The sequence below is a fragment of the Apodemus sylvaticus genome, chromosome 8 (assembly GCF_947179515.1).
Source record: "Apodemus sylvaticus chromosome 8, mApoSyl1.1, whole genome shotgun sequence".
Classification (NCBI taxonomy): Eukaryota; Metazoa; Chordata; class Mammalia; order Rodentia; family Muridae; genus Apodemus; species Apodemus sylvaticus.
This window is the reverse complement of record NC_067479.1, coordinates 65106416-65178504: the sequence shown is the minus strand read 5'-3', so window position 1 is coordinate 65178504 and position 72089 is coordinate 65106416. Positions and strand designations below refer to the sequence as shown.

General features: G+C 42.5%; 1 protein-coding gene across 1 annotated transcript; it reads right to left on the bottom strand.

The window, feature by feature from the left end:
- Positions 1-36374: 36374 nt before the first annotated feature.
- Dleu7 (deleted in lymphocytic leukemia 7) lies at positions 36375-51142 on the bottom strand. Its single transcript, XM_052191246.1, has 2 exons — positions 50622-51142; positions 36375-36625 (listed from the first exon to the last, which is right to left on the bottom strand). Exons 1-2 carry the CDS (start codon positions 51042-51044, stop codon positions 36419-36421), a joined length of 630 nt encoding a protein of 209 aa, XP_052047206.1. The 5' UTR covers positions 51045-51142; the 3' UTR covers positions 36375-36418.
- Between the last annotated feature and the right edge of the window lie 20947 nt (positions 51143-72089).

The following is a 72089-nucleotide window of genomic DNA, read 5'->3' as shown; positions in this document are numbered from 1 at the left end:
CACTGCCTGGAGGCTTCTGTCCAGGCTCCAGCCTGAGCCAGGGCGGGTAGTACAGTCACTGGGAGACCATCAGGGTGACCACAGCCCAAGCCGGTCCTTTTGTGGAACCTGCTCCAGGATCGGGAGCCCAGGTGAGATGCTGATATCTCAGCACAAGCTTTCAAACAACTCAAAGGTGATTTTGAACTGGATAGGCAGGAGTGGGTCTGGTGGAGGGGCATATACTTGGAGGCAGGGGGTGGGAGGAGGGGTTGGGGGTTTTGGGGGAGGGGGGAAACCCAGAAAGGTTTTAGCATTTGAAATGTAAATGAAGAATATATTCAATTCAAAACAAGAAAGAAAGATAGGGAAAGAGTAAATGTCAATTTCTTTGTTATATTTAAAGATGGATTTTCTGTGTTTTGTTAAGACTTGAGTTCAATAACTATGGCACTCTCTCAGGACTGAAAAGATAGAAAAAGACAAGAGGGTCATTACTATTATTATTATTATTATCATTATCATTATCATTATTATTATTTTAACTCAATAAAAGAGAAACACTAGGTTCACTTCCTTTGGGACTTGGCATGTCCATTTGACGTTACATACTTTTTCAAGATTGTTATTCAGCCTCTCCAGTACTGAACCTGCTTCTGTGCCCCACGTTAGCTGGAGCCTGGAAGGCAAAGCCTGTGGCCCCACCACAATGGACCTTGCTCCTCATGCTCATTAATTGTCTACTGACCCATCCCCGGCGTTAGAATTTGTGCTCAGGGAGACCATGCTAAGGGAGTTCATGGTCTAGTCACTGTATAACAGGGCAGAATTCCAAGAGTCTTTATAACAAGCGACCACACCGAATGGCCTAGTCACGGGTCATTTGGAAGGTGACAGACTGGGTGTCTGCCCAGCTGTAGAATCTCTTACTGATATTAATAGAAGCAAAATGAAAGGGATGACAGAAACCAATCTAGTCTGTGCCCACAGTTCCTTTGAAATAACGGTAGCATATTCAACAATATATGGATAACTTGAGTTACACAGCATCATAAACATCATAAGATGAAAATTTCTCCATGTAAAGCTAAACGTGGAGTGCTGAGGGCAGCTTTCTTAAGATCATGTTATCCTTTGGCGGTGGGGCCTGCAGCGGGGACTGGTGGCAGCCAGGAGCAGACTGTACCACCTTTCAGCCTTGCAAGGACTTCTGGGTATGTCAGTTCATTTGGTCTTGCCCTACCCAGCCAGCTGCAGCAGCCTTAGCCAGGCAGCCTTGTTTCTCTGGAGTCTCTGCTCCAAGGTCCTGCCTGTGCTGCCCTGCCCTCCTCATCCTCTAAAGAGAGGCATTAATTCATCCCTGAGTCCTCCCTTCTCTCTCAGGCTGGAGGGCTGAGCTTAACAAAGATGCATTCTGCTCTCCATTCCCGCAACTTCTCTGGCTTCCCCTTTTGAAACTCAAAGGCGGAAGCTGCTTGGGTTATGATCAGCAGTTTTTTGTTCTTTGCCCACTTAGCTCCTCTCCAGTGGATGGCACAGATTAGTGGCTATTTTACAAGGGAGAAGTTTTATTAACTGTGGAGATTTCTATCTCTGCAGTCATGCTAGCCTTTCATTCCCATTCTTGATTATAACTGCACAGATCGAACTAAGTACAGAGACTTGAGAAGGTTAGGATCTTGTCTAAAACAGACTGATCCAGATGTGATCTTACACAACTGCAGTCCTTGGGACAGGCAGAGCTGAAGGATCACACCAAGTTCAAGGCCAGCCTGGCCTACCTAATACATTCCAGTCCAACTAGGACTATATGGCAAGAGCCTACCTAAGAAAAATAATCGATTGATGATTGACTGATTTATGGTTGATTGATTGATTGATTGATTGGAAATGAACTCTAAAATGACTGCTACACACAGTCTTCCTTTGGTACTACTGTAAAGGGAATGAGCATATTTTCTATAGATGCTTTTGACTCCAGGACAGTGGTTGAATAATATCATCCTCAGAAGCTGTGCCAAGCAACCGTCTCCTCTTTGCTGGACTTAGAGCCTTTTACTACGGGATAGCTGTCTGTGCTGTGTTAACTTCATCCTCTCAAGGACAACGATGATGTTACAGACGACCCACTCCTGTGTTGCTGATACACTGAGTTTCCATTGTTGGATTGTTTCTACATGTGTGTATGGATTATCAAACTGTGAAGAGCTCTGAGAGTAGATATGAGAATAGTTTGGGGTTTTGTTATTTGTTTTGGGGGATCGTTTTAGTTTTTGGTTTTGGTTTTAGTTTTGGTTTTGGTTTTAGTTTTTCCTGAAAAAGAAAGATTAACAGGAGGACAATGAAGGCTCCAGACACAAGGCGTCATTTGGGCCAGGTTTGAAGAATAAATCAAGTTTCACCAAATGGGGAGGATGCCTACCCCGGGGCTGACACACTGCAAGGAGTGCATGGGAGGAAGTGTGGTTTATAGAAAGTAGAAAGCGTGACAGCACAGGACAGAAGCTGTGGCATGAAAAAGGACAGAGAGATGGCATCTGGTAGCCACAGCAAGTGCCACTCATACCCAAGAGCACTAGGAAGAGTGCTTAGCCTGTATTACTGAGTATAAGAAGAAATTTCAAAACCTTCAAAACTATTCAAGGGAAAACTTGAAAGTGAATACAGAAAACTTGCTGTTTGTAAGTCTCCTTCCTTTCAAAAGACATTAGACACTAGGAAGACTATGGACACCCTCTCATTACACCTAATTTTAAGGTACTAATTGCAACCCACTCCTCTTAAACTGTCCTTGGATGAAGAAAGAGCGCTAAGCATTAAGAACATAGCCACTAACAGAACCTTTCGAGCAGGGCAAACACACCGTGTCTCTCCTGTAAACAAAGCACTTCAGCAATGGACAATAAAGCAGCCAGGCTGATTAGAGCACCCAGAGCCTTAAGTGTTTGATTTGGACAAACACTCCACTTTGGTTTTTTGTACTCTCAAATCCTTCAGTTATGTAGAGTAGGTGTGTGGCCCTTGAGGAGGTGAGGAGAGAGCTATCAATGGTATTGATAACTCTGTGGTTCTCCTAATAACCTGATAGATACTTGTGCAGCATGCAGCCTGGGGCCCTGCAATTCCCCACTGGGGTGAGGTTAGCAGGGAAAAAGCTTAGGAAATGATCACTAGCAAGCTGAGACATGGGGGCAACTCAATTTAACATGACTGTCTGGGGAGGCATTACAACTGTCTAGAAATAAGGACTCTGGCTTAGTGAGGGCTCTCTAGAGAAACAGAATTGATCAAATAAGATAGAAACCTCATGCCCTGCATTCAACCCCTTTCAACCCCTTCAGCTCACATGATGTAAAGAAGTCACTTATTGCTGTCTTCTGACTTCCACACTCAGGCACACACACACACACACACACACACACACACACACACACACGCACACCACTAAATAAATAGGTAGGAAGGTAGGTAAGTAGGTAGATAAAAGATAGAGAGCCAGGCGGTGGTGGCACATGCCTTTAGTCCCAGCACTTGGGAGGCAGAGGCAGGCAAATTTCTGAGTTCGAGGCCAGCCTGGTCTACAGAGTGAGTTCCAGGACAGCCAGGGCTATACAGAGAAACCCTGTCTCGAAAAAAAGAAAGAAAGAAAGAAAGAAAGAAAGAAAGAAAGAAAGAAAGAAAGAAAGAAAGAAAGAAAGAAAGAAGAAAAGATACATACATGGATAGACAGACAGACAGACAGACAGAAAACAGATATTAAAGCCCCACCGCTAACGAGATCAGCATGGTCAGTAGAGACTAGGCAGCCCTCACTTTATACAACATCTCCTCCCCATTCATCCACCTGCTCCCACTCCAAATCTTACATCATTCCAGACTGTCACCCTTCAGCATTGTGCCTAGAAGCCTGCATTTTCCATCTTTGTGTGGCCCTTTTCTGTCTTGTTTTATGGGGAAGGAGATAGAAGGCTGTCTGCTGCCCTGCTGACTTAAGTAATTAGTTCAAATGAGATCAGCGACTCAACACTGCCCTCTTCTGGCTAGTACAGAAACAACTCATCCCTTTTTCTCCAGACTTCAGCCATATAAGATGGGCTTATAGATGAGAACAGGGTTGGGGTGGGGCTGGGGTTAATCAATGCGCTGCGGTTTGAAATTTAAAATAACTATTAATCCACCTACCAGTGGATGCATGTGTAGTTTCTGGAAAACTCTGATCTAGCATTACATCCTGATACCTCCTTGTAATGGTTCAGATGCCAGCATCATGTGACTTCATTGTCATTATATTCACTTTTGTTTCACAGTGACCTTATATTGCATGTGCTCTGCAATTTATTTGACCTGTGCTCTAATGATGATATTAAGTAGTGTTTATTTAATAAATAACAACTCAGTAATTTGTTGATGACATAAACAATTTGCAAGCAAAGCCATAGGAGAATTCCTAGACTTGGAAGTACAAGGTAAGAGATGTGTTCACTGGTCACCTGGATAAACACTGCCACCCACTGACCTACATCTGTTCACTGGTCACCTGGATAGACACTGCCACCCACTGACCTACATCTCAGCCACCAGCAGATGAGACGCCCTTCCCTTAACCCTTGGGCTCAGCTTATTATAAAATGGATTGGTCTTTGTCAGTCTGCAATGAGATTATTTTCTACTAGATTAATGTGAAACTCTTACTTTAAGTGAATTAATACTAGGCTTTTTTCCCTTTTAATTAGATTGTTAGATTTTTCTTACAGATTTCTATATTGGGGGTATTTGAATATTTTATATTAATATGTGTCTGGCACAAGTTATGATTTACAATACATATAAAAGACATGTTAGATTTGTTACACAAACAATGTATATATTTCAGTTGTGGTATTGTATATCACTTATTGTTCTGAAAATAGATTTTTCCAGCTAAACACAAAATATTATTAAAATTAACCTTCCCTCATTACCCCTTCACCTGACCTCAGTGCTAGAGAATTTGTAGAGTGATAACTGTTTTGCAGTTATCTTTATTGAGTAGCACAGCTTCAACCGGGAGTTTCAATTCTTTGTCAACTTTGTTAAATTGTTTTATATCTATAATTTCGAATAATATTCCTAAGATGTTTATTCTGCCCTTTGGGTTGCTTCTCAAGGAATACTAACTGCTGACGTCTACTTCGTTGTGTGTGTATCATTCAGCTACATGTACCGTCACGTGACCCCTTATTCTTTCCACTCCCTTCTCAGTACTGCTTTCCCTTCAGTCAGCCTCGCTTCTGGCAAAGCGCCGCCCACTGTGTGATTTGTAGCGAAATCCCGCCCACTGTGTTGTTTCCTTCTGGTAAAGGCCCGCCCACCACGTTATTTGTGGCCAAGTCCCGCCCACTGTGTTATTTGCTTCAGGTAAAGCCCGCCTGCCTTGTGGCCTTCATCAGTCACTCGGATGTTTTCCCTTATCTCCCTGAGCTTTGCTGTCACAGGGCTGTTTCCTATCAAGTGGCCTCTAGGCTGTCTCACCCATTTTACTTAAACCAGGGAATGCATTGGTTCATCATTGTAACCTACCTCATGAGACATCTTTGCAGTAACCATTTCTTGATCACCTGTCTTCCCCTTACAACACTCTCCTTTAGTATCTCTGTGTAGAGCCTATGCTAGGTCTTTCTAGCTAACTCACTGTAAGGTACAGCTTTGCAGAACCAGCCCCGCTCCCCGAAATTATAATAGAATTATATTACTCCCACTTACCTGTCCTCTCTCCAGACACCCTCCTGTGTACCCCCAACCCCTACATGCTCTTTTAAGTTCATGACCTCTCTGTCTTTAACTTTACATGAACCAGTTGTTTTTAAAAGACGTTTATGACAGAGAACCTTCAGTCATGCGCCCCCTGGCAGAAGTTTTCCCCATGAAGGGATAGGATAGTCATTCTGCCTTCTGTTTTTCTATAGCCTCAGGAACTCTGGAACAGTCACAGAGCAAAGGAACTGCTCTGTGGAGTCACAGAGCTGCTCTCTGACACACTGCAGCCAATTTCATCTTACCTCCTTTTTCTAGAAAGTTTCCTAGTGATATTTAGGGATGTTGCCCTTCAGTTCACGTGCCACTCCTTCTGCAGAACAAGGGCCAGCAAGATAGTCTACCAACCCCCTGCCCGTTTATAGATGGCTTTATGGGACTGTCCTGCCATCTTTTTCATGATATATGGCTGTTTTAACACTACAGTGGCAGTTAAGTAGTCATGGTATAGATTGTATGCCTCATAAAAGTAAAATACTCACCACATAACTATTTAAGAAAAAAAATCACTAGCCCCACTGTAAAACCCTGGGTTTACATTTCAGTCCATGGCTTGGGATGATGTAGAAGATGGAGTCATAGGTTGTGACGTTTCAGAGGGAAATTTGAGGGTCCCTCCAAAAACCTATCAGGGAGCTGGTGAGACTGCTCAATGGTTAAGAGCGCTTGCTGCTCTGCCAGAGACTCTGGGTTTAGTTCCCAGGATGCACATGGATGGCAGCTCCCAGGCATCTGGAACTGTAGCCTCCAGGGATCCAGCACCCTCTTCTGACCTCATTTGCACACACATGGTGCACAGACATACTCGCCGGCAAAATATTCATACACACAAAACGCAATAAAAGAAAATTTAAAGGCTTTTTCCAGGCCATTCTTGTGATATTGTGGGATTAAGAATCTGTGGAAGCCAAAACCTTCACTTTACTGGAACAATAGACGCTAGTCAGCTGGGACTGAAGAATCAGCTGGGATTCATAAAAGACCAAGGCCACTGAGGTGAATTCTTCTTGGGAGTATTTCCTCAGGGTCAGCACATAGAAGCGATGTTCTGGGAGTGGAGAGGGTCTGCATCTCAAGCTGACAGCTAAGGTTGGTAATGTGCAGGGTTCTCCCACATGGTACTGAGTTTGAAAGCATGGGGAGCAGCTGAGAGTTATCACTGAGAAGCCAGGAAAGGTCTTTGGTGAAAGTGCAGCCTCAGCTGTTGTGGAGACTTGGAGGGCTGGAGGTACCGGGATGACTACCATGGCTGTGGGAGGACCAGCAGGGACAGCAGCAGATGTGGGATGGACCGAACATGACCCTCGGAGGTAAGCTGTGCTTGTTGTGGATAACCGAGGCCGAAGGAAGGGACACTGCCCAAGCCCTTTGAACCTCAGAAGGCCATGAGTCCCAGATTGTGAGTCAGACATTGGAGCCTTTTATGATGCTGGATTTTGGTTTGCTTTGATTGTAACTGTGCCCCTGTTCTTCCCTCTTGGGATAATAAAGCGCTCAACTTATTTTGGATTTTACAGGAGCCCACAGTTAAGAGACCGGATTTTTAAAAGCAAACTTGGACTTTCATATCATTGGAATTTTTTTTTGAAGACTGGAGAACATTTAACGATGAGTAGTGCTTTCTATTTGGCTATTAGCATGAGATCTTGGGGGACAAGAAATAAAAGGATATGGCCTAAAGTGATGCGGTTGTATGTCAATGCTGACAAGGAGTGGAATGACTTAGTTAGGTTATCAATTTGACAACCTGAGAAAAGGGGATTTCAAAATAGTAAGTGCATCCAATAGACATCTGTGGGATTATCTGTAGGACATTTTCTTTATTGTTATGGGAGTACCCGAACCATTGTGGGTGTGACCCACAGGCACGTGAGGTTGGGCTGCATATAAAAGGTAGCTGAACGTGGAGCCTGGAAGCAAGCCAGTGAGCTGTGTTCCTGAGATGTCTGCTTCCGTTCCTGCCTCCGGCCCCTGCTTTAAATTCCTGCCCCAACTCACTTCAATAATCCACTACCACCAGAAACTAAACAAACCATCCCCCCCCCAAACTGTTTTTGGTCATTATTTTATGTTACACAGCAATGGAAGGCAAACTAGAAAGACCCTAAGGGGTGAGACTCAACTATCTTGGCTCCTTTCCATAAGTCTATCTCTCTGCCATACCCAAAGCTACAAGAATCTTCTACCTCACTATAGGTTCATGGTAATGCGGCAATCTCATTATGAGTGAAAAATCTCAGAAACAGTGAAGCAAAATAAGATTTCCTCCTTTAAGATATTTTTCTTAGGTATTTGTCACAGAAGGGGAAAAAAGCAATTGTCACAAAGAACTTGGAATTTCACAAGTAATTAAAAATATCTGCCAGATGTTTTTTATAATAGATGGAAACAATCTACTTTCAAACAGCCTCAGTTTGACCCTTAAATTCTTCTGATATCCAAGTGTCTTAGTTTGCAACGGAAAACAACTTGGGGTGGTATTATTATTGGGGTGGTTTAAATATCTCAACTCAGACCACTGAATGAAGCCACAGCAGGAACCCAGAGGCTGGGGAAGCATGCTGCTTACTGGCTTGCTCATTGTGGCTTGGTGGGTTTGCTTTGTTTTACAGCCTAGGAACAGGAGCTGGCTCCTGGTAGTACCGCCCACAGCGGGCTATGCCCTCCCATAATTATTACTAATTAAGGAAATGCTTGTAATCTGATGGCGGCATTTGCTCAACTGAGGTTCCCCTTCCTAGAAAACTCAAGCATATTCAAGCCAACAACAACAATGATAAGGATACTAAACTATTAACTACTCATGTATTGATCTTATTTTCAAATTAAGCCATTTTTTATCTTTTATGTAGTTGTATATTTCTCAATACAATAGTACTCAAATATCTTTGCAAAGTATAATTATACTTTTAACTAAGAAATATAATTTTTAATGGAGGGAAATCACCATCATAATTACATTATCTGGTGCCGTATCTGGGTTTTTCCTTTTGTTGTTCTACTTTTGTGAAAAGGTAGATTGGGAAATCCTGAAGTCAGAGACATAGGGAGGCACGGGGAGAAAGAGTAGTAATGGAATGTCAGAAACTTTGAATGGCTCCCGTGAGGTGAAGAAAGGAAGCAAATGTGCCTTGGCTGGGGTCCTCCCACCTCATAACTCAAAGACAGCCTTATCCTAAGACATCACATGTCTTAGCTTGTATCTTTTCTGTTCTCTGGGGTAGTGATTCCTAAGCCAACTCAGTCTGAGGTTACAGAAGTCTTTTCAAGGGATGATGGTAGACAGAAACGTATTTTTCAGAAGAAGAAAGGTGGGAGGTATCAGAAGTAACAAAATCTAGAAGGCCAGGAGAATGGCCAGGTGGCATAACAGGATGCTCACTGCTGGCCACCCAAAGAAGACTTCCCTTAAATGGAGAGAATGGAGATCTATCTGTTCAGCCAGAAGTCAGACTGTGGGTGCATCTGCTCTTGCTGAAGCCTAAGGACTTGTAAGTTTTTCTGGCACTGTAGCAAAATACCCGAGATGAACAATGCAAAAGGAGAATGGAGACCCCACCTCCTAAAGACCACACCCCTTCCAACCACACCACTAGTGGGCAAGCAGATCCCAGTTACTCAGTGAGAACTGCTCATATCTGTAACCATACTTTTGGGTACTTTATTGAGTCGTTTTCCCTACTACCCATTTCCTCCCTCATCCCTTCCAATCCCCCAACACTAGGGGAGAGAGAGAGAAGGTAAGAGAAGATAGGTGGTGTTGGTATCCTTAGATCACTTCCTGTTGATTGGTGCTGTCGAGATCCTTGGGGCAAGTCCAGTCTTCATCATCGGAATATCTTCAGCCAGCAAGCGGCAATCCACCAAACAGCAAAAGCAGCGACAGGAACCAGCAGGCGCAGGAGGAGCAGCAGCCACCACAGCCCCTAGGGGCTCTGGCATTTTTATACCCTCTCAAGAGTCCCCAGAATTCTAAACATAGACTGTCTTCAGCTGGCAGAATCACGCCCATGTTAGAGCATGTAAGAAATCAGAGTTAGTTTCTGTGGATGATCTGAAGCAGTGTCATATCCATACCAAGGATTAAAACAAAAATATATAACATTTCTATGTTTAAAGAAACCAAAATTCTCACTACAGATGCTCTTGCCCAATTTTTGTAACAAAATCAGTGCTTTAATTCTTTTTCTTGCATTTTAACAGAAAAAAAATCAATAGAGCCAGACATAGGATGCCAACCTATAATCCTAGTACGTAGGAGACTGAGGCAGGAGGATTGTAAATCTGAGGCCAGTTGAAGCTATGTAGTGAGACGCTGTCAAGCAACAAACAACTATGACAAAAATAGAAACTGTGAAAATGAATATGGATAAGTCACAAAGAAAATCCTATATACTATCCTGGGTAACATTTTCAATTAAAGGGCAGTTTAGAGGTACCTGCCTTTTATCCCACCAGTGAAAAGACTGAGGCAGTAGAATTGCTATGACTTCAAGATAGCCTGAACCACATAGCAATAGTGTGCCTACACACACACACACACACACACACACACACAATTGATTAAAAGGCACCACAGTAAAATTATTATGTTAAGGACATTTCTTAAAGTGGGACCAATTCCCAGATTCTCCGTCAACTCTGCAAGTCTGGAACTCGTCTGCTTACTTGACTAATCTGAGTACGGCAATGATGATAGCAGTTTGATGGACAGTCAGATGATAACACTCAGCCAGTCTTCCTCGCCAGCTCCTTGTCCCTGGGAAGTATTAATCAGTGAAGTTTTTGCCTTGGAACAGATACTTTGAAAGGAAACCCTAAGAAATTCATTTCCCAGCGCAAGGAAGAGAGAATTTCACTCATTCTATTCCAGAAAGCATGGGCACCTGGGAACTGAACATTTCTTTCCATTGGAGCCTGATGACAATCTTGTTAGGAGCGCTGCATGCACTGGGGGTGAGAAACTGAGCTGTGCTCTAAACTACTGCATAATTCTCACTCTAAGATTATTTCACACTGGACACAATGGCCCCATCAGTCAACCTATCAACTGGCTGATTAAATGAAGTAAGAAAATAATCCTAGCTCGTCTCAGACAGTGAGAGTCCAGCTGCCTGAGGGGCTGAGGTTTCCTGTGAGTTTGATCTAGACATCAGCTGGCCTGCCCGCACTCCATCTTCAGTCTGCCCGGGAGAGGCCACTCAGGCCAAAGGAGAAGCAATTCTCCACAGAGCCTGTAACCCAAGATGGAGAAACTAAGCCAAAATCATTTTCTCCCTTCAGGGTGGATCCTGAAGCAGTCTGAGCTGAAAAGATCCCCACCCCCAGATGCCAGCAGAGAGCTCTCCTCAAGAGTCTTGGAAGCCCAGGTGTACAGGGCAGAAAGTCTATGTTCAGTGAAGAAAACTCAGGCAAATAAAGTTTGCTTAAAAGGAAAACGAAAGTACAGTAACTTTTCAGGAAAAAACCTGCCAACAGTCTGAAGAACTTATTGTGACAGGATGTTCTTCTACTGGACGATCCTCTAACCCAGCAGCTGCAGAACAGATCTATGGCAGCAGATCTGGCTCAGAGGACAGAGGCAGCAGTTGATCCCCCCCACTTGCTGGTTTTGCTATTTTGAGTTCCAGGAGAGCCTCTCTGCAGCTGGGTGCCAGGGGAGAGAGGTGGCTAGTGATCCATCCTTCACCACCTCATCCTCACACTTCCCGGGAAGTTTCCCTTGGAAACAAAGGCCTCACTCCCTGGAGAACTTGCTGTAGCCTGGTGCCAGGCTCTGCCCCAGACACTTTCCAGTTGGGTCCACAGACTCAGTCTCCTCTTCCAGCAGTGAGCTCTGCAGTCACATTTCACAAGAAGCTGACACTGGATCTGACATTGATCCAGAGTTCTGAACTCTTAAAAAACAGCCAGTTCAATGAAGCACATTTCTTACAACTACTCCCTTTGCATTCTAAAAGAAGGGAACATTATGACAACAGAAGAGTCAGGAAAAGTAAGCACGTGTCTATTAGAAAGAAGGAGTGAGAGCTTTCTCAGTGTTGTTAGATCTCCAGGACAACTCGTTCTGTTTCCCCAGCCCTCTCCCTGTGGCCTGGAAGGCAGAAGTCTACATCAGGATGAAGCCCCATCCACCCACTGCATTAAGGAAAATTCACAGAGCTCTTCCTGCACCAGGAGCTGTTGGGGGCACTCCATTGCTTGCTGTGCATACACTCTGTTACCACCCATAGCTCAGTGGTGTGTGGTCTGAAGGAGCCTTAGATTGCATTCAACTGTTATGAACTTTTTGGTTTATTTAAAAGTTTTACAAATTTTACATTACGTACCCCCAAGAAGCCCATAGCTTTACAGCCCCATGGAATGTGAAAGAGTTTAATGATGTTTGCCTTTCAATGACCTCTAACGTCCATAGACACTGTGACTGAGGAAAGAATTTAAACATTCTAAAATAATAGGGGTCAGTGAAAGCCTCGAGATGAACAGGCTGTATGCAGGAAGGTGTGTGTGTGTGTGTGTGTGTGTGTGTGTGTGTAGTATGGTATGTATGTGTGTGGTGTGGTGTGTGTGTGTAGTATATAGTGTGTGTATAGTATGGTGTGGTGTGTGTGTAGTATATAGTCTGTGTGCAATGTGTGGTTATGTTTGTGTATTTGTTGTATATGTAGTATGTGGTATATTTGTATATTGTGCACATGAAGTATGTGTACATGTTTGTGTATGTGTGTGAGCATTAAAGCATGTAAGTACCTACATGCTTTATCTATGCACGTGGGACCTATGTTTTTACATGTATAACTGGTTTGTATGTGTAGTGTGATATGTGTGTATGTATGTATGTATGTGTGTATAATGTGGTATGTGTGTGAATTTGTATAGTGTGGTGTGTATGTTTGTATATGTTGTGTATGTAAGTATGTGGCATGTTTACATATTGCGCATATGAAGTGTGTGCATTTGTGTGCACATTAGTGCATGTGTGTATGTGGTACATGTGTTTTTACATGTATAAGTGTGTGTGTGTGTGTGTGTGTAGTGTGAGCTGGAAGGACCACCAGGGTAAGCCCCACTTTTGTTAGGTCTCTCAAACTTCATTTAGTTTCTCCAACCTAAGTAGAGGATCTCTGTACTTCAGGGCCTTTATAAAAGACATCTAGCAGGAAAGGTGAACCCAGACCCAGAAAGCTTAGACAAAAAGTGGATGTTAAGAACTCAGTCTGCAAAGTACCAGGGGAAAGAGGAAGAGAGGTATGGGGAAGAGGCCATGCCATCTACTGGAAACAAACCCTCCGACCCTCCAGCCCACAGACCACACACTCCCCTGTCTAGAGCTGCATATGTGTTCTCCTGTAGGCAGAATTCCTATCTGCTGAACAGAAATGCTTACTATTGGCTGTATCTCCAAAGAACTGGTGGCATTTCTGAGGGAACTCTCCTCCCCTGTGTTCCTGGCATGGACATCTGTGTTTGGCTAGGGTAGCCTTGTCAGGGCCACGTGTCTGGGGATGCTGAGCTGAGCAAGCAGAGATGCCTCCTGTATTTGTTTTAAGGTCACAGAAGGAGATAGCTGAAAAGGCACTGAAGAAACTGGGGCCGGCTCCAGCTTTGTGTTTAAAATCTAAGAGAAAGATGACTACAGCTTTCACTTCTGACCTTCAGCAGCAGAGCCTTCTTTAAATGAAAATGCTAAGTGAAAATCATTTAAATGATAAACCTGGTGGCCCAATGGCAGGGGAGAATGACCACTGGAGCTTAATTTAAAAATGGATGTATTTCTTATAAATTATGCTTAATTTCTTCATAAACTTAGACTGAAACAGAATCTCTAGGAGTTTTCTCCTCATTACTTGCTTTAACATGAACATCAAAAGTTTTTTTAAACTTTTAAGTAAATAATTTTAATTTAACCTAATCTAATAATCTGTTTAATAATTAAGCTTTTTTTTTTGGGCGGCGGCGGCAGCAGTAGCTGGTCCAGCTGAAGGGCCATCAGCGGTGGAACCAAGGCGACACAGGGTCCAGTTAGGCCCTGCACCCACGACCACTGACCTTCACTGACCAGCCGGGCGGCAAGCAGCTGTGGTTCTGTGGAGCCTTTCGCTGCACGGAAGCCACTTCAGAACTCGGCTTCCCGCCAGTCAGGAGAGACTCACCTCCATCTTGATTCCGAGCTCCAGAGATCGGACAGACTGAGGTACACAAACATAATCCTAGGCCCAACACCGCAGGGGTCTGAGCCTGACGGGCGTTGGCCTGCACCCAGGCCCTGGGCTGTTCGAGTGGCCATCGGGGCGCCAACCCAGCCAGTTTTTTTTGCCCTGGCCGGCGAACACGCCGCCATTTTGCCTACAGGACCCAGAGTGCTCTGGAGGGCAGAGACGGCTAACAAGTGTAGCCTGAGGCTAACAAAACAGGGGTCTAGGCCCCAAAAGGCACAGGACTGACCCCAAGAACTGGGCGGCTTGGTGGGCCATCTGTGTGTCAACCCGCCCAGGAGGTTATTAGCACAACAGACTCCCGGTGCTTTCGGGGAGCGCGGACACGCACGCACACCATCCGGGTCACCAGGCGGACCCAATTAACAGTCATAGGCCTAGGGGAACTTTGCTCGGACCTTGGCCTCCCAGGCTTTTGCCTGGACTCAGGGCCTGGGCGACAAAGCTAACCTAGTGTGCGCCAGCACGGTTGGGGAAATCGGCTGCCCAGCGGAGTGAGCGGAACACTAGGGAGGTCACAGCAGCATACACCTTCGGAGCTCCCTGGGGGTGCACACGGGTTCCATCTGGTCCACAGACACAATCTGGGGCAAGGCCACAGGCAGAAGCCCTCAGGTCAACTCTCTCTGCTTCAGATCAGCCTGGGCGGCCGCACCACATCTCCAGGTCCCTCAAGAGGCTAGTGGGGGCTTCCAGGCAGCCAGCTGGGAGAAGTCGGTGTGCTCCAATAAATCCTGCGGGCCCCAGCGGGAGCCTTCAGGTGCCTGCTTCGGGATCTGAACAGCCTGGACAGCAACACCCTGTCTACAGGCAGTGCAGGGTGTAAGCTGTGCACCAGAGGCCAACGGGGAAGGGGCAGCTTGCACTGGTGAGTCCAGCACTGACAAGACCAAGTAACACCAGTGAGAGCTAGATGGCAAAAGGCAAACGCAGGAACGTCACTAACAGAAATCAAGGCAATATGGCAACATCTGAACCCAATTCTCCTCTACCAGCATGTCCTGGATACCCCATCACACCAGTAAAACAAGATTTGGATTTAAAAGCACTGGTCATGATGCTGGTACAGGAACACATGAAGGACATACTTAAAGAAATTCAGGAGAAAATGGATCAAAAGTTAGAAGCCCTTGCAAGGGAAACACAAAAATCATTGAAAGAAATCCAGGAGAATACAAAAGCCAACAAGGAGGAAATGCAAAAAACACTTAAAGAAATACAGGAGAACTTTGGTCAACAGGCTGAGGTCATGAAAGACGAAACACAAAAATCTCTTAAAGAAATACAGGAGAACTTTGGTCAATAGGCTGAGGTCATGAAAGAAAAAACACAAAAATCTCTTAAAGAATTACAGGAAAGCACAAACAAGCAAGTGAAGGAGCTAAGCAAAACCATCCAGGATCTAAAATCAGAAGTAGAAACAACTAAGAAAACTCAAAAGGAGACAACTTTGGAGATAGAAAGCCTTGAGAAGAAATCAGGGGACAGAGATGCAAATATCAACAACAGAATACAAGAAATAGAAGAAAGAATCTCAGATGCTGAAGATTCCATAGAAACCATGGACTCAACAGTTAAAGAAAATGCAAAATGCAAAAAGCTTGTAACCCAAAATATCCAGGAAATCCAGGACACAATGAGAAGACCAAACCTAAGGATTATAGGCATAGATGAGAGTGAAGATTTACAACTTAAAGGCCCAGCAAATATCTTCAATAAAAATTATGGAAGAAAACTTCCCTAACCTAAAGAGAGAGATGCCCATGAATATACAAGAAGCCTACAGAACTCCAAACAGACTGGACCAGAACAGAAATACTTCCCGTCACATAATAATCAAAACACCAAATGTTCTAAACAAAGAAAGAATATTAAAGGCAGTAAGAGAAAAAGGCCAAGTAACATATAAAGGAAGACCTATCAGAATCACAGCAGACTTTTCACCTGAGACTATGAAGGCTAGAAGGTCCTGGGCAGATCTCATGCAGACTCTAAGAGAACACAAATGCCAACCAAAACTACTATATCCAGCAAAACTCTCAATCACCATAGATGGAGAAACTAAGATATTTCATGACAAAACCAAGTTTACCCAATATCTATCCACAAACTCAGCCCTAAAAAGGATAATAGGAGGACAACACCAATACAAGGAGGGAAACTTCACCCTGAAAAAAGCAAGATAGTAACCTTTCATCAAACCCAAAAGAAGTTAAGCAATCAAATTTAAAAAATAACGTCAAAAATGATAGGAAGTAACAATCACTATTCCTTAATATCTCTTAACATCAATGGACTCAATGCCCCAATAAAAAGACACAGACTAACTGACTGGATACGTAAACAGGACCCTACATTTTGCTGCTTACAGGAAACACACCTCAGGGTCAAAGACAAACACTACCTTAGAGTAAAAGGCTGGAAGACAATTTTACAAGCAAATGGTCTCAGGAAACAAGCTGGAGTAGCCATTTTAATATCAGATAAAATTGACTTTCAACCCAAAGTCATCAAAAGAGACTCTGAGGGACACTTCTTGCTGGTCAAAGGAAAAATACAACAAGAAGAACTCTCAATCCTGAACATCTATGCTCCAAATGCAAGGGCACCCTCTTTCATAAAAGAAACTTTATTAAAACTCAAAGCACACATTGCACCTAATACAATAATTGTGGGTGACTTCAACACTGCACTTTCCTCAATGGACCGATCAGGAAAACAGAAACTAAACAAGGACACAATGAAACTAATTGAAGCTTTGGACCAATTAGATTTAACTGATATATATAGAACATTCTATCCTAAAACAAAAGAATATACCTTTTTCTCAGCACCTCATGGTACCTTCTCCAAAATCGACCATATAATTGGTCACAAGACAGACCTCAACAAATATAAGAAGATAGAACTAATCCCATGCCTCCTATCTGATCACTATGGAATAAAAGTGGTCTTCAATAGCAACAGAAACAATAGAAAACCCACATACACGTGGAAATTGAACGATTCTCTACTCAATGATACCTTGGTCAAGGAAAAAATAAAGAAAGAAATTAAAGACATTTTAGAACACAATGAAAATGAAAACACAACATACCCAAATCTATGGGACACAATGAAAGCAGTGCTAAGAGGAAAACTCATAGCCCTGAGTGCCTCCAAAAAGAAAATGGAGAGAGCATACATTACCAACTTAATGACACACCTGAAAGCCCTAGAACAAAAAGAAGCTATTTCACCCAGGAGGAGTAGAAGGCAGGAAATCATCAAACTCAGGGCCGAAATCAATCAAGTAGAAACAAAGAGAACCATACAAAAAATCAACAAAACCAGGAGCTGGTTCTTTGAGAAAATCAACAAGATAGATAAACCCTTAGCCAGACTGACCAAAGGGCACAGAGAAAGTATCCAAATTAACAAACTTAGAAATGAAAAGGGAGACATAACAACGGAAACTGAGGAAATCCAAAAAATCATCAGATCCTACTACAAGAGCCTGTACTCAACACAACTGGAGAATCTGGAGGAAATGGACAATTTCCTTGACAGATACCAAATACCAAAATTAAATCAGGACCAACTAGACCATCTGAACAGTCCCATAAAGCCTAAAGAAATAGAAGGAGTCATAGAAAGTCTTCCAACCAAAAAAAGCACAGGACCAGATGGTTTCAGTGCAGAATTCTACCAGACCTTCAAAGAAGAGTTAACACCAATACTCTTCAAACTATTCCACAAAATAGAAACAGAAGGAACACTACCCAATTCCTTCTACGAAGCCACAATTACGCTGATACCAAAGCCACACAAAGATCCAACAAAGAAAGAGAACTTCAGACCAATTTCCCTTATGAACATCGATGCAAAAATACTCAATAAAATTCTTGCCAACCGAATCCAAGAACACACCAAAACGATCATCCACCATGATCAAGTAGGCTTTATCCCGGGAATGCAGGGTTGGTTCAATATACGGAAATCCATCAATACAATCCACTACATAAACAAACTCAAAGAACAAAACCACATGGTCATTTCATTGGATGCTGAAAAAGCATTTGACAAAATTCAGCATCCTTTCATGCTTAAAGTCTTGGAGAGAACAGGAATTCAAGGCCCATACCTAAACATAGTAAAAGCAATATACAGCAAACCGGTAGCCAGCATCAAACTAAATGGAGAGAAACTTGAAGCAATCCCACTGAAATCAGGGACCAGACAAGGCTGCCCCCTTTCTCCTTATCTTTTCAATATTGTACTTGAGGTACTAGCTCGGGCAATTCGACAACATAAGGAGGTCAAAGGGATACAAATTGGAAAGGAGGAAGTCAAACTATCATTATTTGCAGACGACATGATAGTCTACCTAAGTGACCCAAAAAACTCCACTAGAGAGCTCCTACAGCTGATAAACAACTTCAGCAAAGTGGCAGGTTATAAAATCAACTCAAGCAAATCAGTGGCCTTCCTATACTCAAAGGATAAGCAGGCTGAGAAAGAAATTAGGGAAATGACCCCTTCACAATAGCCACAAACAGTATAAAGTATCTTGGGGTGACTCTTACCAAACATGTGAAAGATCTGTATGACAAGAACTTCAAGACTCTGAAGAAGGAAATAGAAGAAGACCTCAAAAAATGGGAAAACCTCCCATGCTCATGGATCGGTAGAATCAATATAGTTAAAATGGCCATTTTGCCTAAAGCACTATACAGATTCAATGCAATACCCATCAAAATCCCAACTCAATTCTTCACAGAGTTAGAAAGAGCAATTATCAAATTCATCTGGAACAACAAAAAACCCAGGATAGCTAAAACTATTCTCAGCAACAAAAGAAAATCTGGGGGAATCAGTATCCCTGACCTCAAGCAATACTACAGAGCAATAGTGTTAAAAACTGCATGGTATTGGTACAGTGACAGGCAGGAGGATCAATGGAACAGGATTGAAGATCCAGAAATGAACCCACACACCTATGGCCACTTGATGCTCGACAAAGAGGCTGAAAACATCCAATGGAAAAAAGATAGCCTTTTCAACAAATGGTGCTGGTTCAACTGGAGGTCAGCATGCAGAAGAATGCGAATTGATCCATCCTTGTCTCCTTGTACTAAGCTCAAATCCAAATGGATCAAGGACCTCCACATAAAGCCAGACACTCTGAAGCTAATAGAAAAGAAACTGGGGAAGACCCTTGAGGACATCGGTACAGGGAGAAATTTTCTGAACAGAACACCAATAGCATATGCTCTAAGAGCAAGAATTGACAAATGGGACCTCATAAGGTTACAGAGTTTCTGTAAGGCAAAGGACACCATCAAGAGGACAGATCGGCAACCAACAAATTGGGAAAAGATCTTCACCAATCCTACATCAGATAGAGGGCTAATATCCAATATATATAAAGAACTCAAGAAGTTAGACACCAGAAAACCGAACAACCCTATTAAAAAATGGGGTACAGAGTTAAACAAAAATTCTCACCTGAAGAACTTCGGATGGCGGAGAAGCATCTTAAAAAATGTTCAACTTCATTAGTCATTAGGGAAATGCAAATCAAAACAACCCTAAGATTTCATCTTACACCAGTCAGAATGGCTAAGATTAAAAATTCAGGAGACAGCAGGTGTTGGAGAGGGTGCAGAGAAAGAGGAACACTCCTCCACTGCTGGTGGGGTTGCAAATTGGTACAACCACTCTGGAAAGCAGTCTGGCGGTTCCTCCGAAAACTGGGCACCTCACTTCCAGAAGATCCTGCTAGACCACTCCTGGGCATATACCCAGAGGATTCCCCACCATGTAATAAGGATACATGCTCTACTATGTTCATAGCAGCCCTATTTATAATTGCCAGATGCTGGAAAGAACCCAGGTATCCCTCAACAGAAGAGTGGATGCAAAAAATGTGGTATATCTACACAATGGAGTACTATTCAGCCATTAGAAACAATGAATTCATGAAATTCTTAGGCAAATGGATGGAGCTAGAGAACATCATACTAAGTGAGGTAACCCAGACTCAAAAGGTGAATCATGGTATGCACTCACTAATAAGTGGATATTAACCTAGAAAACTGGAATACCCAAAACATAATCCACACATCAAATGAGATACAAGAAGAAAGCAGGAGAGGTCCCTGGTTCTGGAAAGACTCAGTGAAACAGTATTTGGCAAAACCAGAACGTGGAAGTGGGAAGGGGTGGGAGGGAGGACAGGGGAAGAGAAGGGGGCTTACGGGACTTTCGGGGAGGGGGGGGGGGCTAGAAAAGGGGAAATCATTTGAAATGTAAATAAATTATATCGAATAAAAAAATAATTAAATAATTTTATAATAAATTACAGTAAATTTAATTTAAGTAAGTAAAAAATGTTAGAAATCACTTACATTTAAAAGCCTAGGACCCATATTTCATATATAAAATAATATAAAATACAAACATGGAGTTTTAAGTGATACATGATTAAATCATGTTGAGTTTCAGCATGGGAACTTTTTAGTTTAGCAAAGGAGCACTAGTCACATCTGGCAGAAAATCAAAGTAACAATGTTTTTAAGGCTAATCTCAACTTTTAAAAAATCCATAGACTCAGAAATGTCGAGGTCTGCATCTATCTGAGCAAAGCCATTGTTATCACTGTATTTCGAAAGGTCGCTGGTGAGATAGAAATGTGCAAATAACATGTAAGGATAAAATCACATTTGGAAATGTGAAAGTCATGGCACCTGTTGCATGGGTTTGATGAAGAGGAATCTGCACATGGCCAAGACAAAGGAACTCTTTCACTTTGGTTTTGTGGAAGATTTTGATCGTAGTCAATTTTGTTACTATCTTAGTTACTGTTATATTGTCATGACAAACATCATAATCAAAGTAACCTTATAAAAAGAAGCATTTAATTGGGGCCTCACTTACAGTTTCAGAGGGTGAGTCCATCCTGGCAAAGAGTAGGGCATGGAGCAGACATGACACTGGAGTAGTAACTGAGAGCTTAGATCCGATCCACAGACAGAAGACAGAGAGAAAGCCAATTGGAAATTGCATGGACTTTGAAACCTCAAAGCACTACCCACATTGACACACTACCTCCAATAAGGCCACACCTCCCAATCCTTCCCAAACAGTTCTACCAACTTGGGACCATGCATTCAAATATTTGAACCTATGGGGGCCATTGTCATTCAAATCACCACAGTTGTGTAGAATTTAAAGAGTGAAGAATTATCCAGACATGAATATTATTAGTAGATTTTTAAAGAAATGGACTTTATTTTTATTATTTATTTATTATTTATTATTTAAAATTTTGAAAAACAATATTAAACAAATAGAAGTTGATTCTATGGTGCCTTAGATTTCCTCTACAACCTAATTCAGTCTCAGTCCAGAAAAACTGACTAATGGTCCAAGGCTGGTGGACTACTGATCAATCCACAAGCATCATCCATTATTTGTCCATCCATCCATCCATCCATCCATCTATCCATCCATTTATCCACTCATCATCCATCCATCAAGTATTTATCCTCTCATCTTTTGTACCTCTCTTGACACCTCTCTCATTTCTTCTGTGCAATGGCAAAGTCACTATGAGTAGTTTATTTAGAAAAACAACCTGTCATACTGATTTGTCCTTGGCTCCACAGAATACCTTCAATTTCTGATGAGCTGCTCAAAGATTATAGCTCAAAGACAAATGATCCATTGGAAATGTGATGTAGTTGTGATCACTACCAAGTCCATTTGAGGACGTGTGAGATATCTAATCACCACTTGGAGCTGCATGCCATTCTGAAGTTTCTCATTTCTGTGGCCACGTGTTGCTAACAGAGATCCTCTGCACGCAAGAGATCTGTACCTCAATCACCTAAATTGGGGCAAGAAAATTAGGAGAGAACATCTGGAACTAATTTGTTCATTGATATAGGAAAATCACACACACACACACAAACAAATATACAAACACCAAATTGCTGTTGATTGGCCTTAAGTTAGTCCATCTCAGTTAGATCAATTACTAAGCCAACTCAGTCACTTAGGCATAAGGAAATGACAGGCCTGCTGTCCTGTGCACATAAAGGGCATGGTGACGTGCAATAGCACCATGATCATGTAAGGTGGGGCTGCTGCTCAGTGTCCAGTGACACTGTCCACGTCAGGTACATGTGAATCTGTGAATGTTTGTCGCTGATTAACACAGCATTTCGCAGCAAGGCCCAGAGGAAAATGGCAAAACGATGTTCAGGACAATCATCAGATATTATAGCCCTAGTTCCTCAAGAATCCTTGATATCACTAAACAGAGATGCTTCCCTCTTTTATGGAAACCTAAATTGGTTTTTAGAACAGAGAATACTTATAAGACACTATAAAAAAGTAAAATTTGAAATATAGAATAAAGCAGGTTTAAGTGTAATTGAGCAGAAGTTTGAGGTTGGTTATTTAAACAAGGATTATCTCATTCTTATCCCTCCATTTTTTCAGTCAAAATGGCTGGGACACAGGAAAGTAGACATAAGGTACTCACATACTCACATTTCTCCTGGATATGATGCTCACCCAATGTAAGTAGAAACAGCATTCCTGGTGCAGACATATAGCGTTCAGTTCTGAGAGTCACTGCATGAATCTACCAAACACTGTGAAACCTGAGACTGGCCTGGGGGACAAGGGGATAGGTGAAAAGTGGGGGAAAGAACCAGAGACCAACATCTGTTAATTTTACTTATGCATAAAAGAATATTCAGAGATGGAAATCATAATGCAATTCAGTCTCATGAATGCCTTTGGCTACAATTCTGTGTAAGATGCTCCAAGAGACAGAGGGGCTGGGAGAAGACTGAGGATTAAGAGATGAGAGAAGACTGAAACCAGGTTGGAGGCTTGCCTGTGATTGTTTTTCCAAGAGCTCTCCTGGCACCAGGGCTTCGAGGCCATTAGAAAGTGGGAGCTTGATGCTTTTCCTTAGAGCAAGTCTAAAACCAACCAAGCTCGTGCAATGGTCCTAGAAGGCAACCACAACGCATGTCTCCCACATTACGCTACTGTGTTCATGTTTGCATTACAATTCCGGCCTTCTCTGTGTGCTTCGACCCCTCCCCAGCCTCACTCGGCTCAGTGCTCTTCCCCTTCTCCCTCTCCCCTCCCTCTTTCCATGTTTTCCAAGCTTGTGCTGTACTCTACGCTCTCATATTACATTCTGAGCTATATCCACAAAAGCAGAGGGAAAGGGCCTTTGCAGAATCTCTTCTCTGTACCAATCAAAGCCAAAACTGTTCTCTGCAACTTGTTTCTGGGCTCGCTGGGAATTTATTTTTCTGCCAGATACCCTTACGCTCCACAGACATTTCCTAATTCATCTTTACAAAAGTGAAGGTGAAACCAGAACCATTATAATTTTTTTCATCAAGGCCAGGGAAAAAGAATTAGTGACACTTCTGTGCCAAGAGAGGTTTCTTCTGGCCTTGGAGGCATCTTCTGACTTAGGACTGTAAGCACGAAGCAGACATGAGCTTTTCTATAGGAAGTGACATGGGGTTAAGCAAAGCCAGTACTGTGGTGAGTATTTAGCCACAACCTGGGATATTGCTCTCCCTGATGAAGAGCCCCCAGGTGATGTTCAGCTTCTCAGTTGAGTTCCACTGAATCACATGTCTGGAAACACATGGATCCTCAGGATTTATCATTATTTCAAATAGATTTACTGCATGGGGATCTGGCGCTAGAGAAGGAAGAAAAGTGGAAAGAGGGCCAACTGTTGAGAGGGATTTTAAGATGGGAAAGATTTGATGCTTGCAATCCAACATTCTGTCTAACACAAGTATCTGAATGGTTTCTTATCCACTGAAGGCCATCATTTAAGTCAAGAGAGCCAATATACTTTGAGGAGAAACTGTGTTTCTTCTGCTGTGATAAAACACCAAAAGCAACTTGGGGAGAAAGAGGTTATTTCAACTCGCTGTTTCATAGCATGAGGGAAGCCAGGAAAGGAACTCAAACAGGGCAAGAGCCTAGAGGCAGGAGCTGATGGCATTCACTCCATGGAGGAGTGATGCTTACTGGTTTGCTCTCCATGATTTACTCAGCCTGTTTTTTATAGCATCCAGAACCACCAGTCCTGGGATGACATCACCTATGGTCTGCCTGCTGCTTGAATGTCTACCTTTATAGGTATATTGTCTCCTTTCCTACCTAGATGGTCTCCTGCTTCTTCCTTGTAAGAACATGTAGTGCTATTTAGTATCTCACTCAGATAATTCCAGCCTCATTACAATAACCTTAAGGTATTATTCATAGGTTTCCTTGATTAGAATATAAACATCAATTTTGGAGACTACCCACCCACCCCCATTTAGTTATGGCAACATAATCAATTCATATAAAAAGGAAAGCAAAATTAAGAAATGAAGGAAAAGGAATGGATCAGAGAGTGAAGTGTGTGTGTGTGTGTGTGTGTGTGTGTGTGTGCGTGACTAGGGACTGAACTTAGGTCCTCACACATGCTAGCTAAGCAAAATACCATTGAGCTATAATCCTACAAAGGATACTATTTTTATTAAAAGAGCAAGACATCCATTTTAATGATATGACACTGTGGCTGAGAGCCACCTGAAGAGAAAAGGATAGGTACAAAGGTTCTAAAAGTAGCTATTGTATCCGAAAAGATGAGGGCAGCACAGAGGGCAGCATTCAAACTGGAGGTGCTGCAGGTTACAGGTCAGAGCAGCAGGATTTGAATTTTAACCGCAATGAGAATGAAGCTGTTGGTAGGCTGCTTAAGAGTCAATGTCAACTTTATTAGAGTGAGCACCACCTAGGAGGTTAGTAAAGCACGCTTGTGGCTACACGGCTGAAGAGGTTAGCTCCAGCTACACAGGCATCCCTTTTGTCTGATCCCTGCCTGCTGGGAGGTGCTGAGCTCTGCTCCTCTACACCCTTCTACCATGATGCTCTGTTTTACCACAAAGCTGAAAATTATAAAGTCAGACAGTCACAGCATGAAGCCTCTGAAGCCGTGAGCAAAACCAATCTTTACTCTTTTCAACTATTTCTTGGTTGTTTGACACAGAAAATATAAATCCAAAACCCAAACCAAAACAAAACGAAAACAACCCTGACTCCCCAGTGGGCTTCAATTGGAAGAGGCTTGGCTTCTTTTACTGTAGTTGATGTGTGAAGAACACATAATAGTGACCAAGCAAGAGTAACATGACCAGTTAATGGTAAAACTCAGCATCCAGTCTAGATACAGGAGAACCTGGGACTAGGGTAATAGCTATACAAGTAGTGAGACATAATTTTGCTTGATATGTTATAGAGAGAATATCTTATGTATCATATGGATGCATCATCTGTCAGTTAAAAAGCTTATGGCCTATGACTAAGGCAAGAAAGAAAAGGTTAGATATCCGGGAGAAGAAAGAATTCTAGGTTAGAGCCAGGCATGGTAAGATCTGCCTGGGAATATGTGAGGAGATGGGTGCACAGGCAACCAGCCACTTGGAAAAATGTAGATTAAAACAAATGGTCATCTTAAGTTATGATTCTAGTCAGAAAAGAGCCTAGCTACAAGCCTGAGGCATTTGTAAAAATATTTTGAGTCTGAGTCTTATTTCTGGGAGCATGAGCCTGGGAGGAAGAACCAGGACCTGACTTTAACAAGATGTATTTTGAAGATTAGGTAAGTAAGATCTGCACGTTTTGATTAAGTGAGTAACCAAGGGGGTCAAGGATGAGTCAAACAGTTTTATGCCCAAATGACCATAAGAAGAGTCACTGTCAAGTAAGACATGGAAGATATAGGAAAAGCAGGTTTGCAGATCAAGAATTTCATTCTGACCTCTGAAACACCTTTTCCATCTGTAAGCTAGATTGTGAATGATTAATGAAGTATGATCCTGTAGATCCTACCATGTCAGAATGGAGATGTTCTATTGTCTGCTGGACACAGGAATTAGACAGTTGGGACCAAAGATAGTACCCAGGTGTAACTGGTGAGTAAGGGGGAAAGCACTGGAGAGGAGGAGCCAAACTGATCCCTGAGTCACTTCAAATTCAGGGACTCGGGAGTCTTGGAAGAGCCAGGATGTCAGGACTGTAGCCAATAAAGAAGTAGAACTGCCAGAGTCTGATGACCTGGAACCAAAACTAGAGAATGATCCAAGAAATGAGTCACCAAGTATGTCAAAGCTGCTGATGTGTCAGTAAGGAGCAAGTTGAGACTCACCACTGAAGTCATCAGTGTGGGTGTCATCAGGGTTCTCTACAAGAGCCATGTTGATGGAGACTGGCCATAAAACTCATTTGAGGTCATTCAAAAGAAAACAAAAGAGATAGAATCATTAAAGCAAAATCATTGCAGTAAGGTTTGCTTTTAATAATTTCAAAAGATTGGGCATGTTCAAACACACTGAGAAAATGTTCTGCAGACCCTGAGGATGTATGTAAGAGGGAAGGTGGTGAGCACATAGGAAGGACAGTATCTAGGGCCTGAGGAACTCCAGGGCCTCTTGTGGCATCTGGACAGGCCCTCCTAGAGGCAGTCTGGAGCTTAGAGTGTATGACTACAGATGCAAACATGGTAATTCTACAGTAAGGCAGTAAACATGCCTATTCGGTAGTTTTCACTGTCTCTGTATGCTCAGAACCAAGTCACATGCTGAGAATGAGAACACTGGAGGAAGGTAGCTTGAGAAGGTATAGAACAGCTTCCAGACAGTGAACAGTTAAAGAGAGCAGTGAATTGTCTCTTGAATGTTCTCCAACAGCACTACTCCATAGACGTGCAATGCAAGTTGCTAACAGAGTCTCACGTATACTAGAAACCATATTGAAAATTTTCTTTTAAAGGTACACTTGATTACATGACATATGTGTGTGATTTGTGTACAGCATCTTTATGTAGTATTAAGGTGTGTGTACATGTATGCAGCTGCACGTGAATGCAGAGTTCAGAGGAGGACATGGGGTATTTCCCTTAATCACCTTCCACCTTCTTTTCTGAGACAGGGTTTCTCATTGAACCTGAAGCTCACTGTTTTGGCTGGGCTGACTGCCAGTGAGTTCCCAAGATCTGTCTGTCACTGTTCCCCAATACAGAACATTCATAGCTTTTATATGGTTATTGGAGAATGAACACCAGCCCTCTTTCTTTTAAAGCAAGTGTTTTTAACCCTAGCTCTTCTAATTACCTGTTTTATTCAACCCAGAATGTTCAAAACATTATCACTTCAGCATGCAATTAGACATAAGATATACTTACGTATTTTAACTCCTGTCTGCTTGCAGCAAAAACATCAAGGGCTCCTAGGAAAAGAACAAAGGGACCTGATAGCATGTACAGCAAGGTACAGATGTATTCAGGTAAATGATCATGAATACTGACAATAGAGATAACTCAGTAGCTCACAGTTAAGTGGGAAGGAATAAAAAGAGAGCAAGGACCAAAGACTTTCAGAACCTAGATGCTATTCAACATGCACAAAGGGGAAGAAGTCTTGCCCTCAGTGGCAGACATGCCAATTGGCCATACTATTAAAGACAGTGTATCAGCACCAGGATTGTAGCATTAACTGTGCTCCAAACAGGGTAAAACAGAAGGCAGTCATTTCCAGAAGGGTGACCCAGAGTTCAAAGGGAATAGAAGGTCAGTCAGGTACCAACGGATGAATGGGCATTTCATCATCTCTGGGACCATGATACAAAATGAGGGGAGAAATCATAAGCTCAGACAGAAAAATCAAAAGGTAGTCAATATGTCTTAGAATAAGAATTAAAAAAACTTTCATATTCATCAAGAAAATGATTAATTGAAATGAAAGAGGCTGCCTGCAGATGATGTCATTATGGTTTTGTTTTTTTGTTTTTTTCAGAAACAGTTGTAACTCAATCCCTGGACACAACAACTAAAATCCTAATCTCATAAGCCTTATTAAATCTAAATCCTCCTGTGGTGAATCCTGATGGAGCTGCCATTGAAACCAGGAGACCCTCATAGCTACATCTTGCCCTCACACTATCTCCATCTAAAAAGACCTAACTCTCTTCTGCTTCCTCTCCTCCCCTATCCAACCTGGAAGTCCCGCCTACTCACCCAGTGATCTGCTCCTTTATCCATTAGGGGATTAGTGATTTCACAAGAAGTCACCTGAATATGTGACTCACTCCTTGTCCACAGCCCCTCCCAGGAGAGCAGAATTAACATCAAACTATAAACAGCACCAGGTCCATCCACAACACTTCCCCTTTTCTGTTCTAATGAAAACCAAAACCTTTCTCTCAAAAATAGAGCACAACTATTACCATTTTGTAAATTATAAAGTATAAGATAGACTTAACACCCAGTCCATCATTTATGTCATCAAGATAGAACATTGACATCTATCCTAAATTAAAAGACTTATGATTCTATTTTGACTTATGTCCTGGCTTTAGATTGTATGCCATTTGAAAATTATCCTCGCAAATCTGTTCTCTCAAAGTAAATAGCCTGGGTTGGCTATGAAACTATAAGTAGTCTTTCAACCCTGCCAGAAATCTGAAAATGACCAACATAAACTGAAAATATATAGGAAGCCTAACACTGCTTCCAGAACTGTGACAAATCGTAGAGACAGCTGCCTACCTATACAGCCCCAGTAAGTCAGTAAGTTAGTGCATTAATCTGTCTTAAGCCTTATGGCCCAGGATAATTTGACAGACCTAGAGAAAGAGGAAATTAATGAAATTCTGTCTCAGCAGAACTAAGCTGCCCTAACCTGTAAATTGTGTCCTTTTTCTGGACAGTATTATGTCTGTAGATGAAATGAGGCAATTCTTGCCTAGTAGCTGCCTCACCACAACTACAGCAACTCCACTGATGCTCAATTTCTTCTTTGAATCCAAGAAAGGGAATGCTGTCAGGAGCAGACTTGTCTCAACAAGTGAATAAATAACATTAAATGTCACATTCTAAGGATTTCTGACATTTTTGAAAACCAACTATCTAGGTAAAATAATCTGGACTGTGTTCCATTAACTACTCTCAGCTATTTCTAATGAAAATATCTACCAGGCAGTGGTGGTACATGCCTTTAATCCCAGCACTTGAAAGGCAGAGGCAGACAGATTTCTGTCAGCCTGGTCTACAGAGTGAGTTCAGGACAGCCAGGGCTATACAGAGAAAGCCTGTCTCAAAAAGCCAAAAATAAATAAATAAATAAATAAATAAATAAATAAATAAAACCAGGGTTTGAGAGATGGCTCAGCGATTAAGAGCACTGAATGTTCTTCCAAAAGTCCTGAGTTCAAGACCTAGCAATCACATGGTGGCTCACAACCATCTGTAATGAAATCTATGCCTTCTTCTGGTGTGTCTGAAGACAGCTACAGTGTACTTATATATAACAGTAAATAAATCTTTAAACAAACAAACAAAAATCTGAAAACATTCTAACAATAAACTCGGAGCCATGTATTTACTATTTGGTAACTTAACTCACAGGCTTGAACAGCTCAGATCAGTTTATAATAACAGTTATAGAAGGAATAGGTCCAAGCCCTGTACTTTTAAATTTTTTGTATCAATAGAAGACATTTATACTAATGAAAACTTTGATTTTGAATCAAAATAAATTCTGTACCACAATAAGAAATTATAACTTCAACTTAGTAACAATTAAAAAGATTTCTACCAAACGAGAATATGGCTATGCAATCAATTCTAGCTATTCGTCTCTGTTCCAATTATAACCATTTCTACACTACCTGGAAAGACAACCTTAGAATAACCACCTCCAGCCCCAAAGCCCAGGGAACTGGGTCGATGACTCTTCATAACTTCTTCAAGCTGAATATGGGTGTTGAGATATTTTGAAGGGGTAAGGGGGGAAAGTAGGAAAAATAGGAGAATTGGTTGGCCTTTAGAAGGCCACACCAAGGATTTGATTTAGTCTCTGATGCTGGTGTCTTGATTGGCTCTGGCTGAAAGTCCAAGACATTGGCAGTTCAAGCGGAGACTCACCAAGGCTGTATATTCTTTCTCTCTTGAACCCAGATGAGCCGCCACGTGAAGGAAAACACTTACATGAACTTAGTTCAGAAACAATGGTAACTCAGTCGCTGGGCACAATAACTAGAATCCTAATCTCATAAGCCTTATCAAATCTAAATCCTCCCAAGGCGAATCCTCACAGATCCACCGCTGAAACCAGGAAACACTCGTAGCTTCATCTTGCCCTTACGTTATCCCAGTCCAAAAGGGATGTGTCTGTCTTTAAAGAGCAGTTCTGGGGCTAGGGTTGGTTCCGTTGGCAGAGTGCTTACCTAGCACACATGAAGTCCTGGGTCCATCCCCAGCACCATATACACTTGGAGTGGTAGCACACACCTGCAGTCCTAGCACTTGAAATGTGGAAAATGCAATGGTTACGAGACCCAGGGTCATTCTCAGCTGCATAAAAATCTCAAGGCTTCCCTGGGCTACAGAAGACCCTTTAAAAAGAAATAGTGCTGAAATCATTTCCTCACAGGAAAAACTACCTCATATAAGTAGTCATCCCTTCAGAATATGATGCTTTCTAGAAGTGGGGGAAGTGAATGACAAAGACTGTTTCCAAGAAATAAATGCTGGCCTCATGCCCACCAAAACCTCCACTATAGAAAGCCAGCCAGCAAAGACAAGACCAGATGGCAGCATCTAGAATCATCACAAAGCCAAATGTCTAGACACTAGCTCCAAAATACAATAACAACCGAGACAATAGGTTTCCACCTGAAGCCAGTAATCCTACTACTGAGGGCCATAAGAAATACAATACAGGTGAAGCACAAGAAAAATACTCTAAAATAGCATTACAAATACACTCAAAGAACTTAAAGAAGATACAAATAGATCTCTTAATGAAGTCACAGTGGAGTGAAATGATAAAGAGAGGTCAAATAATAAAAGTAGAAGCAGAATCAATAAAGAAAACCAAAACCGAATGTCTTATACAGTGTTCTGTTGTTGTGAAGAGATGAAGAGATGTCGTGGCCATGGTAACTCAAAAAAAAAAAAAAAGCATTTAACTGGAGTTTACTTACAGTTTCCAAGGTTTAGTTCATTATCAGCATGGTTGGGAACATAAAAGCCCCCAGCAGACATGGTGCTAGGGAAGGAGTCAAGAGTTCTATGTCTAGATCCACAGGCAACAGGAAAAGAGGGAGACACCGGGCCTAGCTTGGACTTCTGAAAGCCCAAAGCCCACTCCCTGGTGCCACTCTTCTTCCAATAAGGCCACACATCCTAATCCTTTCCAGTAGTCCCACTCCCTATGAGCATATAGGGGTATTTTCATTCAAACTGTGATAAAACTTGAAACAAAAAATTTAGGAATGCAAACAAAAATTTCAGATGTAAACCTCACTAACAGAATACAAACATGAAAGAGTCTCAGACATTGAAAACAAGGTACAAGAAATAGATATCTTAGTTAAGGAAAATGTTAAATATGTATGTGTGTATACATACATATATATATATATATATATACATATAAATAAATATATACATGTACACACACACAAACACACATATAGTATGTACAGTCATGAAACATCCAGGAAATCTGAAACACAATGAAAAGACTATATCTATGAATAATAGGAATAAGAAAGAAGAAACCCAGGTTATGGGCACAGAAAATATTTTGAACTATTTTCTAACAGAATCATAGAAGAAATTTTGCATGTCACATGATAATCAAAGCACTAATCATACAGAACAAAGAATATTAAAAGCTACAAGGGAAAAATATCAAGCAATATGTAAATGTATATAGATACATTAGAATAACATCAGACTTCTCAATGGAGACTCTAAGATCCAGAATGGCTGGGACAGATGCTCTATAAAATCTAGGAAACCACAGATGGGCAGCCTAGACTACTATACCCATCAAAACTATCAATGAGAATAGATATAGAAAGAAAACTATTCCATGATAAAAATTAAATTTAAGTAGCATCTATCTACAAATTCAGCTCTACAAAAGGGATTAGAAGAAAAACTTCAATCTGAAGAGGTTAACCACAATCAAGAAAATACAAGGAACAAAGGATCCCCGACCAACAAATCAAAAGAAGGGGAAGCAATCCACAACAAAACAACAAAATAACAGGAATCAGTAAACACTGCTCATTGATAATTCTCAATATCAATAGTCTCAATTCCCTAATAAAATACCATAGAGTAAAAAATTGGATTAGAAAACAGGATTCTCCTTTCTGCTGCACCCAAGCAACACACATTATCACCAAGGACATTACCTAAGTGTAAAAGGATGGAAAGATATTCCAAGCAAATAGACCCAAAAAGCAAGCACATTGTAGTATTTTTCTAAACCAAAACTAACCAGAAGAGAGATAAAGGGATATTATATACTCACTAACACTACATAATTTTCAGAGAAAAAAATCAACCAAGATATTACAATTCTAAACATTTATGCAGTAAACACAAAGGCACCAAAGTCCATAAAAGAAACACTAATATAGCTATAACTATACTGACCCTCACACAGTGACAGTGGGTGACTTCAATACCTCACTCTCACCAAAAGACAGGTCATCCAGACACTATACAGAGAAATGCCTGAGTTGAATAGTGTCATAAACCAAATGTACCTTGCAGTTATTTACAGAACATTACACTCAAAACACAAAAAGATTACACCTTCTTCTCAGCACCTCATGGAACTTTCTTCAGAATTGAACACATGCTTGGATCAAAGCAAGTCTCAACAAATACAAAAAATGAAATGAAATGAAATGAAATGAAATAACATTCTGTGCCTTATCTGCCACCCATGGATTAAACCCGAATATCAACATTAGCAGGAAAAACAGAAACCATACAAACTCATAGAAACTGAAAAACCTCACTACTGAATGAAAAATGGGTCAATACAGAAATTAAGATGTTGCAAGATATTTCCTATCCATTCACTTTGAGGCAGTGAGAGGCCAGTGATTGGAGGGGAGAAAGGAGGAGCTAAGAGAAGTGAGGGGAGGAGAGAGAGATTGAGGCTGGAGGTGGACCACAGGGGCAGAGCAGATAAGGAGGCACAGATATCCAGATGGATTCACATATTACAGAAAATACAGCCATGTTGAGACTCCTCGTCGACCATGCTGAACTGACCTGCTTGAACTATGGAGGTACTGGACTTCAGATAGATACTGTCAAGACACAAAAATTAGAGACCAACCAACTCCCCCATTTTCCCTACCCATCCCCCACCCCGTATTAATATCTCAGTGCCCATACTCAACTTAAAGAGGTTAGGCAGAGTCATCAACCCAGTTCTCTGGAATTTGGGGATAGAGAGAGTTGTTATTATTATTAAGTTGTCTTTCTAGGGAATGTAAAAAATGGTCAGATTTGAAACAGGGAAGAAAAAAAATTGACTATATAGACACAATTTCATTTGGTAAAAATCCTTTTAATTGTTACTAAGTTCAAGTCATAAGTTCTTATTTGGTACAGAATTCATTTTGATTCATAATCAAGGTTTTCATTGATATAAATTTCTTCTATTGATACTAAATATTTAAAAGCACAGGGCTTAGACCCAGTTCTTCTTTGCTGTTATTATAACAGATCTGAGATGTTTAAGCCTGTGAGTTTAGGGCCAAATAGAAATATAAGGCTCTGAGTTTATTGTTAGGGTGTTTTCTAGATTTTAATCAGAAACAGCTGAAAGTAGTTAATGGACAACAGTCCACATTACTTTACATAAATAGTTGGTTTTCAAAAATGTCAGAAATCTACAGAATGTGATGTTTACTGTTACTTATATACTTGTTGGTGAGACTAGTCTGCTCCTGACAGCTTCCCTTCTCTTAGATTCAATGAAGAAACTGAGCATCAATAGAGCTACTTCAGTTGTGAAACAGCCACAAGGCAAAAATTGCTTCTCTTCATCTACAGACAAACTCTGTCCAGAAAAGGGACACTTTTGCAGGTTGGGACAGCTTGATTTCTGCTGAGATAGAATGGCTAGTCCTTGGTAATTACTGCTTCTCTAGTCTGTCAGATGACTTCTGGCCATGAGGCTGAAGACTGATACTCTAACATTTTGAGAAAAGGACTCTCCAGGTTTTCAGCTGTCTCTATCATTTGGCTAAGTGTTGGCTGTGTTAGGCTTCCTATATCTTTTCAGTTATTATTGTTCACTCTCAGATTTCAGATGAAGTTAAAGACTGTTAGTCTCATAGCCAGCCCAAGCTGTTTAGATAGGCCAGAAAACTAAGAGAAAACTAAACAATACTGTTCCACTGAAGGAATGCAGCAATAAAATGACTCCTAAAAACACTCTGCTATATCTGTAGATAAACATCTAGCTGAACCATCACCAGAGAAGCTTTCTCCTATAGTAAATGGAACAGATATAGAGAGACCCAAAACTGGACAAGGTGCAAGGAGTGACTTTTGAACACTCAATCCTAAATGGTATCTGTACTAGCTGGTTTTGTGTGTCAACTTGACACAGGCTGGAGTTATCACCGAGCAAGGAGCTTCAGTTGGGGAAGTGCTTCCATGAGATACAGCTGTGGGGCATTTTCTTAATTACTGATCAAGGTGGGGGAGGGCCCCTTGTGGGTGGTGCCACCCTGGGGCTGGTAGTCTTGGGTTCTGTAAGAGAGCAAGCTGAGCAAGCCAGGGGAAGCAAGCCAGTAAGAAACATCCCTCCATGGCCTCTGTCAGCTCCTGCTTCCTGACCTGCTTGAGTTCCAGTCCTGACCTCCTTTGGTGATAAACAGCAATTTGGAACTGTAAGCTGAATAAACCCTTTCCTCCCCAACTTGCTTCTTGGTCATGATGTTTGTGCAGGAATAGAAACCCTGACTAAGACAGTATCTCTTCATCAAACCCCTCCACTCAAAGCTTGGAGACATTTGTGGAAGGGGAGGGGGCAAGATTTTAATAAGCAGAAGGAATAGATGATCCCAAGGAAATGGTGTCTTCCAGACACACAGCACTCATGCACATGAACTCACAGAGGCTGTGGCAGCATGTGCAGGGTCTGCACAAGTCCAAGTCAGATGGGTCCCAGCACTAAGAGAGGAAAATGGACAGGAGGTCACATCTCTAATCAAGAAGCTATCTTCAACTGACAACCTCTTGCAAAGGAAAAAAATCTCTTTTTTCCAATGGAGTCTCATTAACATAAATCACCCTTGATGGTGTGCCTGCTGCTGGAGGTAGATGGCCACACAAAACAAGCTCAGTCGTATTCGAAGAGATATTTTTGTCTCATGTTGTTTTGTTTGGGCATTTTTTTTATCTTATTGGGTTTTTTTTTTTTTTGCTTGTATATTATGGTTTATTGGTCTTATGTTTTATCTGGGAGGAAATGAAGAAGGGAAACTGTGCTGGGAATGTATTTATGAAAAAACATTTTCAATAAAAGATGCCTTGATTACTAGTAACACTTATTATAGACAGATACGCCTCACCACTGAGATCAGTTATTATTCCAAAAGCAAGCCATTCATGTATTCTGTGATCTCCCTGCCCACCCCCAACCTGATCCTGTTTCCATAACAAACTTTTATGACTCAGCAAGGCCCTTTTTAGCTCTAGGTATCACTGAACAATAGAAAGCAAGTGTAGATAATGTTACTAAAACAAACAAACAAACAAACCACCTTCTCCTTCCAGCTCCAAGGTTGGGCTGTGCAGGGAGAATGGCTCCCATGTCTACTCCCTCCTCTTTCCCCTGCACTCTCCTATCTCAATATTCAGAAACCGTAAGAGAAGTTAGACAGTTCCACATTGAGACTTTAATAGTATGTATTTGTATTTACATATTATACAAGCTTTGTAGCCCATAGTTCATTATCATTTTAAATGTATGGAGCAGTATTTGATAGTACAAGGTTTAGACGTGGCTCTTCCTGCCCTGTGGTCAATTACTAATGGCCGGGCTGGACTCACAATGACTGACACTTACAGTTCTACAGCTGTAGTTCACTGTCACTGTGACAATGAAGTGCCCAGCAAACAGATTGTGTCCATTACTAAATGTCCCATTTACTCAAAAATCACATGAAGCACCATAATCTCTCTACTGTACATGTCCCTATTAGCCTTATAGCTGACGATAATACAAATATAGATTCAAATACCATTCATATACATATATATAATCCAATTAGTTCCACAAAGAGAGATATACTTCAGAAAGTCAGCAATAAGTAAGTATACCTTAAAATATACAGTACAACTTTAAAAGTACGCACACTACATGCTATCATGCTGAAGGCTACAGGTGCTCTTGGTCAGACATAGGCATGAACTATCAAGTCCTTTTGGTAACATAAACACCCATCGTTGCCGATTGCTTAGAAGGCGAAGGATTCTGTTTTCTTGGCAGGGTCAGCTGTGGTCTGGCTGTCTCTTGTGCTCATACATCTGGGAGATTCTGTAAGATCTGTCTCAAGGAAGCGCAGGCAACCACATGGGCGTCTGATGGGAGATTAGCAAGGGACTGGATCAGCTTCTTCACGATGGTTTTCAGACACTGGTGAGCGGCATTCAAGTCTCTGTCAAACTGCTGTCCTTCAATCTGCAGAGCCAAGTGACTGCAGATGTTTCTAAATTCCACGCTGTCCTGAAATAAACAGCAGACAGGAAATTAGATTGATGACGTAAGCATTTGTTGTGCTTACATTGTCTGATTTCCAGACTTTTCTCAGACAGCTACCCTCTCACATCCTTAGCCATAGGAGGGCAGTTTGACCAAAGCGGACCCAGTCCCACTCCAGATCCATGAGAGGATATCACACCCAGTCAAGTGAACTGGTCAGGAACAGGTGACTGACAGATGCCACTGGTCCCATGGCTGCTGGACTGGAAGAGAGCAGCTCTCTTTGACCAGGATTACTTGGAAACAAGATGTCTCCGAAACAAAATGGTAAATGAAAGAGATTATTGGTGGCTGATACTAATGACCTTTCCTGTCTATATGAACACAGCTAAACTTGAACAGGGATTTTCCAACTCAGGATTTCTCCCAAGTTAAGCTAAGGAATAGCCTTTTTTACTGAAACCAGCTGAAGCTGAGTTTCTATTATTTTTATTCGTAAAAGGGCTGTGACAAATATACAAATAGCCTGTGTTCTTACTGTTTGGTATTTACCATGTTCAATATTCATTGCACAGTAGAATTTACCATGCAATGGACACATACTCCAGAAAGGGCCAGTTTGGGCTACACAGTGAGACCCCCCTATCTTAAAAGACTTAAAAATCCCAAATTGATAGATCCTGCAACAAAATAAATCAAGCAGCAGGCACTGTTCAGAGTGGGAAAGTTGCATTTAAACCAGTGGAAACAGTCAAGCAGACATTGTTGTCAAACACACGTGGAATATGTGTGGATTCTAATGCCAGCATGCCATCCTAGAACGTATCTCAGCAGATCAGAACCTGTGTCATACAGAGACAGCACAAACAGCAAGATATCAGTGAGGCAGCATATCCTCCCAGACACACATGACTTTAAAAAGCACTTCTAGATGATTCATAGGTATAAGGAGAAAAAAAAAGAACTTTGGAAATACTCTATACAGAACACACATGGAAATACTGTATCAACATTTGTGGAAAGTAGAAAGATAAGCAGACCTAAATATTTATATGCATAAGGGAAAATGACTGAAAGTTCCTAAGCAATGTATTAAACCCAATAGCTTAGGAAAAGAAAAAGGATAAAGCGCCACCCCCGACTCCCTGACACCAACAATAGGAAGAAGGGCTACGTGTCAATGGAAGGTTGGGGAGTGGGTGGTTTGAATGGGAATAGCCTCATAGACTCAGGTATTTGAATGCTTGGTCCCTGGTTGGTAGAACTGTTTGGAAGCTGGAGGAGGTGTGGCCTGGGTGGTGTGTCACTGGGGGTGGGCTTTTGAAACCTCAAAGCCCACCCCCCCCAAAAAAAAACACCATTCCCAGTTAGCTCCTATACTCTGCCCCCTCACTGTTGGCTCCACATGTGAGCTCTCAGCTACTGCCCAGACACCAGGCCTGCCTGCTTGCTGCCATGCTCCCTACTGTGCGGCAAGTGGGCCATGCCACAGACAGAACTGGTAAGGTTGAGTGAGCTCAGATCCCGTGAATCTCAGATTTGAGGATGGTAGGAGTGTAGCCACTCTCTGCCTACCTCTGCTTGTTACCATGACACCTCACTGAGGACCGTGGCAATTACTGGAATTTTCCATGCTAATGAGGTATCTAGATAAGCCCGAGTGTTCAGCCAATGAGCTTCCTTTCGTTGGCATTCCTTCCCACAGAAGGTATTTAATTAGTTTCACCCTGAGTAAGGCATATACATTCACATCCTCCATCAAATAAAACAGTTTGAAAAATCAAGGACATCTCTGCATCAAAGATCGCTGGGGAGGCCTTCACCATAAAAAGCCATGTCTAAATCTCCAGGAGAGGCCTTCTCTCGGTTAAGCCCCCAATAAACTCTGTCTTTAATAAGTTCCTTTGGTCACGTGACTCTAAGTCACTAACACAGGGAGGGGCTACCATTTCTTCTTAATTATGCATAGAAGAGGAAAAGTGCTCCTCCCCCATCCCCAAAGAAAACTCTATCACTTGAGTAAGGACTTGGGTTTCCACTTACTTTTTCCTAGGAAACAAAACAAGTCTAATTTACTGCAGTGGTAGGGCCAGTGTGAGAGCATGGAGCGGAGAGGCAGGAGAATGTGCTACTGTCCCTGAGATGCGAGCACACTCAGACACTGAACTTGGTTTAGCCTTCTCTACGCAGCTTTCTTACCCTCCCGCCTTCATGTGTTTCTCGTCTCTGCTCAGGTGTCGGGGTCTCCCGGATCATTTCCTTCCTTTGAGGGGCAAAGGGTACTGCAGAGGCATACTGCACGGAGTGGACGGTTCCCCTAAGCCGCCTCAAGGGAAACTGTCCACTTGCTCTACAGAGAAACCCAATCTAAATACAAAAATGGATGGGTCCAAGGAGACGTGCCGCCACGGGACCAGCAAGGTCTGTGCTGATGTGTGTCTGCTCATCCTCAATCAAGATTAAAACGCCTTGAGAAATAAACTCATGGGCCTGAAACCTGGCAGTGATTTCACATTTACTTATGGAAACATTTGAATAGGGCTTCTTAGAGGAAAATTATAAAAGTTTATGACCGGATCCTGATGGCCTGGGCAAACTGAGTATTTCCGGTGAATTTTGTAAGGTCTCTTAATTGTATTATGCTAGTATAATTTTTTCTTTTAACCCTTTCTGAGATTATAGTAACAGTTAATGAAAAGAAATTATTAGGAATCGACTTTTCCAGGGCAGGGGGAAATAAAACAGGTGTTTCTTTTCTTCCTTTCTAGAAGGGCTGAATGCCAAGTCTAAACACACCAATCCATGTCTCCAATCAGCTTTGTGCGGCTCCTACTGGAAAAGATTAGAATCCCAAGACTCTTAAGGCTCCTTAAATGCTTTGTGACTTTCAGTAGAAACACTCAGAAACAGTACCGGCCATGACCTCACTCTCAGTGCCTTCCGTTCAACGACAGACCATATTCTCCCGTGGCTGTTATACAGGAAGTCCCAGAAGCTCCCAGAAACGACCCAATATGCTACAGTGCTTGCAGCACTGTGCCAAAGTTACATCGACATAGCTGAGCAACTGAAAGCAGTTTTAGGAGTCTCTCAAGCATTTTGTAACTTCAGACTCTGCCTATGAAATGTATTGATGGCTACAGTGGCCCAAATTATAGACATCACTGACCTTTCCTTGTGCATTGAAATTCCCCTCCCATGTCTTAACTAATCTACTGGGATACCAGTCTAAGCCTGTTTAACTCAGCTAATAAAGCAGCAATATTATTTTAAATGTGCACCAAGCTATGTGATTTTACTACACTACCCTAAAGTCAAGGAGAAAAACTTCCCTGTCTCTAAAGAGCTCTGCAGAGGAAGGAAGAAGCCACAAGTGAGTGTGGATTTTGACATTAGCATGGCCTGTCCAGGATTCCCAAGGCCTTGGATCCGTGGGACAATTAGCAAAAGCCATTACCCACAAGGACCAAGCTCATTCATTGGTCAGTGTATACGAAGACTATCAACTGAGACTTCCTCCTCCATATGTTTACAGCCTGAGACTGCTCACCCACAGAGATGGGACTAGCTAACTCCTCCCTCTGTACTGTACCTAATAAACACACTGAGGTTCCAGACTGAGGCAGTATTGATAGAAGAAGCCCCACCTCACCCCGGTTTCACTCTGAATGAGTCTGTGCAACGTTTTTTCGTTCTCCCACAGTTCCTAGCCAGGGTTCCCGGACCCAGTCCAGGGTCTCTACAAAGCTGAGTTGGTCCTTTCTACTATGTGCCCATGTGTTGGTGCCAAAACATCGTGCAGATATACCTGAGACACCAGTGCTCTTACAATGAAATTATTTGGACTAGATTACAGTTTCATTTATTTATCATTATTGTAAGTGTGTGTGTGTTTACACACACCAATTCTTACTTGTGTACACATTCCACAGAGAACACGTGGAGGGCAGAAGAAGAGCTTTTGGCAGTCCATTCTCTCCTTCCATCATAGGTTCTAAAGATTAAACTCAAATCATTAGGCCCACATGCCAAAAACATTTTTACCCACTAGACCCATCTCTAACACGATTTTTTAAAACTGCATTTTTTTTCTATTGTTAGCAGAACTCTGTTCTATAAAACAGTAACCATCTCCAAAGATGATAACCTTCTCCCAGCACTCATGAATGTATCCCTCAGTGTACACTGTAGGTGTCAGGATAGATGTATCCCTCAGTGTGGCCTTTGTAGGTCTCAGGATGGATCTCTCAAGAGCAATGCAATCACCATTCACACCCTGGTTCTGCCCTTTGATTGGTCACCTTCGACAATCCATTGTATCTATGGATTATCTGTAATACATAATCAAGAGTAGCTGGCTTGGAGATCTGTCTATTCTATGTAAAGCCACGCCCATTAATCAGTGGACTACCCAGGGGCATCCTCCCTTCCTGATCAGCTCTGCACTCTCATTCAGTATGGAGTGTAAAGGGAATCTCTTAGGAACACTGCTACCCTGGGACTTTCTTGTATCATATATTGGGTTTACTAATAATGCATATGACTGGAATGTTTGAACTGTATTCTTAAAAATATTAAAAGGATTTCAAGTTCTTTGTAACTGCAATGCCCATAAAAGGGGGGAAGAAAAGCCCTTTTCAGAATCTTACTGAAAATAAACACTTCTTTCAGAACTGAAGGCTTAAAGACAGGAGGCATCTGTCAGCAGGAGACTGCTTTGGGGCTTGTTTTCTAAAAGCAACATTGATGGGCAACAAATCCAGAAATACAGTGTGATGTCACAGGCTCTTAAATGCAGATGATGCTTAAATAATCTACAAGTGGGTGTGGGTACATGTTCATGTGTGTGCAAATGTGTGTGTGGGGGGGGGGTGGGTGGGTGTTGTGTGTGTGATGTATATTTGTTAGTGTATATGTGGTGGCCAGAGGTTAACATCACATATCTTTCTGCTACCTTTACTCAGGGGATCAAGGTCTCTTAATGAACATGAAGCCCATCAATTTGGCTAGACTGGCAGGCCAAAGGATTCAGGCATCCACCTGTCTCTACCCAACCAAGTGCTGGGGCTTACAGGCACATGGCGTCCTGCCTGGTTTTTCCTCAGGTTCTGGAGGCCTGGACTCAGGTCTTCTTCATGCTTGTGCAGCACAGTCTCCTGATGAACCATCTCCCTTGCCCTCTATCTTTACAAAATTTCATATTTTACAGGTATTTTGTCTGCATATGTGTTTGTGTACCACATGCATGAAGGCCAGAAGAGGTTGTCAGATACCCTGAAACTGGAGTTACAGATGGTTTATGGCCCTGTGGGTGATGAAAATCAAACTCAAGTCCTCTGAAAGAGCAGCTAGTGCTCTTAACCTCTGAGCCATCTCTCTGCCACACTCACACCAAGGTCTTTTTGAGGCAAGGCCTCGCACTGACCCTGTAGCTCGTTGTTTCAGCTGGACTAGCTGGGTGGGAAAGCTCCACGGATGCACTGTCACTGCCTCTGCGTACGGAGCTGCAGGCACAGACTAGTTTTACATGGTTGGAGGTGAGATCCTTATATTTACACGGTAAACTCTTTGCCACTGAGCTGACACCTCCAGCCCTACAGGTTGTTTCTTCATTGCAATGCCACCTCCAGAGTCACTCACAGGTCTGTACAGCTTTGGTTGGCAATTTCCTGATGTCAGAGTTAAGTTCACTCTTTTCAAAATGGTCACACCCCAAGCTATGGTTCCAATGGCCTCACTAGCATCTTTCTCCCCATTTCCCCCTACATCCCTTCCTAACAGTATCTACAGAGAGCAGGAAGACAGCAAGAGAGGCAGGGAGGGTGGCAAAGAAAATGAGGGGGCTGTGATTCAGAGAGAGAGATACACACAGAGATATACATGGAGGCAGAGGCAGAGAAAGAAGAAAAGAATAAGTCTTTCCTGGGTTTCTTGGGGAATACCTTGCCCTTCAGTATCTGCCCAGCCAGTCGCCAGCTCCTCCTCTGCAGCCCAGGGCGGGGCTAACAGCAGACATGGCCCCAGACCCATTGGATCCTCTGCAGCACATATATCAGTGAAATGGAAATGGTGGTTTTAGAGAGAGACTGTGGAGAAGTGGGAACTGTCCCACCCTCACCTGGCTCATCGACCTCTGACTTGTAATTGTAAGTTCAGGTCCCTGAGCCCAAGGCCACTATATGAAAAACACAATGGAGAACCCGAGTAGGTACCAGCCACCATGAAGAGCCCAGCGCCCGCAGGAAACTAAGCATTTTTACTTGTGGGTCACAGTGAAGCCCCCTCGTGCTTAGGCTTTGGGAACGGTACCATTTTCAGTGGGAAAGAGAAGTACCTCTTTGATGATTACAAACAAGACTCTGGCGTGCTCATGCCAATCAAACCCTATGGAGTTCCTTCTGGTACAGGAGCCAAGCAGAGCTCAGACTTAAAGCCTTTCTGGGTTTACCAAAATTTCATTTCACAGAGCTTTTATGCAGTGACTTTCACATTAATTCCATTATAATCTATCATAAAACTATAAATAAACTAGACACTGGACCACAAAAGCAAAATTGAGTCTCTAGTAACAAGCAGACCTCTACCTGTGGCTACTGACAACCATGAACTTTTACTTCTTCAGTAGTGATACCCATGATATGTGTGTGTGTACACATGCATGTGAGCATAAACACAAGTGTGCATCTTTGTGTGTGATAGCATGCTATGGCCAAAAATTGATTTTTGGTGCCTTGGTGAGGGACGAATCAACCCAAGGCTTTCCCGGAGGCCCTGATATACAGAGAAAGACTACAGCTCCTTCTCTAAAGCAGAATATGCTTGGCAGAACCAATGATGGACTAGGGCCCATGCCTTGAGGAAGTGGTGGCTTTGGATCCTGAAAACCCAACTCTTCCCATTCTAGGGGCTTTCACTATCAGTCCCAAGGACACTGTGTCTGGTCTGTGGTGTCTGTGAGGCAGCCCATTTTTCTCCCCACAGATGGTTATATAAGATACTGTACTTCTTAATAAATTTAGCTGGCATAAGACAATTTGTGCAAGACTTCCTAACTCCTTTTTTTTTATTTGTTTTTTTTTAAGACAGGGTTTTTCTGCATAGCCCAGGATGTTCTGGAACTCACTCCATAGACCAGGCTGACCTTGAACTCAGAAATTCGCCTGCCTCTGCCTCCTAAGTGCTGGGATTACAGGTGTGCGCCACCACCGCCCGGCCTGTGCAAGACTTCCTGACCCCAGCTTTCTTAACTCCCTTGTCTTCTCATTCCCTGGCCCCCTCTGCTTTAAGACTCCTGGACTGAAAAAAAGATACGCTGGTCCAGGTCAGTCTAACTCAGCGATTGCACATTTTTCCCCTGGTAGAGTCCCCCACTGAACCTAGAGCTCACCAACTTGTCTAGACTGGCTAGATGGCAAGCCCCAGGGACACCTATGTCCCCATCTCCCCAATGCTGAGGATAGCCATGTACACCACTGGCATTTTATGTGGGTCCTGGGGATGAACTTGGGCACTGATGCTCACATGACTGACACCTTACCAGGTGAGCCATCTTCCCATACCTGCTTTCATACTTTTTGAATATTTATTGATTTATAGTACATATATGAGTGTTTCCCTGTGCAATCTGTACATGTATGTGCCTGGTGCCAGAAAAGGGTATCAGATCCCCCTAGAACTGAACTTGCAGCTGGTTGTGAGCTATCTGATGTCAGTGCTGGAAGTGCAACCCAGTACTCTGCAAGAGCAGCCAGTACTCTTAATCACTGAGCCATCTTGTATCAGGGCCCCAGACCTTAGCAGGACCTTGAAGACTGACAAAACTTAGGTCACTTCAAAACTGTCTCGACCATCTTTTCAGTTGTTCAGATTTATTTCCTTCTGGTGTCCTGGACACTTCTATGTTACCTTTAGGAACAAATGTCTGTCCCATTCTTGCTGCTATTAGCTTGATAGCAATTTCCTGTGTTCAGTGAATGTTCAGTGCTTAGAGTCACCCTATAAATGGTCTTCAGGGATAGACACAAAGCATGGCAGACTGGATACCTTGAAACTTCCTATGTTGAAACCTCCACGGTGTGACACAGTGTAACACAAGGCCCATGGGAAAGTAATTAAGGAGAAAAGAGGTCACAAGAATGTACCCCCCTCACATACACACACTCATACACAGACTCAGGTGAGGGGTGTTCATGAAAGACTCCAATTCCCTATGCAGCCAAGGACGACCTTGAATTTCTATTCATCCTGCCTCTATCTCCCAAATGCACTACTATGTGTTTTATTTTACACGGGACTAAGGACTGAACCTAGGACTTCATATAGTCTAGGTAGATACTCATCAACTGAGCTACAGCCCCAACCCTCTCATCTAAGATGCTCTACAAGGTCTATCTATCTATCTAACTATCTATCTATCTATCTATGTATGTATCTATCTATCTATGTATCTATCTATCTATCTATCCATCCACCCACCCATCCAACTATCTATCTATCTATCTATCTATCTATGTATCTATCTATCCATCCACCCACCCACCCATCCATCCATCCATTCATCTATCTATCTATCTATCTATCTATCCCTCTCCTCTTCCTCTCTCCGTCCTTCTCTCCTCTACTACTCTCCCCCCTCCTCCCAGTGAGAAACACAAAGACAATCTGAGGACCCTGAGGGGTACTTCTGAAGCCAGACAGGAAGCCCTCACAGAAACTGAATTTGTCATTGCTTTGATTTGGGACTTCCAGCCCCTGAAGACTGAGAAAATGAAATGCGTGTTGTTGAAGCCATTCTGTCACAGTGGCTGAGCGGACATGCACACCCATTCTACAGACCAGAGTAGCCCGAATGAGATACAGTTCATGGTTATGCATAGCCATGGCTCCATCCACCACATACTCTCAAGTAGGACCTTTATTTTAGTTCATAATACCCACATGGCATGGCCTGTCATATAATCAGGACAAATCCCATTAACTCTAATCATGTTTTGGCTCTCAAAGCCATGCAGTTGCCTAAGCATGTTTCCTCCTGTAATAAATATTTTCAAGCTAGTTACCTGGACCAACTTTAACAAGACTTGGAACATCATCATCCACCATAAAGAAACTCACTACAAGTTTTTTTTTAATATGTTGGAAATTTTTCTAAATGTTCAATGAGAATACTAAATGTAAGTTTATTTAACTAGAAAAAATATTTAATAGAGAAAAAAATTGCCCTTTCTGTTGAGATGAGGACATGTCTGCCTTCACACCCCAAACCATCTCTCTCCCTAAACCCTCAGATGGATTGATCAATAACCCATTGGACAATGACACATATCAGTAGTACCAATGAAGGCAAGGCATAAAGCCAAGCTGGTGTCTGTGTAAAGAAACTTCTTAGAAATCCACTTAGTTATCTGTCCTAACTGTGCATTTATCAGCAGCCCTGGAAACAGAAACAGTTCATAAGTCAGAGTCATTCATAGATCTAAAACAACAACAGCAGTGGTTTATGAGTTATCAGCTTGTTAATAGCAACAATAACAACTTACTAAGGAAGGCCACCAGCTAAGACTGCTGAGTCACCCACCCTTTAGGTGATACAGTGTCTTTATAGAAGAGGCTGGGTGAAGGAACTCACTAAAGTGCCTACAACAGGAAGGGTAGAACAGATCCTAAAGACTCCTGAGACTAGGTGCTTGTGCTGGGTCATCACCATGGCACAGTCCCCAGTACTGCCAACTAGCCCTTGGCTTTAGCTTAAATCAATCTCTCTCCTACCTTGTGTGTCAAGTAACATCATCAGAGACCTGGCATGGAGGAACTTCTCTCACACATCTCATTTCCGTGAGCACCACCCCTCCTGAAATCACTGTATAGCAAACAAACCTAGTGATGTATAGGGAATGTCCTTCCGCATCCTTCAGCTTAACAGTACTAATGCAGCCAAGTCAGCATAGCTGGTCCTCAGAGACCTAGTGCTCTCTCTAATCTAAACTGTGTGATCAGTATTTTAGATGCCAAATAGAGATGTGACCCTTTCCTCCAAATGGCAAGCCAAGCAAAATCTCTAGATTCTGGCTATCCCTGTTCCTCTCACTTCCACTAGCACAGACTGTCCTCCAGTCCCTGAAATTCATCAGTCCCACACAGGTAAGCCACAGTCGGGCAGTGAGAAGAAGGCCAAGACTCCTGTTTTGATGAGCATTCTGCACACTTCAAGGAAGTAAAAACAATGCATCAGAAAATTGCTGGAGAAACAGAAGAAAAGGAACATGACTCAAAGGGAATGGGAATGTGACAAAGCACTGGGTGTTTCTATAGACTTAGGGACTATGGCAGAGAGACACAAGGCCCCCCTCCCCAACTTCCCATTTAGTTACATATGGTCAACCACAGGCTAAAAATGTTGTACAGAGATTTCCAGAATGAAACAATGTATACATTTTACATTGGGTCTACTTCTGAGCACCTTGATTACTCTGGCAATGTCCCTTTGCACCTGGCCCAGGATATTAATCAGCCCTTTGCCCAGGTTCTAACTTGGCTATTCTTCCCCCATTAGTTACTCTTTAGCCAATGTTGTTACTATATTGACAGAGCTTGTGATCAAGAGGCCCTTATGTAGGTACCTAATGCTAGTTCCTAAGGCCTGTGTCATTCACCTTACCACACTCAGCCATTGCATAGTCACAGGTCATCACCAGGTGCACACAGTGTGATGAGATTAGAGAGGGGAGTGCTTACATGACTTATCACTGTATTTTGTTATTAACTGCTCTAGTTTATATTTGGTTTTCGTAGTTAATGTCTCACTTAGTTTATAAGTTAATTATAATGCATGGATAGGAAAATACAGCGTGCCTGAAATAGGGCTGAGTACTCTTCTGTTGAAAGCATAACTAGGAACAAGCAAAGATTTGCCTCAGCGGTACAGGGAAGAATTCATGGGAGGGAAATGTGTATCCGTTGGATGGGTGGAAGACTGAGGAGAGGGCTCGGTCGGCTCAGTGCTTTCTGGACAAGCATGGGAACCTGAATGCAGATCCTGGGCACCCAGATTACAAAACAAAATAAAACAAAACCCAAAAAACAAAAACAAACAAACAAAAACCGAAGGCTCAAACAAAAACACACCAGCTGAACAGCACCAGCCCTCCAATCCCAGCATGGAGGAAGCGGGGACAAGAAGGTCCCTGGCACTTAGTAGTCAGTCACTTTGGCCAAACTACTGAGCTAGTGAGACAGGTTAAGTGAGAGGCCCTGTCTCAAAAATAAGATGCAGAGCAACTGAGGAAGACACACACACACACACACATACACACATACAGAGGGAAAGGAAGATATTTGGGTTCACTGGCCTCAGTTTCCCCAGTAGATGAAGGAAAGGGAGGGGAGGTGAAGGGAAGGGGAAGGGGAGGAGGGGGGAAGGGAAGGCAGGGGGAGGAGAGGGGAAGGAAAGGGAAAGGGTGAGGGGTGGGGAGGAGAGGGGAAGGGAAGGAAGGGGAAGGGGGAGGGGAGGGAAGGGAATGGAAGGGGAAGGGGGAGGGGTGGGGAGAAGAGGAGAAGGGAAGGGAAGGGAGGGGAAGGGGAGGAGAGGGAAGGGGGAGAGGAGGGAAGGAGAGGGGAAGGAAAGGTAAGGGAGGGAAAGGAGGGGAGGGGAGGGAGGGGAAGGGGAAGGGAAAGGGAAGGGGAGGGAAAAGAAAGGGGGAGGGGAAGGGAAGGGGAAGGAAGAGAAAGGGGAGGGGAAGGGAAGGAAAAGGAGGAGGGGGAGGGAAGGAAAAGGGGGAGGGGAGGGAAGGAAAAGGGGGAAAGAAAGGGGAAGGGAAGGGGGAGGGGAAGGGAAGGGGAAGGGAGAGAGGTGGGGAGGGGAGGGGAAGAGAAGGGAGGGGATGGGAGGGGAGGAGAGGGAAAGGGAAGGGAAGGGAGGAGAAAAAAGAAAGGATGGAAGGAAGGAAAAGAAAGAAAAGTTTGCTTCCCTCAAACAGCCTTCAAAGATTACCTTAGACAAACAAATCATTCAGCATCTCTAGCTGTGGGCCTGGCCTCTCTGCATCCTGCATATCTGATACCACACTGCCAGGGCTCCTGTTTTGAATGTTCTCCAACAAATGGCTCTATCTGAGTTGGAGCTGTATGGCTTTTAGAGGGTGGGCCTGTATATTGGAGGCCGTCCTTTGAAGATTAAAGACCAGGCCTAGCCCTCACCCCTCCCTGCTTCCTAGACCCCATGATGTTTGACCACCAAGGAGCTGATCAACCACACCCTTCCCCAGAGGAGGGACCAAAATCTCTTTGCAAATGCCAGTCAAAAATGTATCTGTCACTGGGGAAAATAATTCTGTGGGGAAGTGCTTTGCCTAGACCCACTCCCCAGTGCCAGGAGAGAGATATGAAAGCTAGACCAAAATAAACTTCTCCTTTGTTTCTGTGAGGCTTTGGGTCTTAGTAACCTCAAAGCAACTAATACATACATATATTTCTAACATGTTTCTAATATCATCCAGTACTTGAAATTTCATCAGATACATATTCTTTTCATATCTTAAAACCAATGAAATTAGTATGTAACTCGCAACCAATAATGTCATACACTGGCAGATTTTAAGTATTTTCTTGGGAGGAGAAAAAGGAAGAGAGAGGCCACAGACATTGCTTGGTGGCATTTGATTTGAATTTTTTTCACACCATATGATGCTACTAAATATGTTGCATGTTTTCCAAACTTTGGCTTGTGAAGTAAGAACAGCATCAACCCTTAAGGAATGCACCAAACTCTTCTCAACACCCCACCTTCTCCAGACTCCCAAGTAGATGGGCAAGAAGGTACTCTTGGCCACACCCTGAGAGCCAGCAGGTCTCAAAGAGCTGCCCTAATACAATGGCCTCGTTTGCTTTCTATTGCTGTGGCAAATCCAATGACCAAAAGCAACTTGAGGAGGAAAGGGCTTGTTTCCATGTACAGCTTGTAGCTCTTCATGAAGAAGTCAGGGCAGGAACTGGAACAGGGGGCATGGAGGAGCCTTGGTCTCTGGCTTGCTCCCTATGCCTTGTTCAGCTAGCTTTCCTATCCTGCCCAGGGTGGCACTGCCCAGTCAGTTGTAGGCTCTCTCCTCTCCTCTCTCATATCAATCATTAATCAAGAAAAATGCCCCCACAGACTTGTCCGATAGATAATTTGATGCCAGCATTTTTTTTTAATTGAAGTTTCCTCTGATGACTCTAGCTGTGTCAAGTCAATAAAAATCTAACTAGCACAGTCAATCATTACATTAGTTAATGGCAAGGTCAAGACTGGACCCCAAAACCCTAGACCCCATCCTACCTCAGGTTTCTTCCCAGTTTTGCCCCATTCATATGAGCTGGCTGTTTCAACAGGAAGCTGGCACTATTAGCAAACTTGTCAACATCTGGGACCACCTGCCCCCAGCCCACTTTGTGAGGATTTGAGTTGATTCTGTTGGGTCTCTGTGCTCTGTGGAGAATTGGATTCATGCCAAAGAATTGTGATTCACACGTGTGAAGCAACTTTAAACGTACATGATGTTGTCCTAATATATGAAGCTGGGGACTTAGGGTGTATTCAAAGCTTTAAAGGAAGATTGTAAGCTTGGAAGAGGAGGTAGGGACAGCTGACCCTACAGGTAGAAAAATGACTCTTATGACAGATAGGTCTTGACAAGGCTTTCCCCTCCTCATGCAGCACCTAATACACAGACACTTGTCTGCACAGACACCTGCACAGACAGACACACACAGACACACAGACACACACAGACACACACAGACACACACGCGCACGCACACGCACGCACATCGTCCAAGTCTAGTTCCACAGTTTGGCAGACCCCAGGTAATTAGTTCTCAAGCTCTCTGCCCCACATGCTCAGTCCTCAGTGTGTGTCTCCTTTTGCCCCCCACCCCGATCCCCTTCCCCGCCCACAGCAGGCTAACCACACCCTGCTAGGACTCCAGTGGCCCCATCCACTTCATCCAGGCACTGCAACCCAGAGAGGAGGCAGGGCAGACTCACCTTCAGGTGGACAGGGAAGGGCCGCTCCTGTTGGAGCGGCCCAAGCAGGGTCTGCTCTACGCTGACCAGCTCCGAGGTCGAATCCACCACGCGAGCCAGAGCGCTGCGCATCGCCATCCGCGCCAAGGTACAGGGGCCGCGGTCCCTGGGGAAGGGCAGCAGCTCGGCGCCCCCCTCTGCGCCCCGCAGCCCGCCTGCCTCGGGGGAACCCCGCGCTCCCGGGCTCCCGCGTCCCAGCCCCCTCCGGGTCCGCATCTGGCCTGAGCGACGAGCTTGGGCGATGGGCACGTGGTCCGTGCCGCGCGGACTCCCTGGGGCGCTAGGACCCTCGCCCCAGCCCCACTCCTGCTGTAGTAGCTGCAGGGTCTGCAGAGCCACCATTTGGTGGCTGATGGAAGCCACTAAGGGCGCTGGGCTGGCCATGGCCGGCTAGCAGCTGGGCGCTGACAAGCAGGTGGAGCGCAGGCAAAGGAGCCCGGCGGCGTTCAGGGTCCCGGGGTCACATTTTTCTAACTCCAGGCTTTTCCCCGGCCTCCACGTCCCTCAGCGTGTGTGGCCCGCCCCGCCCCCGGCCCGCAGGTGGTGACCCGTTCTTGCCCCTGCATTCACTGCCAGGCAGAACGGGCTCAGAATGACCCAAAGCTGCCTGAGCCTGCTCGGTGAGCGCTTGAACATGAGCCAGATGCTGAGCTCTGGTTCTTCCGCCTCTCAGGACTTTGGTGGGGAAACGCGCTGCTTTGTGCGGATGTATCTATCCCCAGATACCCCGCCCCCCTCTTCCCTGAAGGAAGCCAGCAAAGGACCACAGTTGAAGGCCCAGGATCTGTAGTGTTAAAACACCATCAAGTCTTTAACGTGCCCAGAGCTCCAACCAATCTCCCAAGGGACACTGGTGGGTCTTCTCAGTTCCCTGAGGGCATTTTCAGAAACACCTTGAATTAGCCTTCAAGGCCTTGCCGACCCCCAAACAAACTATATGGATTACCCAAATATCTCAAAGGTCAGCCCTGAATGCTCGGTTCCCCACGGGTACTGACATTCCAGATGCAAAAATGACACAATGCCATGGTCTGCTCCTGAAACTCAAGCCTGGCACTGCCCAGATGAGGAGCCCAAGCATTCTGTGTAGAAGGACTGGCAGCAATGTCAAAAGTCGGTCCTTTGATGGAGCAGGAAGCTCAGGACAGCTGCACAAGTACCCATTTTTAATTACTTCAAACATGGCTGTCTCCTCCTTTAAGTAATGGGAAAGAACTGGTAATTTTTAATTTTCTGAATGGCAGTCATTGGTGGGTTTTGTTTTGTGAGGTTTTGTGTTATTTGTTTGTTTGTTTGCTTGCTTGCTTGCTTGCTTTTGAACACCTTTGAAGGGAATAGTGAGGAGAGCTATCACAGAGAATATCTTTTTCTGCTTTCTTCTTGCAAGGGAAACTGCTGGAGAATCCAGTGATTCAGCACAGCAGAGGCAAGGACACAGAGTGGGGAGAGAGGACTCATGGGGAAACCAGAGGTGCAGGTGGGTGGAGGGTGTGTCTTGTGGGGTCAGTTCTGGAAGCTCTCTGGATGGCGATGCCTTTGGGGTTATCCTGTCAGTACAGAAAGGTGATCAGTAAGAGCTATAGGGCCCTCACTGACTGGGATAGCTGGCCCTGAGTAATCCTCCAGACTCTCCAGCAACGGTTCTTAGAGTTCTCAGTGTTTCCTTCCCCTCTGAAAACCAATCTCAATCAATAAAGAAGCTTTCTTAAGCAAAAACAAGTGTGCCCATGCAAATTAAATCTAGGTAAAAATGCTAGTCTGTCAAGCCACAGAGAAAATGACTTTGGAGAGAAGCAGTTTAATATTGATTAGTTCATCTTGCTGTAAAGTTGCTTATGTTCATGTGCAGAAATACAGAAATTCTTCCAAGCTGTGTGTTTACTTTTTAAATCTTTAGATGTTGACGTGCATTCGAAGCAGGAATAGCTTTGTTTACACACAGCATGCCAGTCTCAGGGCTTCAGGACCTAACTAACCCCTCTGCTTTTAAATAGCTGACCGCAAAACTCTCCTGACAGACAGAATCCCAGTCAATGGACAAGAATCACTAGACAGAGAAGGACCCCCTGAGCCCCCCCCAACACACACACACACACACAGACACACACACACCACTGATCTGGAGAGCCACAGACAACTGAGCATCAAGAAGTATATGAGATAAAGGTGGGGATGAGGGGTGACTCTGCCCAAAAGATGACCCGGGGGCTCCTCCAGGAAAACAGTGCTTCATCTGCCCAGCCATGAGTCACATTTGTGTTTGGTGTGGTCTCCAAATGGCTTGTGGCCCAAAGCTGTAGATCACAGACCATAAGCAAAAGGTTTCATGGGGTATTGACATGAATTAATACTATTGACAGGTCTGTCCTTGGTCTAAAGCATTTGCAGAGTCACCTTTGCTGGACCATCAGACCAAGCATACATGCACACCCATTGTGCACACCCATTGTGCACACCCATTGTGTACCCAGTCTGCAACACGGTAAAAGGGTTTATTCAAACGCACAAAATATTGCACATCGAGTATTTTTGCTTCAGTATCTATTTCAGTATTCTATGGGACCTATGTTCTCGTTGCTTGGTAAATATTTTTTCCCTTCCATGTTCAGCCCTTGGGCTCAGATAAGGTAAGGTAAACCATGTAGTAGAAGAAAGAGGTTTGGGTCATCCAGGCCGTAGCCAATCACATACTACCTTCCCATGGTGCATGTTCAGGGACCATTTAGAATGTTTTCAGCTGAATGCACTGTAAAAGATAAAACACAAGGCAGCAAAATAATACTTCCTCTTTTAGTAAGAAAGTATAACACAAGAGAATTTCATGGACAAGAATTTGTTGGCCCACATTATAAGAAGTCTGAAGGTAGGGCCCATATTGATTAATCCTGGGGTTCTGAGGTGCCATCGATGCCCCTGGGTTCTTCCATCTTCTGTGAGCTCATCCACAGCATACCAACCTTTGTACTTGGCCCTTGAGCTATGTCCCCTCTACTCACTAAACAGTAACAATGGCTGCTGGCCTTGCCCCTAGACAACAATCTCTGAGCCAAGAGGTTATCTCTTCTTCAGTGTCCCACTCAAGTGCAGGCAGGTGCTTCATAAAGAGCTCCAGCTGACTTGCCTCATCTTGGCCTAAATTGTAGAACATATTTATGTCAAGGTAGTTATATTTGAGAGGAAAGAATACAAGATGAGAATGAACCAAATTCAGTCCTGAAGCTTATGCTTGTAAGGAGGATGGAGAATACTCAACAGGAATCAAGGTTCTGTAACCAAGCAGTGGCAAACAAAACCAGGAAGCTTTTGCAGTGACCCTGGGGAAAAAGACACAACTGATCTCCAGGGTCTCTCCTATTTCCAGTTACATAGGAAACCCAGTATCTTGAGGCTAATTTCCACTACAAATGGCTGACTGTGATGTTCCTTGTACAAGAGAAACAGATGAGATATGTGTTGTGGAGCCTCTGCAGCCATCTTGTGAGTTAGAAGGGACAGCTTGCCCAGGAACAACTCAACCCCAAAGAAAGAAAAGACAGCACACCTCTGTAGAGAAAATCCGGAGTCCTTGTAGCATCATTTGCACCCTGCACGGAGCTGCTCATGAAGACAGTTCTACTTCTGAGCTGTTTGGTTGCAGGAGACAATTGAGTATCTTTTTTGTTTGAGCAAATTTGGGTTTGAATATATTAGAACAGAAGGAATCATAATGTAAACAAACATCATAATATATCACTGAAAAAGTAGCAGATCCATTTTGCTGACCTTGTAGCCCAGAATCTATCCAATCAACTACCTCCACAGTACTTTTGCCATCCCCTGAGGTTTGTAGATTAAGGATCTCGGGGCAATTCCTATCTTACCATAGGCCACAAGAACATTTTTAAGCAGGCACCAAAATCATTGAGACTGCTGTGAATGAGGGATGGGAATAAGGTCGGGCTACAAAGCTCAGTGAGTGAGAAACAATGTCCCACTTGCCAATGACAAGGAAGAGTAATACTACGTGGACAGGAGTTCCGGCACCCTTTTACTTCAGAGGTTCACAGACTCCTTTCCCACATGAGCAGCAGATGCTAGAGCTCCTGCAGGATGTTTGAGAAGCTGGTCTCAGAGAGGATATAAGGAAACAAGCATGCGCAGTCGCCCTTAAAGGACTGGGCAGAGCCCAACTCACATCCGTTAGCACTTTTCACTAAAAGGGACCCAAGAGAATTCCAGAAATGGAGCTGTTAACCTTCAATGCACCCTGGGGAAGTCCATGGGTAAGTGGGGGAGGGGCACAAAACATGTCCCAAGAGGCCAAAGTGTTATTCTTGTTGAATAAAATCCACAGTGAAGGACAACAGCAGAGAAGTAGATGCTGAAGAAACCAAAATATGAAGAGGGACTGTGAAAGGGGATCAATCGAACAAGAAAAAGCAAGATTTGCAAGCAAGACAGATCAAAATCCCTAAAGATGTAATTGTAGTGTTTGGAGACATCAAGTCATAAGGTCTAACTTCAGCCTAAACATTTAATTTTCAGTAAAGAAAAAAGAGTGGCGGGGGGGGGATGCAATCCTGCCACAAAACCACTAAGTTGCCAAGAACGATGTTTACATGGGGCCATATATCAGAACATTTACATCAGACCGTCATGTGTGCACCACCCTCTCAGATCCTCTTAGGATGATGACTTGGTGAATCTGAGTAAAGAAAAACAGGCAAGAGTGAGTGAAGAGAGCTTCATGGTTTCATAGTGTTTCCAAAAAGGGTCGTGTGGCAAATGCTTGGTCTCCAGCTGTTAGAGCCAATCATTGCAAGGGCATCAGATGGAGAGGGCTCTGACCTCATCAGGGATTCATCGGCCAGTTTGTAAAGTAGTAGTAGATGGTGGACCATACTATGGAGGAGGTAGATGAGGTCACTGAGGGCAACTCTTGGGGGTAACAGTCTCTGATCCCTTTGTCTGCCTTCTCCCCCAACTCTCTGATTCCTAGCCACTATGAGGCAAAGAAGCTTCTTTCTACCACTTGCATTGTGATGTTTGGCTTTACCACAGGCCCCAAAATGGGTTGTGTATTTTGTCATAGCAAAAGTGACAACTAACACAAGAGGAAAAAGAAGCCTTGGAAATAAGTGACATGTTTGTGGCCTCCTGATACAATTGGACATAATTTACCCTGATATGCTTTGCCTTTTCAACAGAAGATGCTGTTCTTTCCAGGTATGTTTTATTTGGTTCACTTTATTTAATCGAATTCTAGAAAAATGATATTGCTATGTACCCCAGGATGGCCTTGAATTCACCCTACTTTTGCCTCAGCCTGAGTGCTTTTCAGAGTGTGGTGGACTAAGTGCCTCACACTTGGCTCTGTCTAACAGTTTATTTCTAGGAAGAATTTTTGCTACTGGAAGGAAAAAAAAAGGCAAATTTTAAAAATACTTGACAACTTCTCAAATTGTTGCAACTTTGAAGATGAGGGAGTTTTTAAGAATCAGAGGATTTGCATGCCACCCCAGGTTACTTCCACAGAACTGGATGACCAATGTCGCCCCCACTGCCACCACCACCAAGATCTGTTTCCTTATAGGGAAAATTAAAGGACTATCTACCCTAAATTATCTTGCTTATCTCTATAAATATGGTATATTGTTGAAATGGGGAAAATAATGATAAAAATGGACAAAAGGTCTATCCTGGTGACACATGCTACAACCCTAGAACCCTAAAGGAAGAGGGACTGAGAGTTTATGTCCAGCCTACGCTATGTATATAACCTACTTCAAAAAGAAATGTGTATGTCTGGTGGTGGAGGGGGTTGATGAGTCTGCCAACTGGATTCGAGGCTTTCTAATTTAGTGAAAATACAGTGTCACCACCTTGTCAGTTTAGAATCACCATGTATTCGAGTGGGTTCCATTTGAGTGCAGTAGAAAGAAGAAAGCAGGGCATAGGCATATTGGCTCATCATCCTTTGAACAACAGCACTAAGAGCCAGAAACTAGGGGATATCTGAGTTTGAGTCTAGCTTGGTCTATATAACAAGTTCCATCCCAACCAGGGCTACATAAGGAGACCCTATTTATATAAGAAGAAGGAGGAGGCAAGAGGAGAAGGAAGAAGGGAAAAAAGGAGGAAAAGGAAGGGGAGGAAGAAGACAATAAGGAGGAGGGAGAGGAGGAATGAACAAAATAGACACACTTGATTTGTGTTGACATTGAAAAATATCACTTGAACCTTCCAAGTACTTTTCCTTAGATGTATCTCCATTTCCTTAGACATCTTTCCCCTAAGGAATTTTCTACTCTTGGTTCCTAATAGAACCAAGTTTTCTTCAACTTCATGGTGGAACAGACACTGGGGTTGGTTTTATTGACTCTGTGTGCTTCCTTCTGTGTCTCCAAGGGTCCTATTCCTGTTGTTATAATAAACAAGAGGGGATGGTTTGGAGCACATAGCTTTGTAGTTTGGCTTGTGTTGTGCCCTACAAAAAGAAAGCCATGAAGCCAAAAGTTCATACTTGGGAGATTCCACAGACTCTCCCAAGTCAAGCAAGCCCTACCTGCAGGGCTGAGAGCAGGGCCAGCTCTGAGAAATAGCAGTCTTCCTTCCTTCCTCCCCTCTGTACCAGGGAAACAAGGGAAGCCATGGGATCTACATACGTTATTTGTTTGGTCATTTTAATCACATTTGTTACAAAGTATCATTGGGAGTGGTCTGAGGTGTTGAAACAAAGTAAGAGATACTAAAAGTAGAAATTTGTTAAACATCACTGAATTTATCCTTTTCTTCCCCTTAATAGAAAAGAAACAAAACAAAACAAAAACAAAAACAATTCTTAAATGTATATTGCTACACATCTTAGCATAAAGAACATGTCTTTTTAAAAAATCTGTTTCCATATGGTTCCCTTGGAAATGGAGTCTTAGAAATGCTAATCTGACCACAAAATTTAAAGTGCCCATGGAAATGATCACATACAGTTAGGATGAGCAGGAGGAACGGCTGTACTATTATCAAAGGTGCCGCAACAGTTGTCTGTGGCTGTCCAGAGACAAGAAAGGCACACTTTGGTTGCATCTATGAGGGTTTTCCAGGGATAACTAACTGATGGAAGAACACCCCCTCCCATGAATGCTGGAGACCCAGATGCTCCTTGGCTACTTCCAAACCCCCAAATCAGTTGCCATGGGGGAGGGGGCTACTCTGCTGTGTCAGCTCCTCACACCATGGGGAATGGAAACCTCTGACATCACAAATAAATCTTTCAGTAGTTTTGCTCAGGTATTTTGTCAGAGCAAGGAAAAAATTATACATAAAGTTACACACTCAGATATTTAAGTATACAATTTACACTTACAATGATTCTTAAATGTATGAAACGGTATAAAAAAGAGCAAATAGTTTGATAGTGATACATATGTGTATAGTGTTATTTCATGTATTGAAAAACGATCATGATGTGATTATTATTACCTTAGCCAGTTTTATTTCTCACAGCTCTGGAGGAAAGGAGACCATAGCCACCGTGTGATGTGGTGTCTAGTGAGGGCTACTCTTTCTGTTTCCAAGGTAACCCCTTACCGCTGCATCAGAAGGATGAATGCCACCCTCATGTGGTACAAGGAGAGCGAGCAGAAACTGATGAACGAGTCATAAGACTTAAGACGTATTTTTAGATGTATTTCTTTTATTTCACGTGTCTGAGTGATTTGCCTGCAGGTATGCATATGTGTCACATGCATGACAGGTATCTCAGAGCTCAGAAGAAGATATTGGTAGGCATGAACAACCAGATGGGTGCTGGGAATCTTAATGGAGGATCCTGGACAAGATCAACAAATGCTCTCAACCCTGGAACCATGTCTCAAGCAGCATTGATGGTTTTAGATGCACGCATCTTTTGATGTTTTTAGACTTTACTGCCCCAAGGCCACACCTCCCAATACTTGATGAATCAATTTCGACTCAGATTTTGGAGAGAGCAAAAAAACATTCAAAACTTGGTAGCTATCCCTGGGTCTAAAACTGAAACTAGATACGTTCCCCCTTTCCTGTGTGAGAATAAATAACAGATGGATTGGGAGCTAAATGTAAACTGTCAAGACAGCGTCAGAAGGAAGCAGCAGTGAGTGTATTTGTAGGCACTGCGTACAGAAGCATCCTGATGAAGACAGGACACTACCCTACCAAGGCACCAATCCACCAAGGGTGGATTTCATGATATACAATAGTGAAACTTGCAGTGATGAATGTGATAGCTTAAGTTACATTAAAAGACACACCGTGGGGCTGGAGAGATGGGTCAGCAGTTAGGAGTACTTGATGCTCTTTTAGAGGACCCCAGTTCAGCTTTCAGCACCCAGGTTCAGCAGCTCAGAACCCCCTAAAACCCCAGCTTAGGGATCTAAATGCCCTCTTCTAATAACCATGAACACTCTCACACGTCTCTCTCTCTCTCTCTCTCTCTCTCTCTCTCTCTCTCTCTCACACACACACACACACACACACACACACACACACACTGTGTTTGTTTAAATATGCTTAGCCCAAGGAGTGGCACTTTCAGGGTGTATAGCCTTGTTGGAGTAGGTGTGGCCTTATTGGAGGTGGGCTTTAAGACCCTCATCCCAGCTGCCTGGAAGAGTCAGCCTTCTCCTGTTTGCCTTCAGAACAAGATATAGAACTCTCAACTCTTCCACCACCATGCCTGCCTGGATGCTACCATTCTTCTGCCTTTATGATAATTGACTGAACCTCTGAACCTATAGGACAGCACCAATTAAATGTCGTCATGTATAGGAGTTGCCTTGGTCATGGTGTCTCTTCACAGCAATGGAAACCATAAGATACACACATACATGAAAAATAAAATAAATCTTCACAAAAGAGTCAGCCTGAAGATAAAGGAACATACCAAACCCACAATTATAGGGAAATCAACCACAGGTTTTAAATGACAAGGATTTTGATTTAACATAGGAGAAAAAAAAAACCAAAAAGCAAAACAAAAAAAAAAAAATCAAATGTTAAGCAAGACCATGAAAAGATTTTTTTTTTTTTTTTGAGACAGGGTTTCTCTGTGTAGCCCTGACTGTCCTGGAACTCATTTTGTAGACCAGGCTGGCCTGGAACTCAGAAATCCACCTGCCTCTGCCTCCCAAGTGCTGGGATTAAAGGTGTGCGCCACCACCACCCCCCGGCTATGAAAAGATATTTAACCTCACTGTTATAAAAGGAAACAACACACATGCAGTCTTCATGTGATATGATCCTCTCACTACTAACTGTTGTTAGGGTGACAACAATGCAGGGTCACATGCCGTGGAGGAAAAGACAGTGTCAGTCTCTTAGAGGGTGAATTTTCCCCACCGACATTCTGACGCAAGAGGACAGTTGTACTTAGAGTAAGGGATTTTCCTAAAAAGGAATAAGGATGGAGTGTAAGTGAGTGAAACCCCTGTCTGTGAAGGAGTGGGTGGGTAAATCATGGGACACCCGGGAACTCATGCCTTCACCAGGAAGGTTTGGTTTGGTTTAGAGTCCTTTGTTTTTGTTTTACCAAGAGCACGCAGCTCCAGCTGCAGCTGGCCTCATGCTGGTGCTGACTGATGGGTCTTTCTCCCAGCCTGGTGGTCTCAGAAGCAGGGAAGCAGGGCAGATTCCTCCCTCAGGAAGTTCAGTCCTAGTATTGGTTCAACATGAACAAGTCAAAAAGGAGTGGGGCCTGGACATCGGTGAATGCTGGAATAGAATGCTGGAGTAGAATTGGAGCCTTTTGTATACTTACTGCTGTCAGCTGTACGACAAAGTCAACTGGGCAGAGGCTTGAATATTTATTGTGTGAAATAGAAATGCTAGGGGAGAGAGGGGCAGCAGTGGATCAGCAAGGACAGGAAGCCCCTCCCAGCTGCCGCTCCATCTTCTTCAGCACATCTTACTCTCTTGGTTTCATTAAGTCTCCTGCACTTCATGCAGCTAGCAAACATGATATATACATACACATACATATATCATGGGGTTCTGGGAAATAATTCAGTAGGTCTTCTGCTATCAAGGCAACTCAACCGCCCAAGTGTCCCTTCATGATACCTGAGACCCATCACACATATGATGTCACTGCCACAAAGGACAGAATTCTAATCATGAGGGAGATTTTATCTGAGCTCATATGATGGGAAAAATAAACCAAGATGACACAAATAGACAGACCATTTTGCATTGCCAATCATGACAACCTGAGTTTCACCTTAGACTTCCCTCTGGTGGGAAGAGAATTAGCTCCCTCAAGTTATCCTGACTTCTACATGTGCTCTGTGGTGTGTGTTCCCCTCCCCCCAGTAAATGTGATTTTTAAAGCAAGGAAATTATGTTTGTTTGTTGGTTGGTTTTGTTTTACTAGGCTATGCTCAGTGGTCAAGAGCTTGTGTACCACGAAGGAGGCTCTGGACTCAATGAGCAGACCCTGAAAAACAGAACTGTTAAAAGTGAAATATACAAAGACTGAATCAGAAAGGGAAGGTGTGCCCACCAAGACAGAGTCTGTGATGCTATGCCTTTACAGAGTTTAGTCAGCCAGTGAACCTTGAGAGGAGACACAGGGGATTCTGGGAAGCAGCCAGGTAAACTTTGAAGCAGAGTCATTGGTGGCAGACAGGAGTGTGCTACTGATGTCAAAGGAGGGGACTGTGTCACTACAGGACAAAAGAAATCCTGGAGCCGGATCACAGACAGGGTGTGAGGATGATGTATGTGATTCTTAACTTCTGAGATTGAAGGGCAATGCAAAATGGGCAGCTGAAAATATTGCAAAGAAAGGATATGCCAGAGCTGCTTCCTTTCTCCCTCATCTCTCCTTTAACTCAAACATTTTGTAAAACTATTGAGTGGAAAGGCATCTTGACCCTCAGCTCCTAAGGACTTGTGATGTCTTCTAAGTACAGCTTCCCCAAAGGTTTGTGAGTCACAGTCCTTGTTCCCAGCTGATCAGGGAGGATGGAGACAGTGGAGCCTTCAGAAGCTGTTCGGTGGAAAGGAGATCTTCAGGGTGCCTCAGGCTGAAGCTGCTCCTTGGTCTTGCTTTGCTTTCACTGCTATTCATAGCTTCCAGAACCACAGGTAATCTTCAGCTGTTAATTTTCTGTCTATTTGTATTGTATTGGGTAGTTTTCCCATCATCTGAGCTCAAATAAAAACTATCTCATGATTAAAAAACTCTGTCATTTGTAGCAGTGAGTCTCTGGTAGGCCTTATTTTGAGACTGCACGGCTATCCATAAGTAGTTCCCAGCACTTTGGGTTTTCAGTGGGAGGAAGCCCCCGGGAAGTTATAAATGTGGTCCTAGTATTTTGAAAAGCTGAACTCCCTGTCTAGGAGCCCTGAAAGGCATGGCTAACCCAGAACTCTACATCACTTAGGAACTTTATAAGAGAAGCACATCCCCGATTTCCCCCATACTTTCCAAATGCTGTGTTTTTGTTTGTTTGTTTGTTTGCTTGTTTTTTTCCAAATGCCGTTTTTAAAACACACAAGTACAGAGCAAGCTGTTCTTAACATGAACACCAAGCCCCTCGCCCAGTGTGAGACTGGCCCTCCTCCTCACCCTGGGAACCAGCGTGAATTTCGGAAACACAAACGAGGCTGCACATAAGGCACACAGAGCAGATGCTGAGCCGCTCTCGCTGCCTCTCCTCTCTTCTCTTGACACTCCCAAATGCACTCTTTATACCAGCTGCTTTTCATCAAATGCACTTGTTATTTTTCACACCTTAAACATTCTATCACCTACCCCCCAATCCAGCTCCCGTCTGTCCGCTGCAGCTGAAGCACCCTGCTCCATAGATCTCAGCTTCTCATCCCACCTCGCTCTCCATTCCTCCCTTTCGTCTGCAGCACAGCCTGTCGCAAGGCTCATGCACACACTTCTGAAGTCCGTGGTCACTTGTCTGTCCCTCCTACTCCACGCCTGAGGAACTCTTCCCTCGGGCTTCAGCCATGTTGCTCTGTGTTTTTCTGTTTAGTCTTTCTTTATGAATATAAAAGACACATGTACTCACATGCATGTAAGCATTGGGGAAACCAGAAATGTTAATCACAGAGAATTGTTTCCTCTGTGAATGGATGAACAGGGAATGAATACCTGTTTTCCCCCAGAAGGCTGGGAGTGGATGTTTTAAAGACCTGGTAACCTTTGCTATCTGTAGAGTCAGACCTCACCCAAATCCCTGGAATGTTTGTCCTAGACTCTTCCTCCCTAGATCTCTCTTTCTTTCTCAGCCAATAGAACCCTTTGTTAAGGTAGATAATCACAAGCAGTTTATATTCAGCTGACCTCTGCACTCTCTCAGACCGGGACCACACCAGATCCTAGGCCCTTAAGCTACAGATCCCATCTTCATGGTAAAGGTCACATGTACTTTTTTCTTAAACTTAATCATGCCTTAAGTATTAAGGGATTGGGATAATTGTTACCAAGAAACTATTTTCAAAATTTATGCTATTCTTAAATATGTCTAAATAAACTGGCCTGGGTTCAGACTCCAGCCTGGCTAGGTCAAGCTAAATCGAGTTTTCTTGTGTCCCTGTGGATAGTTTCATTGCCAGCTGTGAAGTGGCATGAAACAGATTGCGTTGGCAGTGTCCTCGGTGATTTAGAAACACTGAAGAGGGCCCACAGAATCACTCTCTACCAGGGCCCCACAGTGGCCACAGTGACTGGGACTCACATAGGCAACCTTTATTATCCTTCTTGTCCTCCATCTAGTCTCTCGACACCCCTAGGCCTGATGCAGACTACTTGCATGAGACCCTCCTCACGGCTTACCTCTATACCCTCAGGATCCAAGTCCTTGGTATAGATACAGGGTCCTCTTATATGTTTACTGTCACCACTTTCATTCTTTCCTTCTAGTGTGTCTACATTTCTTTGTGATAAACACAATCCTCAGATAGCAGGAATACTTTCTACCCAGTGCTACCCTTTGCTAGGACTAAAAGAGACCAACAGCAACCAAAGAATAGAACACCCATCAAACAAGCATGAGATCAGATATCAAGACAAGGATACACTATAAATGTCATAACTATAGTTGTTCAGATCCCAGTGTAAAAACGCAAACATGACCAAAACAGCATGTCTCTTCTAGAAGCCAGCAACTGTAATGGGCCCTGAGGAAGACAATGTAGCTGAAGCACAAAACAAGGTTTTGAAAGAAGAAATAGGAATAAGAACCTGTAAAAGATTATGACTGAATGCCTTAAAGAAGGACATGAAAATACCAACAAGTGAATAAAATACTGAAAATAATTCAAGACATGAAAGTAGATAACAAAGACATAGAATCACTAAAGAAAATCCAACAAAAACCCAGAAATGAAAACTTTACAAAGACAAACAAAAGCTATAATGGTAAGCCTTACCAACAGAGTACAAGATGTGGAAGACAGACTTTCAGGTCTGGAAGACAAAGTAAAAGAAATTGATAATTCAGTTAATGAATATGTTAAATATAAAAAATCCACCCATGAAAACATCTAGGATATCTGGGAAATTATGAAAAGGCAAAATCTACAAGTAATAGGTATAGAAAGAAAAAGAAACCCAGGTCAAAGGCACAGCAAATATTTATAACAAAATTATAGAACATTTCCCCAATTTAAAGAAAGAGATACCTATCAAGCTATGAAAGAATACAGAAAACAAAATTGGCAGGGGCAGAAAAGAAATTCTCTACAACATATAATAATTGGAACACAAAATGTACAGAATAAATAAAGAGTATTAAAAACTATAAGAGGAAAACATATAAAGGCAGACCCAGTAGAATAATCCCAGATCTTTCAATGGAGACTCTGGACCTAGAAGGGCCCAGATGTTCTACAAACTTTGAGAGACTACAGATACCAGTCCAGACTACTATAAGTAGCCAAATAATCAATGAAAATTGATGGAGAAAGAAAAACCATTCTCCAACAAAAACAAATTCAGGTAATATTCAGCAATTGAGCTCTACAGAAAGCACTAGAAGGAAAAAGTCAGTCTGAAGAGAAGGTCAACTACACTCAAGAAGACACAATGAATAAATAATCCCATAAGAGTAAATGATAGGAGGAGGCTATACTACAACAAAATAACATGAATCAATAAACACTGTTCATTGACAACTATCAGTATTAATGGTTTTGATTCACCAGTACAAAGACTCAGACAAATAGATTGGTTCAGAAAACAGGGTCAATCTTTCTGTTACATCTAAGAAACATACCTCATCATCAAGGACAGACATCAACTTAGGGTAAAAGGATTAAAAAAAAAAGATAATCCCAATCAAATGAGTTCAAGAAGCAAACAAGTGTAACTATTTTAATATTTGAAAAAATAGACTTCAAATCAAAACTAATCAGAAGAGATAGGGAAGGATATGACATATAAAAGGAAAGAAAACACATCCAGAGAATAATACAAATATAAACATTTACACACCAAACACAAGAGCAACCAAGTCATAAAAGAAACACTAAGATAGCTAAAACAACATACCAATCCTCAGAGTGGTAGTAGGTGATTTCACTACCTTATTGTTATCAATAGTTCATCCAGACAAAAGCTAATAAGATCAATATTGGAATTAAATAACATCATAAATCAAATGGCTCTAGTAGCATTCTATCTAAACACTAAAAGTAATGCTTCTCAACAGCTCATAGAACTTTCTTCAAAGTTGACCACATATTAGGATACAAAGCAAGTGTCAATAGATATATGAAAATTAAAATAACACCCTGCATCCCAAGTATCATGAACTAAAACTGAATATTAACAAAAGAAACAATAGAAAGTATACAAATGCATGGAAACTGAAGAGCTCAATTCTGAATAAATAATCAGTCAAAATAGGATTAAGAAGGAAATTAAAACTTTTTAGAATTGAATGAAAATGAAAGCACAAGTTAGTCAAACCTATGGGATATAACTAAGGAAGAATTCATAGCACTAAGTGCCTGTAGTGGCTATTCCTGGTTGTCAACTTGACTATATCTGGAATGAACTACAATCCAGAATTGGAAGGCTTACCTGTGATCCTAATCTGGAGGCTAAGAGATACAAGTTTCTGACCTGGATCTTGACACGGAGATCTTGAAGCATAGTGGCTATGAATTCCAGAAGATTAAGACAGAGAGATCTCTGAGATCAAGGTCATCTGGGATTAAAGGCCTGGTGTCACACACCTTTAAATCTGGGCCACACCCTCTGCTGGAGACCTACATAAGGACATTGGAAGAAGGAAGACTCTCTCTCTTTTTGCCTGCTTGCCTTGTGGGACTGAGCAATTGCTAGATCCTTGGACTTCCATCCACAGCTGCTGCTGACCATTGTTGGGGAGTTGGACTACAGACTGTAAGTCATCAACAAATTCCCTTACTATATAGAGACTACCCATATGTTCTGTGACTCTAGAGAACTCTGACTAATACAGTGCCTATAAAGAGATCTCATATTAGTATCATAATGACTCACCTAAAAGCTCTAGAAAAATGAGAATAAATAATACACAAAAGAGTAGGTAGGAGAAATAATCAAACTCAGGACCAAAATCAATGAAATAAACGAACAAAATACAAAGAATCAATGAAATGAAAAGTTGGTTGTTTGAAAAAGAATTCAACAAGTTTGATAGGCCCTTAGCTGAAAGGGTGGAGAAAGAGATTTAAAAATAATTAGAGGTAAATGGGAGACATTACAACAGACACCAAGGAAATTTAGAAAATAATAAGGTCATACTTGGAAAACCTGTACACATATACTCATCCACACACAGAGATATACATATGCATATATAGTAATAACAAAAGTTAATCTTTAAGAAGTAATGTAAAAAATTTTATACCAAGTGGGCCCAGATGCTAAGGCTAGTAAAGACTGCAAATAGTAATTGAAAATATATTTAAAGTTTTAAAGGTATTAATGGATAACAGAATAGGATATTTCTACATAGAAATGAAAAATCTAAAGAAAGATTTCCACAAATGAAAAGCATAAAACTAAAATTAAAATTCATTGTGTGTGTTTTCAATGACAGACTGGAAACTACAGAAAATAAATGTGTAAATAAAAATCCCCATATGACAAAACACTGAAGAAATGTGAGAAAATTTAAAGGTCACCTATGACGATATCAAACAGTGTAAAGCACGCGTCCTTTGAATCTTAGCAGATAAAGGAAATGATAAAGAGATAACAAAAGCTATATGAAAAAACAGATCTGAAAATCCTCCCAAGTAAAACATAACTTCACAGATCAGAGGCTCAACTATTCCTAATAGGATGAACTCATGAGAAACCACTCCCACATATCAGAATCAAAGAATCAAATAACTGAAAAGGAAGAGAAAGCCAAGCTCAGTGAAAAAGCATGTGCTACAGAAAGGAGGGCAATAATGATTACCTGACCTCCCAAGAAAAGCTAGAAGACATCGGCACGATGACAGGAAAAATGTCAACTATGAACTTTGTGTCTTATATAACTGTTCAAGATAGAAGATGCAAGACCAAGATTTAGAGAGAGAGAGAGGAGAGAGAGAGAGAGAGAGAGAGAGAGAGAGAGAGAGAGAGAGAGAGAGGTGTGGTATGATGTGTAGCAGTTTCCTGAGATTGAAACATTCCATATACAACTAAAAATAGCTTCAGGAAGTCCCTGAAACTGAATAGATTCACTTCCTCCCAGAATAAGTAATAAGTAGGGAAAATTATTAATAAATAATGTTGGAGGTGTTGTAGCTCTTATAGAGTATGTCTAGAAATGATAAATTAATCATGCTAGAAAAATCTGATCTGCTTATTGAAGATGAACTTCAACACCCCTACATAGAAACCTAGAGAGAAATTAGAGATGTACATATTTTCAAAGGTAAGTGATACAGAGCCTACACAAATGAGTAAAATTATTTTAGACTCCAAAACCCACTAAGTATCATTAGACTCCAAGAATCACTGAAGGAAGACCCCAGACTCAGTATGCAAAGGCAGAGAAGCGTTTATTTTGCAGAATTACCAGCATGTGGGACTCAACCATCATCAAAATGGTTACAACCCAAAAGGCTTGCAGGCACCCTTTTTATGCAGGGCTATGGGAATTTTCCAGAAGGGTTAGGTCCTCTAATATGATTTATATGGGGCAAAGCAGTAACATTAGTACAATTTTGATTGACTACTATGTTAGTTTCATTATATTTGGTGAGACCTTGAAGATGTTCAGAAATCAGCTTAGTTCTGGCCTTATGATCTCCTCCAGCCAGGTGTCCCAGAAGCTGACTCAGCTGCAGACTTATCCTAAGTCAGGGATAACCACCCACTGGCGATGGCTCCCTCTAAGGAGCCCAGTTTGCTTCCTGGGCAATTGAAAATCTTTATTCCCAAGGTTTTTATTTCATAGTGGAACTCTAAGTATAGTAGACAAGAAAAAGTTGTACTTCAAGAAAAGCTGCCAGGCAGTGGTGGTGCACGCCTGTAATCCTAGCACTCTGGGAGGCAGAGGCAGGCAGATTTCTGAGTTCGAGGCCAGCCTGGTCTACAGAGTGAGTTCCAGGACATCCAGGGCTACCCAGAGAAACCCTGTCTCAGAAAAAAAAAATCCAAAAAACCAAAAAAAGAAAAAAATGAAAAGAAAAGCTAATGTTCCAGTCAAGAGAAACTGAGGCATCACAGAGCAGAGAACGTGTTTGCAATATATATTTGAAATAGAACTTGTATCCTGATGTATACAAATTAATAATTAAAATTCTGGGTTTTGAAATTAATAACAAACACAAAAAATCCTTGGAAAAGTCACACAAGAAGATATATGACAGTCAACAGGGAAATTAGCTGAACATCATTAATCACGTAGGAAATGAGAATTAAAATCACAGTGTGATTATAACTTCAGATTCTCCAGAATAATGTGGAAGGAGAAGAGGAGGAATGAGGAAGAGGAGGGAGAACCTGGACAACTGTGGACACGCGTGGAGAAGTGTCTCCCTATACATTGCTAGATGAGCAAGAATCAAAAACAAACAAAGCCATCTGGAGGAATGTTTGGAAGTTTCTTATACAATTAAGCAAGGAATACTCTGAGTGGTCCTAGATACTTACCCGGAGAAATGTGAACACATGTGGTCAAAAGATTTGCAAATAATAGTAATGATAATTTTTCGATGGGATTTTTATTCACAATGGCCCAAAATGAGGAAAATATGTGAGTCCAATACGAAAGTGGAATATCAAACTATGGTACATGTTCATGGAATGGGGAACTTCTCCAGGAAAAAAAGTTTAAAACTATGAATAATTGCAAACATATACTTGAACCTTTCAGGTATGAATCCCATTGCACCAAATGAAGAAACATCACTCATTTTAGGTTACAAAACTGGGTCTATAACAGCTGCTGTGTTGTAACACCTGCAAACATGCTGAAGGGACTGTGTAATTGTTATCAAGGGTGGACATAAGTTAGTGATTCTGGATTATCTTATAGACATCATTAATCATAGGCGCTCTTAAAATTAGAGACTGAAGGGGAAGTCTCCAGGATCCAAGGCTTAGACTAGCCTGAGGTAGGAGGAGGTCCAAGTGAAACACATAGATTGAAAAAGGGATGCTGTCAACAGGCAGGCTTGGAAGAACGCCCTGACCCCATTGGGGTCTTCAGGAATTCAACTATGTTCTTCCAGGGTTCTTCTACTTTACGAAAACAAAAACATAACTACTGGCTATTGTTTACAAGGAAGTGTGTGTGTGTGTGTTGTTTATTATATATTACATATAAAGAAAGACTAGGCAGCAAAATGGGAAAAAATTGCAGACAAATATGGAAGACGCCTGGACAGGAGAGTTCTTTAGGCTTGGAGTTGGTGAGACAGACAAGGGACCACTGACTTCAAACATTTTGATTAAACCTGGCTATGTAGAGATGCCTAATACGCTCTTTGATTCCATTTATTGATTTAATAATGGAGAATAAGCAAGTCTCATGAGTTAGTCAGAAAGTAGTTATATCTCAAAGGAGAGAACTCACTCAAAGAGGCAAGGGTGGGGTGGGGTGCATTTCCGAACTAATTGAAGGTTGGTTCTACCTGGTCATAGGTGACTTTTAAGGCTGCCAAAAGTCCTTAAAAACTGTCTTTCTATTACAAGCACATACACTCTCAAACAAGGAAACACTATTCTATGTTCACAAAGTTTATGACAGAAGTTTCTAATTGCTGGTGAGAATATAAAATTCTATTATCAGCTTGGTAAAGAGTCATTTAGTTTCTACAACTGTAACTTTAATTTTTTTCAAACCTTATTTTTAATGATGGTTCTTAAATTCTTTAACCTCCCTTGTAACCCACCACACAGCAGAGGTAGTGGGAAAGAAAGGATACCAGGGAAGTAGACCTGTTTAGAAAGGCTTTGGGGAACAGCTCCTATCTGTGTTGTCTGGAAATCATCAGTTTAATTCACAGGTTAGCAGGTGGCAGCAGCTTGATCCACTTACAAACACCTCACAGATACATCAGCAGTCCAGTTCAGTAGAGTCAGGTTAGCAACAGATGTGAGACAACCTAGCAGAGACAGCCAGGCCTCAGCTTCAGCTCAAGTCAGCAGGAGGGACCAGGAAGAACACCAGAAGTTCTCAACTGTGCCTTTCTCAGGGAAGCAATGATCAGCAAAGACTCATAAACATTTCACAGCTAACTGTACCAGCAAGCCAAGCTCTCTCTCTATCACTCCTAACTATAGTCTCTCCAAACATCGCATGCCCTCCACGTGTCTTGCCTCAGCATGGGTTTTGCCTCAGCACGTGCATACAATCAGCCCACGTCTGCAGAAGCAGCAAGAAATTGCAATAAACCACCAGAAGTTTTTGGGTGCACTTCTCTCTATGGAGTCCTGACAAATGCAGCTCAATTACACAGTGCAAGGCAGAGCAATGCATGTGTGTTACAAAGAATCCTTCATCACATATCCTTTCATGGGCTTACTTTAGCAGAACATCATCTCTCCTGTGTCTGCTTCAGTGAAATGTTCCTTCACGAGTCTGCCTTAGTCTTTCACACCTATGTCCACTTGAATGAATCATTGTTTCATGTTTGCCCCAGCAAATCACCATCCAACGGACTTTTCAGAGAGCCCTTAAGTTTCCATTTCACACAGATATTCCTCCCATAATGCCACAGTTCCACTCTTAGAGATTTATGTAAGAGAAGCAAACATTTATGTCTACAAAAATACTTGTGCAGCTCTGTTCATAGCCTCCTTGTTCATAATAGCCTCAAACCAAAAAACATGCTCCAATTCATCAACAGGAAATGTATAAACACATTGTAAAATATTCATATAGCACCATCACATTCAGTAACAAAGGGAATGACAACAACATTCATTGTAACATAAATTTAAAATATTTTATGCTTAATCAAATAATCTCTGTTAAAAATGTACACTATTGACTCAATTTAGATGAAGTCATCACATAGTAAATAGTCATCCACAATGACAAAAGTCAGAAATTGGGGTCTCTGGGTTTCACAGGAGAAAAGATAATTGGAGGAAGGAACAAAGGAACTTTGTAGAATGATGAAAATATCCTATATTTTCAGTTTTGGTGGTAGTGATGCGTGAATATGAGTAAATAGCAAAATTTCAGGCTGAATGTCTAGGTCCTATATACTATATTACCTGGCAATCCTACCTAGATCTAAAAGAATGAAGCAGCTCCTCTCAGGAAGCTGGAAGGTGACTTATTTAATGACAATTTGCAGGAGTTGGATGGTTAATTATACAACACTTGCTATCATCTCAAACTAAAGTACCACAAGATTGATAGTCTCTGCATGGTTATCTTAACAAATGTGTATCAAACTAATCACATTGGGCCTCCCTAGTGTGTGTGAATATGTCTCTGTGTGTACATGAATATAGAAGCCAGAGATCGAGTGGATGTTTTCTCAGTCTCTTTTCGCCTTACTTTTTGAGACAGAGCTTTTCAGGAAGTTACAAAATCACTACCGCAGTCGGTCGTGGGTGTTTTGTTTGTGTATTGTCTGCTTAACCTGAGTCCTGGGACGTGCACTGGGCCTCGTGCTTGTGGGACAGGCACTGGATGACTAAGCCATCCCCCAAGCCCTAGTTCCTTCCTTAATGAGAAATTTCATCGTTATCAACAGATCTTGATTGTGAAAATAGTGAAATGTTCCATTTTATAAATATTTGATTAACTTGAAGTGTGTACTTTCAACAGCTCTGGCAGGAAATAATAACTTATTTTCATCGAGTATGGAGAATGGTGTGTCTAAGAAATAATTGAGTTAAAATTCTTTGTTCACTCACACTTCCTGGGTTGCTCTTCCTCATTTATTTTATTTTACTATTTTAATCTAGCTTTATGTTTTTGAGACAGAGTTTCCCTGGCCTGGACCGCA

Coding starts and splice junctions, on each gene's coding strand:
- Dleu7 (XM_052191246.1), bottom strand. CDS start 51,044: ATGGCCAGCCCAGCGCCCTTAGTGGCTTCCATCAGCCACCAAATGGTG. Junction 36,626..50,621: donor CCTTCCCTGTCCACCTGAAG/GTGAGTCTGCCC, acceptor TGTTTATTTCAG/GACAGCGTGGAATTTAGAAA.